Here is a 72,089-nt window from a genome sequence, read left to right on the forward strand (position 1 = left end):
AGATATTTCCATGTTCATACGGATGGCGGTGTAGATATTTCGACGTTTATACAGATAGCGCTGTAGTTATTTCCATATTTATAGAGAAATCTGTGTAGCTATTTCCATGTATATGCAGATAGCTGTGTAGATATTTCCATGTTCATGCAGATAGCGGTGTAGATATTTCCATGTCCATACAGTTAGCGTTGTAGATATTTCCATGTTCATACAGGTGGCAGTGTAGATATTTACATGTTCATGCAGATGGCGGAGTAGATATTTCCACGTTCGTACAGATGGCGGTGTAGTTATTTCCATGTTCATAGAGATGGCGGTGTAGATATTTCCATGTTTATGCAGATAGCGATATAGATATTTCCATGTTTATACAGATGGTGGTGTAGATATTTCCATGTTTATAGAGATGGCGGTCTAGATATTTCCATGTTTATACAGATAGCGGTGAAGATATTTCCATGTTTATACAGATAGCGGTGTAGATATTTCCATGTTCATACAGATAGCAGTGTAGATATTTCCATGTTTATAGAGATAGTGTTGTAGATAATTTCAATTTTATACCGAGAGCAGTGTAGATATTTCCAAGTTCATGCAGATAGCGATGTAGATATTTCCACGTTTATAGAGATGGCGGTGTAGATATTTCCATGTTCATACAGATGGCGGTGTAGATATTTCCAGGTTCATACAAATGGCGGTGTAGATATTTCCACGTTCATAGTGATGGCGGTGTAGATATTTCCATGTTTATACAGATAGCAGTGTAGTTATTTTCATGTTTATAGAGATAGCGGTGTAGATAATTTCAATTTTATACAGATAGCTGGGTAGATATTTGCATGTTCATACAGATAGCGGTGTAGATATTTCCATGTTCATACAGATAGCGGTGTAGATATTTCCATGTTCATACAGGTGGCGGTGTAGATATTTCCATGTTTACAGATAGCAGTGTAGTTATTTCCATGTTTATAGAGATAGCAGTGTAGATATTTCCATTGATATACAGATAGCTGTGTAGATATTTGCATGTTCATACAGATAGCGTTGTAGATATTTCCATGTTCATACATATAGCGGTGTAGATATTTCCATCTTAATACAGAGAGCAATGTAGATATTTCCATTTTAATACAGATAGCAGTGTAGGTATTTCCACGTTCATACTGATAGTGGTGTAGATATTTCCATGTTCATACAGTAAGCGGTGTATATATTTCCATGTTCATACAGATGGCGGTGTAGATATTTACATGTTCATAGAGATGACGGTGTAGATATTTCCATGTTCATACAAATGGCGGTGTAGATATTTCCATGTTCATAGAGATGGCGGTGTAGATATTTCCATGTTCATACAAATGGCGGTGTAGATATTTCAACGTTCATAGAGATGGCGGTGTAGATATTTCCATGTTTATACAGATAGCAGTGTAGTTATTTTCATGTTTATAGAGATAGCGGTGTAGATAATTTCAAGTTTATACAGATAGCTGGGTAGATATTTGCATGTTCATGCAGATAGCGGTGTAGTTATTTCCATGTTCATACAGATAGCGGTGTAGATATTTCCATGTTCATACAGGTGGCGGTGTAGATATTTCCATGTTTACAGATAGCAGTGTAGTTATTTCCATGTTTATAGAGATATCAGTTTAGATATTTCCATTGATATACAGATAGCTGTGTAGATATTTGCATGTTCATACAGATAGCGGTGTAGATATTTCCATGTTCATACAGATAGCGGTGTAGATATTTCCATGTTCATACAAATGGCGGTGTAGATATTTCCATTTTCATAGAGATGGCGGTGTAGATATTTCCATGTTCATACAAATGGCGGTGTAGATATTTCCATGTTCATAGAGATGGCGGTGTAGATATTTCCATATTTATACAGATAGCAGTGTAGTAATTTCCATGTTTATAGAGATAGCAGTGTAGATATTTCCATTGATATACAGATAGCTGTGTAGATATTTGCATGTTCATACAGATAGCGGTGTAGATATTTCCATGTTCATACATATAGCGGTGTAGATATTTCCATCTTCATACAGAGAGCAGTGTAGATATTTCCATGTTCATACAGATAGCAGTGTAGGTATTTCCATGTTCATACTGATAGTGGTGTAGATATTTCCATGTTCATACAGTAAGCGGTGTAGATATTTCCATGTTCATACAGATGGCGGTGTAGATATTTACATGTTCATAGAGATGACGGTGTAGATATTTCCATGTTCATACAGATGGCGGTGTAGATATTTCCATGTTCATACAGATAGCGGTGTAGCTATTTCCATGTTCATTCAGTTAGCGGTGTAGATATTTCCATTTTCATACAGATGGCGGTGTAGATATTTACATGTTCATAGAGATGACGGTGTAGATATTTCCATGTTCATACAAATGGCGGTGTAGATATTTCCATGTTCATAGAGATGGCGGTGTAGATATTTCCATGTTCATACAAATGGTGGTGTAGATATTTCCACGTTCATAGAGATGGTTGTGTAGATATTTCCATGTTTATACAGATAGCAGTGTAGTTATTTTCATGTTTATAGAGATAGCGGTGTAGATAATTTCAATTTTATACAGATAGCTGGGTAGATATTTGCATGTTCATACAGATAGCAGTGTAGATATTTCCATGTTCATACAGATAGCGGTGTAGATATTTCCATGTTCATACAGGTGGCGATGTAGATATTTCCATGTTTACAGATAGCAGTGTAGTTAATTCCATGTTTATAGAGATAGCATTGTAGATATTTCCATTGATATACAGATAGCTGTGTAGATATTTGCATGTTCATACAGATAGCGGTGTAGATATTTCCATGTTCATACAGATAGCGGTGTAGATATTTCCATGTTCATACAGATAGCGGTGTAGATATTTCGATGTTCATACAGATAACGGTGTAGATATTTCCATGTTCATACAGATAGCGGTGTAGGTATTTCCATGTTCATACAGTTAGCGGTGTAGATATTTCCATGTTCATACAGATGGCGGTGTTGATATTTACATGTTCATACAGATGGCGGTGTAGATATTTCCATGTTCGTACAGATGGCGGTGTAGATATTTCCATGTTCATAGAGATGGCGGTGTAGATATTTCCATGTTTATGCAGATAGCGGTATAGATATTTCAATGTTTATACAGATGATGGTGTAGATATTTCCATGTTTATAGAGATAGCGGTATAGATATTTCCATGTTTACAGAGATAGTGGTGTAGTTATTTCCAAGTTTATAGAGAGAGCGCTGTAGATATTTCCATGTTTATTCAGATAGCGGTGAAGATTTTTCCATGTTTATACAGATAGCGGTGTAGATATTTCCATGTTTATAGAGATAGTGGTGTAGATAATTTCAATTTTATACCGAGAGCTGTGTAGATTTTTCCAAGTTCATACAGATAGCAGTGTGGATATTTCCACGTTTATAGAGATGGCGGTGTAGATATTTCCATGTTCATTCAGATGGCGGTGTAGATATTTCCATGTATATAGAGTTGGCGGTGTAGATATTTTCATGTTTACACAGATGGCGGTGTAGATATTTCCATGTTTACACAGATAGCGGTGTAGACATTTCCATGTTTACAGAGATAGCGGTGTGGATATTTCCATGTTTATGCAGATAGCGGTGTAGATATTTCCATGTTTATACAGATAGCGGTGTAGATATTTCCATCTTAATATAGATGGCTTTGTACATATGTCCATGTTTGTACAGATGGCGGTGTAGATATTTCCATGTTCATACAGATGGCGGTGTAGATATTTCGAAGTTTGTAGAGATAGCGCTGTAGTTATTTCCATATTTATAGAGAAATCTCTGAAGACATTTCCATGTATATGCAGATAGCTGTGTAGATATTTCCATGTTCATGCAGATAGCGGTGTAGATACTTCCATGTTCACCCAGATGCCGGTGTAGATATATCCATGTTCAAATAGATGGCGGTGAAGATATTTCCATGTTCATACACATGGCGGAGTAGATATTTCCCTGTTCATACAGATGGCGGTGTAGATATTTCCATGTTCATAGAGATGGCGGTGTAGATATTTCCGTGTTTATACAGATAGCAATGTAGTTATTTCCATGTTTATAGAGATAGCGGTGTAGATATTTCCATTGATATACAGATAGCTCTGTAGATATGTGCATGTTCATACAGATAGCGGTGAAGATATTTCCATGTTCATACAGATAGCGGTGTAGATATTTCCATGTTCATACAGATAGCGGTGTAGATATTTCCATGTTCATACAGTTAGCGGTGTAGATATTTCCATGTTCATAGAGATGGCGGTGTAGATATTTCCATGTTCATACAAATGGCGGTGTAGATATTTCCATGTTCATAGAGATGGCAGTGTAGTTATTTCCATGTTTATAGAGATAGCAGTGTAGATATTTCCATTGATATACAGATAGCTGTGTAGGTATTTGCATGTTCATGCAGATAGCGGTGTAGATATTTCCATTTTCGTACAGATAGCGGTGTAGATATTTCCATGTTCATACAGATAGCGGTGTAGATATTTCCATGTTCATACAGATGGCGGTGTAGATATTTCCATGTTCGTACAGATGGCGGTGTAGATATTTCCATGTTCATAGAGATGGCAGTGCAGATATTTCCATGTTTATGCAGATAGCGGTAAAGATATTTCCATGTTTATACAGATGGTGTTGTAGATATTTCCATGTTTATAGAGATGGCGGTCTAGATCTTTCCATGTTTATAGAGATAGTGGTGTAGTTATTTCCAAGTTTATAGAGACAGCGTTGTGGACATTTCCATGTTTATACAGATAGCGGTGAAGATATTTCCATGTTTATACAGATAGCGGTGTAGATATTTCCATGTTTATACAGATAGCAGTGTAGATATTTCCATGTTTATAGAGATGGTGGTGTAGATAATTTCAATTTTATACAGATAGCAGTGTAGATATTTCCAAGTTCATACAAATAGCAGTGTTGATATTTCCACCTTTATAGAGATGGCAGTGTAGATATTTGCATGTTCATACAGATGGCGGTGTAGATATATCCATGTTCATAGAGATAGCGGTGTAGATATTTCCATGTTTATACAGATAGCAATGAAGTTATTTCCATGTTTATAGAGATAGCAGTGTAGATATTTCCATGTTCATACAGATAGCGGTGTAGATATTTCCATGTTCATACAGATAGCGGTGTAGATATTTCCATGTTCAAAAAGATAACGTTGTAGATATTTCCATGTTCATACAGATAACGGTGTAGATATTTCCATGTTCTTACAGATAGCGGTGTAGATATTTCCATGTTCATATAGTTAGCGGTGTAGATATTTCCATGTTCATACAGATGGCGGTGTAGATATTTACATTTTCATACAGATGGTGGTGTAGATATTTCCATGTTCGTACAGATGGCGGTGTAGATATTTCCATGTTCATACAGCTGGCGGTGTAGATATTTCCATGTTCATACAGATGGCGGTGTAGATATTTCCTTGTTCATACAGTTAGCAGTGTAGATATTTCCATGTTCATACAGATGGCAGTGTAGATATTTACATGTTCATAGAGATGTCGGTGTAGATATTTCCATGTTCATACTGATGGCAGTGTAGATATTTCCATGTTCATACAGATGTCGGTGTAGATATTTCCATGTTCATACAGATGGCGGTGTAGATATTTCGATGTTCATACAGATAGCGGTGTAGAGATTTCCATGTTCATACCAATAGCGGTGTAGATATTTCCATGTTCATACAGTTAGCGGTGTAGATATTTCCATGTTCATACAGACGGCGGTGTAGATATTTCCATGTTCCTACAGATGGCGGTGTAGATATTTCCATGTTCGTACAGATGGCGGTGTAGATATTTCCATGTTCATAGAGATGGCGGTGTAGATATTTCCATGTTTATGCAGATAGCGGTATAGATATTTCCATGTTAACAGATGGTGGTGTAGATATTTCCATATTTATAGAGATGGCGGTCTACATATTTCCATGTTTACAGAGATAGTGGTGTAGTTATTTCCAAGTTTATTGAGACAGCGTTGTTGATATTTCCATGTTTATACAGATAGCAGTGTAGATATTTCCATGTTTATACAGATAGCCGTGTAGATATTTCCATGTTTACAGAGAGAGTGGTGTAGATAATTTCAACTTTATACCGAGAGCAGTGTAGATATTTCCATGTTCATAGAGATATCGGTGTAGATATTTCCACGTTTATAGAGATGGCGGTGCAGATATTTCCATGTTCATACAGATGGCGGTGTAGATATTTCCATGTTCATACTAATGGCGGTGTAGATATTTCCATGTTCATAGAGATGGCGGTGTAGATATTTCCATGTTCATAGAGATGGCGGTGTAGATATTTCCACGTTTATACAGATAGCAGTGTAGATATTTCCATGTTTATACAGATAGCAGTGTATATATTTCCATTGATATACAGATACCTGTGTAGATATTTGTATGTTCATACAGATAGCGGTGTAGATATTTCCATGTTCATATAGATAGCGGTGTAGATATTTCCATGTTCATACATATAGCGGTGAAGATATTTCCATGTTCATACAGATGGCGGTGTAGATATTTCCATGTTCATAGAGATGGCGGTGTAGATATTTCCATGTTCCTACAAATGGCGGTGTAGATATTTCCATGTTCATAGAGATGGCAGTGTAGATATTTCCATGTTTATACAGATAGCAGTGTAGTTATTTCCATGATTATAGAGATAGTGGTGTAGATAATTTCAATTTTATACAGTTAGCTGTGTAGATATTTGCTTGTTCATACAGAAAGCGGTGTAGATATTTCCATGTTCATACAGATGGCAGTGTAGATATTTCCATGTTCATACAGGTGGCGGTGTAGATATTTCCATGTTCATACAGATAGCGGTGTAGATATTTCCATGTTCATGCAGATAGCGGTGTAGATATTTTTATGTTCATACCAATAGCAGTGTAGATATTTCCATGTCCACACAGTTAGCGGTGTAGATATTTCCATGTTCATACAGATAGCGGTGCGGATATTTCCATGTTTATACAGATAGTTGGGCAGATATTTCCATGTTTATACAGATAGCGGTGTAGATATTTCCATCTTAATGCAGATGGGGGTGAAGATATGTCCATCTTCGTACAGATGGCGTTGTACATATTTCCATGTTCATACAGATGCTGGTGTAGATATTTCGAAGTTTATAGAGATAGCGCTGTAGTTATTTCCATATTTATAGAGAAATCTGTGTAGATATTTCCATGTATATGCAGATAACTGTGTAGATATTTCCATGTTCATACAAATAGCGGTGTAGATATTTCCATGTTCATCCAGATGCAGGTGTAGATATATCCATGTTCATACAGATTGCGGTGAAGATATTTCCATGTTCATACAGATGGCGGTGTAGATATTTCCATGTTCATACAAATGGCGGTGTAGATATTTCCATGTTCATACAAATGGCCGTGTAGATATTTACATGTACATAGAGATGGCGGTGTAGATATTTCCATGTTTATACAGATAGCAGTGTAGTTATTTCCATGTTTATAGAGATAGCATTGTAGATATTTCCATTGATATACAGATAGCTGTGTAGGTATTTACATGTTCATACAGATAGCGGTGTAGATATTTCCACGTTTATACAGATAGCGGTGTAGATATTTCCATGTTTATAGAGATAGTGGTGTAGATAATTCCAATTTTATACATATAGCAGTGCAGATATTTACAAGTTCATACAGATAGCGGTGTAGATATTTCCACGTTTATAGAGATGGCGGTGTAGATATTTCCATGTTCATACAGATGGCGGTGTAGATATTTCCATGTTTATAGAGATGGCGGTGTAGATATTTTCATGTTTACACAGATGGCTGTGTTGATATTTCCATGTTTACACAGATAGCGGTGTTGACATTTCCATGTTTACACAGATAGCGGTGTGGATATTTCCATGTTTATGCAGATAGCGGTGTAGATATTTCCATGTTTATACAGAGAGCGGTGAGGATATTTCCATGTTTATACAGATGGGCAGATATTTCCATGTTTATACAGATAGCGGTGTAGATATATCCATGTTTGTACAGATGGCGGTGTAGATATTTCCATGTTCATACAGATGGCGGTGTAGATATTTTGAAGTTTATAGAGATAGCGCTGAAGTTATTTCCATATTTATAGAGAAATCTGTGTAGATATTTCCATGTATATGCAGATAGCTGTGTAGATATTTTCATGTTCATGCAGATAGCCGTGTAGATATTTCCATGTTCATCCAGATGCCGGTGTAGATATATCCATGTTCATACAGATGTCGGTGAAGATATATCCAAGTTCATACAGATGGCGGTGTGGATATTTCCATGTTCATACAAATGGCGGTGTAGATATGTCCATGTTCATAGAGATGGCGGTGTAGATATTTCCATGTTCATACAAATGGCGGTGTAGATATTTCCATGTTCATAGAGATGGCGGTGTAGATATTTCCATGTTTATACAGATAGCAGTGTAGTTATTTCCATGTTTATAGAGATAGTGGTGTAGATAATTTCAATTTTATACAGATAGCTGTGTAGATATTTGCATGTTCATACAGATAGCGGTGTAGATATTTCCATGTTCATACAGATAGCGGTGTAGATATTTCCATGTTCATACAGATAGCGGTGTAGGTATTTCCATGTTCGTGCAGATATCGGTGTAGATATTTCCATGTTCATACCAATAGCGGTGTAGATATTCCCATGTCCATACTGTTAGTGATGTAGATATTTCCATGTTCATACAGATGGCGGTGTAGATATTTACATGTTCATACAGATGGTGGTGTACATATTTCCATGTTCGTACGGATGGCAGTATAGATATTTCCATGCTCATACACATGGCGGTGTAGATATTTCCATGTTTATAGACATGGAGGTGTAGATATGTCCATGTTCATACAAATGGCGGTGTAGATATGTCCATGTTCATAGAGATGGCGGTGTAGATATTTCCAAGTTTATACAGATAGCAGTATAGTTATTTCCATGTTTATAGAGATAGCAGTGTAGATATTTCCATTGATATACAGATAGCTGTGTAGATATTTGCATGTTCATACAGATAGCGGTGGAGTTATTTAAATGTTCATACAGATAGCGGTGTAGATATTTCCATGTTCATACAGATAGCGGTGTAGTTATTTCCATGTTCATACAGATAGCGGTGTAGTTATTTCCATGTTCATACAGTAAGCGGTGTAGATATTTCCATGTTCATACAGATGGCGGTGTAGATATTTCCATGTTCATACAGATGGCGGTGTAGATATTTCCATGTTCATAGAGATGGCGGCGTAGATATTTCCTTGTATATGCAGATAGCGGTATAGATATTTCCATGTTTATACAGATGGTGGTGTAGGTATTTCCATGTTTATACAGATGGGCAGATATTTCCATGTTTATACAGATAGCTGTGTAGATATTTCCATCTTAATAAAGATGGCGGTGTAGATATTTCTATGTTTATAGAGATAGTGGTGTAGTTATTTCCAAGTTTATAGAGACAGCGTTGTAGATATTTCCATGTTTATACAGATAGCGGTGAAGATATTTCCATGTTTATACAGATAGCGGTGTAGATATTTCCATGTTTATACAGATAGCAGTGTAGATATTTCCATGTTTATAGAGATAGTGGTGTAGATAATTCCAGTTTTATACAGATAGCATTGCAGGTATTTACAAGTTCATACAGATAGCGGTGTAGATATTTCCATGTTCATACTGATGGCGGTGTTGATATTTCCATGTTTACACAGATAGCGGTGTTGACATTTCCTTGTTTACACAGATATCGGTATGGATATTTCCATGTTTATGCAGATAGCGGTGTAGATATTTCCATGTTTATACAGATAGCGGAGCGGATATTTCCATGTTTATACAGATGGGCAGATATTTCCATGTTTATACAGATAGCGGTGTAGATATTTCCATCTTAATAAAGATGGCGGTGTAGATATGTCCATGTTCGTACAGATGGCGGTGTAGATATTTCCATGTTCATACAGATGGCGGTGTAGATATTTTGAAGTTTATAGAGATAGCGCTGTAGTTATTTCCATATTTATAGATTAATCTGTGTAGATATTTCCATGTATATGCAGATAGCTGTGTAGATATTTTCATGTTCATGCAGATAGCGGTGTAGATATTTCCATGTTCATCCAGATGCCGGTGTAGATATATCCATGTTCATACAGATGTCGGTGAAGATATATCCAAGTTCATACAGATGGCGGTGTAGATATTTCCATGTTCATACAAATAGCGGTGTAGATATGTCCATGTTCATAGAGATGGCGGTGTAGATATTTCCATTTTCATACAAATGGCGGTGTAGATATTTCCATGTTCATAGAGATGGCGGTGTAGATATTTCCATGTTTATACAGATAGCAGTGAAGTTATTTCCATGTTTATAGAGATAGTGGTGTAGATAATTTCAATTTTATACAGATAGCTGTGTAGATATTTGCATGTTCATACAGATAGCGGTGTAGATATTTCCATGTTCATACAGATAGCGGTGTAGATATTTCCATGTTCATACAGATAGCGGTGTAGGTATTTCCATGTTCGTGCAGATAGCGGTGTAGATATTTCCATGTTCATACCAATAGCGGTGTAGATATTTCCATGTCCATACAGTTAGTGATGTAGATATTTCCATGTTCATACAGATAGCGGTGTAGATATTTACATGTTCATACAGATGGTGGTGTAGATATTTCCATGTTCGTAGGCATGGCAGTGTAGATATTTCCATGCTCATACAAATGGCGGTGTAGATATTTCCATGTTCATAGAGATGGCGGTGTAGATATGTCCATGTTCATACAAATGGCGGTGTAGATATTTCCATGTTCATAGAGATGGCGATGAAGATATTTCCAAGTTTATACAGATAGCAGTGTAGTTATTTCCATGTTTATAGAGATAGCAGTGTAGATATTTCCATTGATATACAGATAGCTGTGTAGATATTTGCATGTTCATACAGATAGCGGTGAAGATATTTAAATGTTCATAGAGATAGCGGTGTAGATATTTCCATGTTCATACAGATAGCGGTGTAGTTATTTCCATGTTCATACAGATAGCGGTGTAGTTATTTCCATGTTCATACAGTTAGCGGTGTAGATATTTCCATGTTCATACAGATGGCGGTGTAGATATTTCCATGTTCGTACAGATGGCGGTGTAGATATTTCCATGTTCATAGAGATGGCGGCGTAGATATTTCCTTGTATATGCAGATAGCGGTATAGATATTTCCATGTTTATACAGACGGTGGTGTAGATATTTCCATGTTCAAGCAGAGGGCGGTGTAGATATTTCCATCTTCATACAGATAGCGGTGTAGATATTTCCATGTTCATACAGATAGCGGTGTAGATATTTCCATGTTCATACAGGTAGCGGTGAAGATATTTCCATGTTCATACTGTTAGCGGTGTAGATATTTCCATGTTCATACAGATGGCGGTGTAGATATTTACATGCTCATACAGATGTCGGTGTAGATATTTCCATGTTCATGTGGAAGGCAGTGTAGATATTTCCATGTTCATACAGGTGGCGGTGAAGATATTTCCATGTTTATACAGATAGCAGTGTAGTTATTTCCATGTTTATAGAGATAGCAGTGTAGATATTTCCATTGATATACAGATAGCTGTGTAGATATTTGCATGTTCATACAGATAGCGGTGTACATATTTCCATGTTCGTACAGATAGCAGTGTAGATATTTCCATGTTCATACAGATAGCGGTGTAGATATTTCCATGTTCATACAGAAAACGGTGTAGATATAGCCATGTTCATACAGATAACGGTGTACATATTTCCATGCTCATACAGTTAGCGGTGTAGATATTTCCATGTTCATAGAGATGGCGGTGTAGATATTTCCATGTTTGTGCAGATAGCGGTATAGATATTTCCATGTTTATACAGATGGTGGTGTAGACATTTCCATGTTTATAGAGATGTCGATCTAGATATTTCCATGTTTACAGAGATAGCGGTGTAGTTATTTCAAAGTTTATAGAGACAGCGTTGTAGATATTTCCATGTTTATACAGATAGCGGTGAAGAAATTTCCATGTTTATACAGATAGCGGTGTAGATATTTCCATGTTTATACAGATAGCAGTGTAGATATTTCCATGTTTATAGAGATAGTGGTGTAGATAATTTCAATTTTATACAGAGAGCAGTGTAGATATTTCCAAGTTCATACAGATAGCGATGTAGATATTTCCACGTTTATAGAGATGGCGGTGTGGATATTTCCATGTTCATACAGATGGCGGTGTAGATATTTCCATGTTTATAGGGATGGCAGTGTAGATATTTTCATGTTTACACAGATGGCGGTGTAGATATTTCCATGTTTACACAGATAGCGGTGTAGACATTTCCATGTTTACATAGATGGTGGTGTGCATATTTCCATGTTTATGTAGATAGCAGTGTAGATATTTCCATGTTTATACACATAGCGGTGCGGATATTTCCATGTTTATACAGATAGTTGGGCAGATATTTCCATGTTAATACAGATAGCGGTGTAGATATATCCATCTTAATACAGATGGCGTTGTAGATATGTCCATGTTCATACAGATGGCGGAGTAAATATTTCCATGTTCATACAGATGGCGGTGTAGATATTTCGAAGTTTATAGAGATAGCACTGTAGGTATTTCCGTACTTATAGAGAGATCTGTGTAGATATTTCCATGTATATTCACATAGCTGTGTAGATATTTCCATGTTCATGCAGATAGCGGTGTAGATATTTCCATGTTCATCCAGATGCCGATGTACATATATCCATGTTCATACAGATGGCGATGAAGATATTTCCAAGTTCATACAGATGGCGTTGTAGATATTTCCATGTTCATACAAATGAAGGTGTAGATATTTCGCTGTTCCTAGAGATGGCGGTGTAGATATTTCTATGTTCATACAAATAGCGGTATAGATATTTCCATACTCATAGAGATGGCGGTGTAGATATTTCCATGTTTATACAGATAGCAGTGTAGTTACTTCCATTTTTATAGAGATAGCAGTGTACATATTTCCATGGATATACAGATAGCTGTGTAGATATTTGCATGTTCATACAGATAGCGGTGTGGATATTTCTATGTTTATACAGATAGCGGTGTAGATATTTCCATGTTCATACAGATAGCGGTGTAGACATTTCCATGTTCATACAGATAGCGGTGTAGATATATCCATGTTCATACAGATAGCGGTGTAGATATTTCCATGTTCATACAGTTAGCGGTGTAGATATTTACATTTTCATACAGATGGTGGTTTAGATATTTACATGTTCATACAGATGGCGGTGTAGATATTTCCATGTTCGTACGGATGGCAGTGTAGATATTTCCATGTTCGTACAGATTGCGGTGTAGATAATTCCATGTTCATAGAGATGGCGTTGTAGATATTTCCAAGCTTATGCAGATAGCGGTATAGATATTTCCATGTTTATAGAGATGGTGGTGTAGGTATTTCCTTGTTTATAGAGATTGCGGTCAAGATATTTCCATGTATATAGAGATAGAGGTGTAGTTATTTCCAAGTTTATAGAGAGAGCGTTGTAGATATTTCCATGTTTATACAGATAGCGGTGAAGATATTTCCATGTTTATGCAGATAGCGGTGTAGATATTTCCATGTTTATACAGATAACAGTGTAGATATTTCCATGTTTATAGAGATAGTGGTGTAGATAATTTCAATTTTATACAGATAGCAGTGTAGATATTTCCAAGTTCATACAGAGAGCGGTGTAGATATTTCTACGTTTATAGAGATGGCGGTGTAGATATTTCCATGTTCATACAGATGGTGGTGTAGATATTTCCATGTTTATAGAGATGGTGGTGTAGATATTTTCATGTTTACACAGATGGCGGTGTAGATATTTCCATGATTACACAGATAGCGGTGTAGACATTTCCATGTTTACACAGATAGCGGTGTGGATATTTCCATGTTTATGCAGATAGCGGTGTAGATATTTCCATGTTTATACAGATAGCGGTGGGATATTTCCATGTTTATACAGATGGGCAGATATTTCCATGTTTATACAGATAGTGGTGTAGATATTTCCATGTTCATACGGAGAGCGGTGTAGATATTTCCATGTTCATACAGATAGCAGTGTAGATATTTCCATGTTCATGCAGATAGCGGTGTAGATATTTCCATGTTCATACCAATAGCAGTGTAGATATTTCCATGTCCATACACTTAGCGGTGTATATATTTCCATGTTCATACAGATGGCGGTGTAGATATTTACATGTTCATACAGATGGTGGTGTAGATATTTCCATGTTCGTACGGATTGCAGTGTAGATATTTCCATGTTCATACAGGTGGCGGTGAAGGTATTTCCATGTTTATACAGATAGCAGTGTAGTTATTTCCATGTTTATAGAGATAGCACTGTTGATATTCCCATGGATATACAGATAGCTGTGTAGATATTTGCATGTTCATACAGATAGCGGTGTAGGTATTTCCATGTTCGTACAGATAGCGGTGTAGATATTTCCATGTTCATACAGCTAGCGGTGTAGATATTTCCATGTTCATACAGATAACGGTGTAGATATTTCCTTGTTCATACAGATAGCGGTGTAGATATTTCCATGTTCATACAGTTAGCGGTGTAGATATTTCCATGTTCTTACAGATGGCGGTGTAGATATTTACATGTTCATACAGATGGCGGTGTAGATATTTCCATGTTCGTACAGATGGCGGTGTAGATATTTCCATGTTCATAGAGATGGCGGTGTAGATATTTCCATATTTATGCAGTTAGTGGTATAGATATTTCCATGTTTATACAGATGGTGTTGTAGATATTTCCATATTTATACAGATGGCGGTCTAGATATTTCCATGTTTATAGAGATAGTGGTGTAGTTATTTCCAAGTTTATAGAGACAGCGTTGTAGATATTTCCATGTTTATACAGATAGCAGTGAAGATATTTCCATGTTTATACAGATAGCGGTGTAGATATTTCCATGTTTATACAGATAGCAGTGTAGATATTTCCATGTTTATAGAGATAGTGGTGTAGATAATTCCAATTTTGTACAGATAGCATTGTAGATATTTCCAAATTCATGCAGATACCGGTGTAGATATTTCCACGTTTATAGAGATGGCGGTGTAGATATTTCTATGTGCATACAGATAGTGGGGGAGATATTTCCATGTTCATACAGATAGCGGTGTAGATACTTACATGTCCGTACAGTTAGCGGTGTAGATATTTCGATGTTCATACAGATGGCGGTGTAGATATTTCCATGTTCATACAGATGGCGGTGTAGATATTTCCATGTTCGTACGGATGGCTGTGTAGATATTTCCATGTTTGTACAGATGGCGGTGTAGATGTTTCCATGTTCATAGAGATGGCGGTGTAGATATTCCCATGTTGTTGCAGTTAGCGGAATAGTTATTTCCACGTTTATACAGATGGTGGTGTAGATATTTCCATGTTTATAGAGATGGCGGTCTAGATATTTCCATGTTTATACAGATAGCGGTGAAGATATTTCCATGTTTATACAGATAGCGGTGTAGATATTTCCATGTTTATACAGATAGCAGTGTAGATATTTCCATGTTTATAGGGATAGCGGTGTAGATAATTTCAATTTTATACCGAGAGCAGTGTAGATATTTCCAAGTTCATACAGATAGCGGTGTAGATATTTCCACGTTTATAGAGATGGCGGTGTAGATAGTTCCATGTTCATACTGATGGCGGTGTAGATATTTCCATGTTTATAGAGATGGCGGTGTAGATATTTTCATGTTTACACAGATGGCGGTGTAGATATTTCCATCTTTCCTCAGATAGCGGTGTAGACATTTCCATGCTTGCACACATAGCGGTGTGGATATTTCCATGTTCATACAGATAGCGGTGTAGATATTTCCATGTTCATACAGATGGTGGTGTAGATATTTCCATGTTCATTCCAATAGCGGTGTAGATACTTCCATGTTCATACAGATAGCAGTGTAGATATTTCCAAGTTCATACAGATGGCGGTGTAGATATTTACATGTTCATACAGATGGTGGTGTAGATATTTCCATGTTTGTACAGAAGGCGGTGTAGCTATTTCCATGTTCATAGAGATGGCGTTGTAGATATTTCCATGTTTATGCAGATGGCGGTATAGATATTTCCATGTTTATACAGGTGGTGGTGTAGATATTTCCATGTTTATAGAGATGGCGGTCTAGATATTTCCATGTTTACTGAGATAGTGGTGTAGTTATTTCCAAGTTTAGAGAGACAACGTTGTAGATATTTCCATTTTTTATAGATAGCGGTGAAGATATTTCCATGTTGATTCAGATGGCGGTGTAGATATTTCCATGTTTGTACGGATGGCAGTGTAGATATTTCCATGTTCATACCAGTGGCGGTGTAGATATTTCCATGTTCATACAGATAGCGGTGAGGATATTTCCATGTTTATACAGATAGCGGTGTAGATTATTCCATGTTTATACAGATAGCAGTGTAGATATTTCCATGTTTATAGAGATAGTGGTGTAGATAATTTCAATTTTATACAGAGAGCAGTGTAGATATTTCCAAGTTCATACAGATAGCGGTGTAGATATTTCCACGTTTATAGAGATGGCGGTGTAGATACTTCCATGTTCATACAGATGGCGGTGTAGATATTTCCATGTTTATAGGGATGGCGGTGTAGATATTTTCATGTTTACACAGATGGCAGTGTAGATATTTCCATGTTTACACAGATAGCGGTGTAGACATTTCCATGTTTACACAGATAGCGGTGTGGATATTTCCATGTTTATGCAGATAGCAGTGTAGATATTTCCATGTTTATACAGATAGCGGTGCGAAAATTTCCATGTTTATACAGATAGTTGGGCAGATATTTCCAAGTTTATACAGATAGCGGTGTAGATATTTCCACCTTAATACAGATGGCGGTGTAGATATTTCCATGTTTGTACAGATGGCGGTGTAGATATTTCCGTGTTCATACAGATGGCGGTGTAGATATTTCGAAGTTTATAGAGATAGCGCTGTAGTTATTTCCATATTTATAGAGAAATCTGTGTAGATATTTCCATGTATATTCAGATAGCTGTGTAGATATTTCCATGTTCATGCAGATAGCGGTGTAGATATTTCCATGTTCATCCAGATGCCGGTGTACATATATCCATGTTCTTACAGATGGTGGTGTAGATATTTCCATGTTCAAACAAATGGCGGTGTAGTTATTTCCATGTTCATAGAGATGGCGGTGTAGATATTTCCATGTTCATACAGATGGCGGTGTAGATATTTCCATGTTCATACAGATGGCGGTGTAGATATTTCCATATTTATACAGATAGCAGTGTAGTTATTTCCATGTTTATAGAGATAGCAGTGTAGATATTTCCATTGATATACAGATAGCTGTGTAGATATATGCATGTTCATTCAGATAGCGGTGTAGATATTTCCATGTTCATACAGATAGCGGTGTAGATATTTCCATGTTCATACAGATAGCGGTGTAGATATTTCCATGTTCATACAGATAGCGGTGTAGATATTTCCATGTTCATACAGATGGCGGTGTAGATATTTCCATGTTCATACAGATGGCGGTGTAGATATTTCCATGTTCATGCAGATGGCGGTGTAGATATTTCCATGTTCATACAGTTAGCGGTGTAGATATTTCCATGTTCGTACAGATGGCGGTGTGGATATTTACATGGTCATACACATGGCGGAGTAGATATTTCCATGTTCGTACGGATGGCAGTGTAGATATTTCCATGTTCATACAGGTGGCGGTGTAGATATTTCCATGTTTATACAGATAGCAGTGTAGTTATTTCCATGTTTATAGAGATAGCTGTGTAGACATTTCCATTGATATACAGATAGCTGTGTAGATATTTGCATGTTCATACAGATAGCGGTGTAGATATTTCCATGTTCATACAGATAGCGGTGTAGATATTTCCATGTTCATACAGATATCGGTGTAGATATTTCCATGTTCATACAGATAGCGGTGTAGATATTTCCATGTTCATACAGTTAGTAGTGTAGATTTTTCCATGTTCATACAGATGGCGGTGTAGATATTTACATGTTCATACATGTGGCGGTATAGATATTTCCATATTCATACAGATGGCGGTGTAGATATTTCCATCTTGATAGAGTTGGCGGTGTAGATATTTCCATGTTTATGCAGATAGCGTTATAGATGTTTCCATGTTTATACAGATGGTGGTGTAGATATTTCCATGTTTATACAGATAGCCGTGAAGGTATTTCCATGTTTATACTGGTAGCGGTGTAGATATTTCCATGTTTATACAGATAGCAGTGTAGATATCTGCATGTTTATAGAGATAGTGGTGGAGATATTTTCAATTTTATACAGAGAGCAGTGTACTTATTTCCAAGTTCATACAGATAGCGGTGAAGATATTTCCATGTCTATAGAGATGGCGGTGTAGATATTTCCATGTTCATACAGATGGCGGTGTAGATATTTCCATGTTTATACGGATGGCGGTGTAGAAATTTTCATGTTTACACAGATGGCGGGGTAGATATTTCCATGTTTACACAGATAGCCGTGTAGACATTTCCATGTTTACACAGATAGCGTTGTGGATATTTCCATGTTTTTCCAGATAGCAGTGTAGATATTTCCATGTTTATACAGATAGTGGTGCGGATATTTCCATGTTTATACAGATAACTGTGTAGATATTTCCATGTTTATACAGATAGCAGTGTAGATATTTCCATGTTTATAGAGATAGTGGTGTAGATAATTTCAATTTTATACAGAGAACAGTGTAGATATTTCCAAATTCATACAGATAGCGGTGTAGATATTTCCACGTTTATAGAGATAGTTGTGTAGATATTTCCATGTTCATAAAGATAGCGGTGTAGATATTTCCATGTTCATACAGATAACGGTGTAGTTATTTCCATGTTCATACAGATGGAGGTGTAGATATTTACATGTACATACAGATGGCGGTGTAGATATTTCCATGTTCGTACAGATGGCAGTGTAGATATTTCCATGTTCATACAGGTGGCGGTGTAGATATTTCCATGTTTATTCAGAAAGCGGTGAAGATGTTTCCATGTTTATACAGATAGCGGTGTAGATAATTCCATGTTTATACAGATAGCAGTGTAGATATTTCCATGTTTATAGAGATAGTGGTGTAGATAATTTCAATTTTATACAGAGAGCAGTGTAGATATTTCCAAGTTCATACAGATAGCGGTGTAGATATTTCCATGTTCATACAGATGGCGGTGTAGATATTTCCATGTTCATACAGATGGCGGTGTAGATATTTCCATGTTCATACAGATGGTGGTGTAGATATTTCCATGTTCATACAGTTAGCGGTGTAGATATTTCCATGTTCATACAGATGGCGGTGTAGGTATTTACATGTTCATACACATGGCGGTGTAGATATTTCCATGTTCGTACGGATGGCAGTGTAGATATTTCCATGTTCATACAGGTGGCGCTGTAGATATTTCCATGTTTATACAGATAGCAGTGTAGTTATTTCCATGTTTGTAGAGATAGGTGTGTAGATATTTCCAATGATATACAGAGAGCTGTGTAGATATTTCCATGTTCATACAGATAGCGGTGTAGATATTTCCATGTTCATACAGATAGCGGTGTAGATATTTCCATGTTCATACAGATAGCTGTGTAGATATTTCCATCTTAATACAGATGACGGTGTAGATATGTCCATGGTTGTACAGATGGCGGTGTAGATATTTCAGTGTTCATACAGATGGCAGTGTAGATATTTCGCAGTTTTTAGAGATAGCGCTGTAGTTATTTCCATATTTATAGAGAAATCTGTGTAGATATTTCCATGTATATTCAGATAGCTGTGTAGATATTTCCTTGTTCATGCAGATAGCGGTGTAGATATTTCCATGTTCATCCAGATGCCGGTGCACATGTATCCAAGTTCATGCAGATGGCAGTGAAGATATTTCCCTGTTCATACAGATGGCGGTGTAGATATTTCCATGTTCATACAAATGGCTCTGTAGATATTTACATGTTCATAGAGATGGCGGTGTAGATATTTCCATGTTCATACAAATGGCGGTGTAGATATTTCCATGTTCATAGAGATGGCGGTGTAGATATTTCCATGTTTATACAGATAGCGGTGTAGTTATTTACATGTTTATAGTGATAGCAGTGTAGAAATTTCCATTGATATAGAGATGGCGGTGTAGATATTTACATTTTCATTCAGATGGTGGTGTAGATATTTCCATCTTCATACAGATAGCGGTGTAGATATTTCCATGTTCATACAGATAGCGGTGTAGATATTTCCATGTTCATACTGTTAGCGGTGTAGATATTTCCATGTTCATACAGATGGCGGTGTAGATATTTACATGTTCATACAGATGGCGGTGTAGATATTTCCATGTTCGTACGGATGGCAGTGTAGATATTTCCTTGTTCATACAGGTGGCGGTGTAGATATTTCCCTGTTTATACAGATAGCAGTGTAGTAATTTCCATGTTTATAGAGATAGCAGTGTAGATATTTCCATTGATATACAGATAGCTGTGTAGATATTTGCATGTTCATTCAGATAGCGGTGTAGATATTTCCATGTTCATACAGATAGCGGTGTAGATATTTCCATGTTCATATGGATAGCGGTGTAGATATTTCCATGTTCATACAGATAGCGGTGTAGATATTTCTATGTTCATACAGATGGCGGTGTATATATTTCCATGTTCATACTGATGGCGGTGTAGATATTTCCATGTTCATACAGACAGCAGTGTAGATATTTCCATGTTCATACAGATAGCGGTGCACATATTTCCATGTTCATACAGTTAGCGGTGTAGATATTTCCATTTTCATACAGATGGTGGTGTAGATATTTACATGTTCATACACATGCCGGTGTAGATATTTCCATGTTTGTACGGATGGCAGTGTAGATATTTCCATGTTCATAAAGGTGGCGGTGTAGATATTTCCATGTTTATACAGATAGCAGTGTAGTTATTTCCATGTTTATAGAGATAGCTGTGTAGATATTTCCATTGATATACAGATAGCTGTGTAGATATTTGCGTGTTCATACAGATAGCGGTGTAGATATTTCCATGTTCGTACAGATAGCGGTGTAGATATTTCCATGTTCGTACAGATAGCGGTCTAGATATTTCCATGTTCATACAGATAACGGTGTAGATATTTCCATGTTCATACAGATAGTGGTGTAGATATTTCCATGTTCATACAGTTAGTAGTGTAGATATTTCCATGTTCATACAGATGGCGGTGTAGATATTTACATGTTCATACAGCTGGCGGTATAGATATTTTCATGTTCGTACAAATGGCGGTGTAGATATTTCCATGTTCATAGAGATGGCGGTGTAGATATTTCCATGTTTATACAGATAGCGGTGTAGTTATTTCCATGTTTATAGAGATAGCAGTGTAGAAATTTCCATTGATATAGAGATGGCGGTGTAGATATTTACATGTTCGTAGAGATGGCTTTGTAGATATTTCCATGTTTATGCAGATAGCGGTATAGATATTTCCATGTTTATACAGATGGTGGTGTAGATATTCCTTTGTTTATAGAGATGGCGGTCTAGATATTTCCATGTTTACAGAGATAGTGGAGTAGTTATTTCCAAGTTTGTAGAGACAGCGTTGTAGATATTTCCATGTTTATACAGATAGCGGTGAAGATATTTCCATGTTTATACAGATAGCGGTGTAGATATTTCCATGTTTATACAGATAGCAGTGTAGATATTTCCATGTTTATAGAGATAGTGGTGTAGATAATTTCAATTTTATTCAGAGAGCAGTGTAGATATTTCCAAGTTCATAAAGATAGCGGTGTAGATATTTCCACGTTTATAGAGATGGCGGTGTAGATATTTCCATGTTCATACAGATGGCGGTGTAGATATTTCCATGTTTATGGGGATGGCGGTGTAGATATTTTCATGTTTACACAGATGGTGGTGTAGATATTTCCATGTTCATACTGATGACGGTGAAGATATTTCGAAGTTTATAGAGATAACGCTGTAGTTATTTCCATATTTAAAGAGAAATCTGTGTAGATATTTCCATGTATATTCAGATAGCTGTGTAGATATTTACATGTTCATGCAGATAGCGTTGCAGATATTTCCATGTTCATCCAGATGCCGGTGCACATATATCCATGTTCATACAGATGGCGGTGAAGATATTTCCATGTTCATACAGATGGCGGTGTAGATAGTTCCATGTTCATACAGATAGCGGTGTAGATATTTCCATGTTCATACAGATAGCGGTGTAGTTATTTCCATGTTCATACCAATAGCGGTGTAGATATTTCCATATTCATACAAATGGCTGTGTAGATATTTACATGTTCATAGGGATGGTGGTGTAGATATTTCCATGTTCATACAAATGGCGGTGTAGATATTTCCATGTTCATACAGTTAGCGGTGTAGATATTTCCATGTTCATACAGTTAGCGGTGTAGATATTTCCATGTTCATACAGATGGCGGTGTAGATATTTCCATTTTCATACAGATGTCGGTGTAGATATTTCCATGTTCATACAGATGGCGGTGTAGATATTTCCATGTTCATACAGATAGCGGTGTAGCTATTTCCATCTTCATACAGATAGCGGTGTAGTTATTTCCATGTTCATACCAATAGCGGTGTAGATATTTCCATGTTCGTACAGATGGCGGTGTAGATATTTACATGTTCATACAGATGGCGGTGTAGATATTTCCATGTTCGTACGGATTACAGTGTAGATATTTCCATGTTCATACAGGTGGCGGTGTAGATATTTCCCTGTTTATACAGATAGCAGTGGAGTTATTTCCATTTTTATAGAGATAGCAGTGTAGGTATTTCCATTGATATACAGATAGCTGTGTAGATATTTGCATGTTCATACAGATACCGGTGTACATATTTCCATGTTCGTACAGATAGCGGTGTAGATATTTCCATGTTCATGCAGATAGCGGTATTGATATTTCCATGTTCATCCAGATGCCGGTGCACATATATCCATGTTCATACAGATGGCGTTGAAGATATTTCCATGTTCATACAGATGGCGGTGTAGATATTTCCATGTTCGTACGGATGGCAGTGTAGATATTTCCATGTTCATACAGGTGGCGGTGTAGATATTTCCATGTTTATACAGAAAGCGGTGAAGATGTTTCCATGTTTATACAGATAGCGGTGTAGATAATTCCATGTTTATACAGATAGCAGTGTAGATATTTCCATGTTCATAGAGATAGTGGTGTAGATAATTTCAATTTTATACAGAGAGCAGTGTAGATATTTCCAAGTTCATACAGATAGCGGTGTAGATATTTCCATGTTCATACAGATGGCGGTGTAGATATTTCCATGTTCATACAGATGGCGGTGTAGATATTTCCATGTTCATACAGATGGTGGTGTAGATATTTCCATGTTCATACAGTTAGCGGTGTAGATATTTCCATGTTCATACAGATGGCGGTGTAGGTATTTACATGTTCATACACATGGCGGTGTAGATATTTCCATGTTCCTACGGATGGCAGTGTAGATATTTCCATGTTCATACAGGTGGCGCTGTAGATATTTCCATGTTTATACAGATAGCAGTGTAGTTATTTCCATGTTTGTAGAGATAGCTGTGTAGATATTTCCATTGATATACAGAGAGCTGTGTAGATATTTCCATGTTCATACAGATATCGGTGTTGATATTTCCATGTTCATACAGATAGCGGTGTAGATATTTCCATGTTCATACAGATAGCTGTGTAGATATTTCCATCTTAATACAGATGAAGGTGTAGATATGTCCATGTTTGTACAGGTGGCGGTGTAGATATTTCAGTGTTCATACAGATGGCGGTGTAGATATTTCGCAGTTTTTAGAGATAGCGCTGTAGTTATTTCCATATTTATAGAGAAATCTGTGTAGATATTTCCATGTATATTCAGATAGCTGTGTAGATATTTCCTTGTTCATGCAGATAGCGGTGTAGATATTTCCATGTTCATCCAGATGCCGGTGCACATGTATCCAAGTTCATGCAGATGGCGGTGAAGATATTTCCATGTTTATACAGATGGCGGTGTAGATATTTCCATGTTCATACAAATGGCTCTGTAGATATTTACATGTTCATAGAGATGGCGGTGTAGATATTTCCATGTTCATACAAATGGCGGTGTAGATATTTCCATGTTCATAGAGATGGCGGTGTAGATATTTCCATGTTTATACAGATAGCGGTGTAGTTATTTACATGTTTATAGTGATAGCAGTGTAGAAATTTCCATTGACATAGAGATGGCGGTGTAGATATTTACATTTTCATTCAGATGGTGGTGTAGATATTTCCATCTTCATACAGATAGCGGTGTAGATATTTCCATGTTCATACAGATAGCGGTGTAGATATTTCCATGTTCATACTGATAGCAGTGTAGATATTTCCATGTTCATGCCAATAGCGGTGTAGATATTTCCATGTTCATACAGTTAGCGGTGTAGATATTTCCATGTTCATACAGATGGCGGTGTAGATATTTACATGTTCATACAGATGGCGGTGTAGATATTTCCATGTTCGTACGGATGGCAGTGTAGATATTTCCTTGTTCATACAGGTGGCGGTGTAGATATTTCCCTGTTTATTCAGATAGCAGTGTAGTAATTTCCATGTTTATAGAGATAGCAGAGTAGATATTTCCATTGATATACAGATAGCTGTGTAGATATTTGCATGTTCATTCAGATAGCGGTGTAGATATTTCCATGTTCATACAGATAGCGGTGTAGATATTTCCATGTTCATACGGATAGCGGTGTAGATATTTCCATGTTCATACAGATAGCGGTGTAGATATTTCTATGTTCATACAGATGGCGGTGTATATATTTCCATGTTCATACAGATGGCGGTGTAGATATTTCCATGTTCATACAGATGGTGGTGTAGATATTTCCATGTTCATACAGTTAGCGGTGTAGATATTTCCATGTTCATACAGATGGCGGTGTAGGTATTTACATGTTCATACACATGGCGGTGTAGATATTTCCATGTTCGTACGGATGGCAGTGTAGATATTTCCATGTTCATACAGGTGGCGCTGTAGATATTTCCATGTTTATACAGATAGCAGTGTAGTTATTTCCATGTTTGTAGAGATAGCTGTGTAGATATTTCCATTGATATACAGAGAGCTGTGTAGATATTTCCATGTTCATACAGATAGCGGTGTAGATATTTCCATGTTCATACAGATAGCGGTGTAGATATTTCCATGTTCATACAGATAGCTGTGTAGATATTTCCATCTTAATACAGATGAAGGTGTAGATATGTCCATGTTTGTACAGGTGGCGGTGTAGATATTTCAGTGTTCATACAGATGGCGTTGTAGATATTTCGCAGTTTTTAGAGATAGCGCTGTAGTTATTTCCATATTTATAGAGAAATCTGTGTAGATATTTCCATGTATATTCAGATAGCTGTGTAGATATTTCCTTGTTCATGCAGATAGCGGTGTAGATATTTCCATGTTCATCCAGATGCCGGTGCACATGTATCCAAGTTCATGCAGATGGCGGTGAAGATATTTCCATGTTTATACAGATGGCGGTGTAGATATTTCCATGTTCATACAAATGGCTCTGTAGATATTTACATGTTCATAGAGATGGCGGTGTAGATATTTCCATGTTCATACAAATGGCGGTGTAGATATTTCCATGTTCATAGAGATGGCGGTGTAGATATTTCCATGTTTATACAGATAGCGGTGTAGTTATTTACATGTTTATAGTGATAGCAGTGTAGAAATTTCCATTGATATAGAGATGGCGGTGTAGATATTTACATTTTCATTCAGATGGTGGTGTAGATATTTCCATCTTCATACAGATAGCGGTGTAAATATTTCCATGTTCATACAGATAGCGGTGTAGATATTTCCATGTTCATACTGATAGCAGTGTAGATATTTCCATGTTCATACCAATAGCGGTGTAGATATTTCCATGTTCATACAGTTAGCGGTGTAGATATTTCCATGTTCATACAGATGGCGGTGTAGATATTTACATGTTCATACAGATGGCTGTGTAGATATTTCCATGTTCGTACGGATGGCAGTGTAGATATTTTCTTGTTCATACAGGTGGCGGTGTAGATATATCCCTGTTTATTCAGATAGCAGTGTAGTAATTTCCATGTTTATAGAGATAGCAGTGTAGATATTTCCATTGATATACAGATAGCTGTGTAGATATTTGCATGTTCATTCAGATAGCGGTGTAGATATTTCCATGTTCATACAGATAGCGGTGTAGATATTTCCATGTTCATACGGGTAGCGGTGTAGATATTTCCATGTTCATACAGATAGCGGTGTATTTATTTCTATGTTCATACAGATGGCGGTGTATATATTTCCATGTTCATACAGATGGCGGTGTAGATATTTCCATGTTCATACAGATAGCAGTGTAGATATTTCCATGTTCATACAGATAGCGGTGCACATATTTCCATGTTCATACAGTTAGCGGTGTAGATATTTCCATGTTCATACAGATGGCGGTGTAGATATTTACATGTTCATACACATGCCGGTGTAGATATTTCCATGTTTGTACGGATGGCAGTGTAGATATTTCCATGTTCATAAAGGTGGCGGTGTAGATATTTCCATGTTTATACAGATAGCAGTGTAGTTATTTCCATGTTTATAGAGATAGCTGTGTAGATATTTCCATTGATATACAGATAGCTGTGTAGATATTTGCGTGTTCATACAGATAGCGGTGTAGATATTTCCATGTTCGTACAGATAGCGGTGTAGATATTTCCATGTTCATACAGATAGCGGTCTAGATATTTCCATGTTCATACAGATAACGGTGTAGATATTTCCATGTTCATACAGATAGTGGTGTAGATATTTCCATGTTCATACAGTTAGTAGTATAGATATTTCCATGTTCATACAGATGGCGGTGTAGATATTTACATGTTCATACAGCTGGCGGTATAGATATTTTCATGTTCGTACAAATGGCGGTGTAGATATTTCCATGTTCATAGAGATGGCGGTGTAGATATTTCCATGTTTATACAGATAGCGGTGTAGTTATTTCCATGTTTATAGAGATAGCAGTGTAGAAATTTCCATTGATATAGAGATGGCGGTGTAGATATTTACATGTTCGTAGAGATGGCTTTGTAGATATTTCCATGTTTATGCAGATAGCGGTATAGATATTTCCATGTTTATACAGATGGTGGTTTAGATATTCCTTTGTTTATAGAGATGGCGGTCTAGATATTTCCATGTTTACAGAGATAGTGGAGTAGTTATTTCCAAGTTTGTAGAGACAGCGTTGTAGATATTTCCATGTTTATACAGATAGCGGTGAAGATATTTCCATGTTTATACAGATAGCAGTGTAGATATTTCCATGTTTATAGAGATAGTGGTGTAGATAATTTCAATTTTATTCAGAGAGCAGTGTAGATATTTCCAAGTTCATAAAGATAGCGGTGTAGATATTTCCACGTTTATAGAGATGGCGGTGTAGATATTTCCATGTTCATACAGATGGCGGTGTAGATATATCCATGTTTATGGGGATGGCGGTGTAGATATTTTCATGTTTACACAGATGGTGGTGTAGATATTTCCATGTTCATACTGATGACGGTGAAGATATTTCGAAGTTTATAGATATAACGCTGTAGTTATTTCCATATTTAAAGAGAAATCTGTGTAGATATTTCCATGTATATTCAGATAGCTGTTTAGATATTTACATGTTCATGCAGATAGCGTTGCAGATATTTCCATGTTCATCCAGATGCCGGTGCACATATATCCATGTTCATACAGATGGCGGTGAAGATATTTCCATGTTCATACAGATGGCGGTGTAGATAGTTCCATGTTCATACAGATAGCGGTGTAGATATTTCCATGTTCATACACATAGCGGTGTAGTTATTTCCATGTTCATACCAATAGCGGTGTAGATATTTCCATATTCATACAAATGGCTGTGTAGATATTTACATGTTCATAGGGATGGTGGTGTAGATATTTCCATGTTCATACAAATGGCGGTGTAGATATTTCCATGTTCATACAGTTAGCGGTGTAGATATTTCCATGTTCATACAGTTAGCGGTGTAGATATTTCCATGTTCATACAGATGGCGGTGTAGATATTTCCATTTTCATACAGATGTCGGTGAAGATATTTCCATGTTCATACAGATGGCGGTGTAGATATTTCCATGTTCATACAGATAGCGGTGTAGATAGTTCCACCTTCATACAGATAGCGGTGTAGTTATTTCCATGTTCATACCAATAGCGGTGTAGATATTTCCATGTTCGTACAGATGGCGGTGTAGATATTTACATGTTCATACAGATGGCGGTGTAGATATTTCCATGATCGTACGGATTACAGTGTAGATATTTCCATGTTCATACAGGTGGCGGTGTAGATATTTCCCTGTTTATACAGATAGCAGTGGAGTTATTTCCATTTTTATAGAGATAGCAGTGTAGGTATTTCCATTGATATACAGATAGCTGCTTAGATATTTGCATGTTCATACAGATACCGGTGTACATATTTCCATGTTCGTACAGATAGCGGTGTAGATATTTCCATGTTCATGCAGATAGCGGTATTGATATTTCCATGTTCATCCAGATGCCGGTGCACATATATCCATGTTCATACAGATGGCGTTGAAGATATTTCCATGTTCATACAGATGGCGGTGTAGATATTTCCATGTTCATACAAATGGCTGTGTATATATTTACATGTTCATAGTGATGGCGGTGTAGATATTTCCATGTTCATACAAATGGCGGTGTAGATATTTCCATGTTCATAGAGATGGCGGTGTATATATTTCCATGTTTATACAGATAGCAGTGTAGTTATTTCCATGTTTATAGAGATAGCAGTGTAGATATTTCCATTGATTTACAGATAGCTGTGTAGATATTTGCATTTTCATACAGATAGCGGTCTAGATATTTCCATGTTCATACAGATAGCGGTGTAGATATTTCCATGTTCATACAGATAGCAGTGTAGATATTTCCATGTTCATACAGATAGCGGTGTAGATATTTCCATGTTCATACAGATAGCGGTGTAGATATTTCCATGTTCATACAGTTAACGGTGTAGATATTTCCATGTTCATACAGTTAGCGGTGTAGATATTTCCATGTTCATACAGATGGCGGTGTAGATATTTCCATGTTCATACAGATGGCGGTGTAGATATTTCCATGTTCATACAGAGGGCGGTGTAGATATTTCCATGTTCATACAGATGGCGGTGTAGATATTTCCATGTTCATACAGATGGCGGTGTAGATATTTCCATGTTCATACAGATGGCGGTGTAGATATTTCCATGTTCATACAGTTGGCGGTGTAGATATTTCCATGTTCATACAGATGGCGGTGTAGATATTTCCATGTTCATACTGATAGCGGTGTAGATATTTCCATGTTCATACCGATAGCGGTGTAGATATTTCCATGTTCATACAGTTAGCGGTGTAGGTATTTCCATGTTCATACAGATGGCGGTGTAGATATTTACATCTTCGTACGGATGGCAGTGTAGATATTTCCATGTTCATACAGGTGGCGGTGTAGATATTTCCCTGTTTATACAGATAGCAGTGTAGTTATTTCCATTTTTATAGAGATAGCAGTGTAGGTATTTCCATTGATATACAGATAGCTGTGTAGATATTTGCATGTTCATACAGATAGCGGTGTATATATTTCCATGTTCGTTCAGATGGCGGTGTAGATATTTCCATGTTCTGAGAGATGGCGGTGTAGATATTTCCATGTTTACACAGATAGCGGTGTGGATATTTCCATGTTTATGCAGATAGCGGTATAGATATTTCCATGTTTATACAGATGGTGGTGTAGATATTTCCATGTTTATAGAGATGGCGGTCTAGATATTTCCATGTTTACAGAGATAGTGATGTAGTTATTTCCAAGTTTATAGAGACAGCGTTGTAGATATTTCCATGTTTATACAGATAGCGGTGAAGATATTTCCATGTTTATACAGATAGCGGTGTAGATATTTCCATGTTTATACAGATAGCAGTGTAGATATTTCCATGTTTATAGAGATAGTGGTGTAGATAATTTCAATTTTATACAGAGAACAGTGTAGATATTTCCAAGTTCATACAGATAGCAGTGTAGATATTTCCACGTTTATAGAGATAGTGGTGTAGATATTTCCATGTTCATAAAGATAGCGGTGTAGATATTTTCATGTTCATACAGATAACGGTGTAGTTATTTCCATGTTCATACAGATGGAGGTGTAGATATTTACATGTACATACAGATGGCGGTGTAGATATTTCCATGTTCGTACGGATGGCAGTGTAGATATTTCCATGTTCATACAGGTGGCGGTGTAGATATTTCCATGTTTATACAGAAAGTGGTGAAGATGTTTCCATGTTTATACAGATAGCGGTGTAGATAATTCCATGTTTATACAGATAGCAGTGTAGATATTTCCATGTTTATAGAGATAGCGGTGTAGATAATTTCAATTTTATACAGAGAGCAGAGTAGATATTTCCAAGTTCATACAGATAGCGGTGTAGATATTTCCATGTTCATACAGATGGCGGTGTAGATATTTCCATGTTCATACAGATGGCGGTGTAGATATTTCCATGTTCATACAGATGGTGGTGTAGATATTTCCATGTTCATACAGTTAGCGGTGTAGATATTTCCATGTTCATACAGATGGCGGTGTAGGTATTTACATGTTCATACACATGGCGGTGAAGATATTTCCATGTTCGTACGGATGGCAGTGTAGATATTTCCATGTTCATACAGGTGGCGGTGTAGATATTTCCATGTTTATACAGATAGCAGTGTAGTTATTTCCATGTTTGTAGCGATAGCTGTGTAGATATTTCCATTGATATACAGATAGCTGTGTAGATATTTCCATGTTCATACAGATAGCGGTGTAGATATTTCCATGTTCATACAGATAGCGGTGTAGATATTTCCATGTTCATACAGATAGCTGTGTAGATATTTCCATCTTAATACAGATGACGGTGTAGATATGTCCATGTTTGTACAGATGGCGGTGTAGATATTTCCATGTTCATACAGATGGCGGTGTAGATATTTCACAGTTTTTAGAGATAGCGCTGTAGTTATTTGCATATTTATAGAGAAATCAGTGTAGATATTTCCATGTATATTCAGATAGCTGTGTAGATATTTCCTTGTTCATGCAGATAGCGGTGTAGATATTTCCATGTTCATCCAGATGCCGGTGCACATGTATCCAAGTTCATGCAGATGGCGGTGAAGATATTTCCATGTTCATACAGATGGCGGTGTAGATATTTCCATGTTCATACAAATGGCTCTGTAGATATTTACATATTCATAGAGATGGTGGTGTAGTTATTTCCATGTTCATACAAATGGCGGTGTAGATATTTCCATGTTCATAGAGATGGCGGTGTAGATATTTCCATGTTTATACAGATAGCGGTGTAGTTATTTAAATGTTTATAGTGATAGCAGTGTAGAAATTTCCATTGATATAGAGATGGCGGTGTAGATATTTACATTTTCAATCAGATGGTGGTGTAGATATTTCCATCTTCATATAGATAGCGGTGTAGATATTTCCATGTTCATACAGATAGCGGTGTAGATATTTCCATGTTCATACTGATAGCAGTGTAGATATTTCAATGTTCATACCAATAGCGTTGTAGATATTTCCATGTTCATACAGTTAGCGATGTAGATATTTCCATGTTCATACAGATGGCGGTGTAGATATTTACATGTTCATACAGATGGCGGTGTAGATATTTCCATGTTCGTACGGATGGCAGTGTAGATATTTCCTTGTTCATACAGGTGGCGCTGTAGATATATCCCTGTTTATACAGATAGCAGTGTAGTAATTTCCATGTTTATAGAGATAGCAGTGTAGATATTTCCATTGATATACAGATAGCTGTGTAGATATTTGCATGTTCATTTAGATAGCGGTGTAGATATTTCCATGTTCATACAGATAGCGGTGTAGATATTTCCATGTTCATACAGATAGCGGTGTAGATATTTCCATGTTCATACAGATAGCTGTGTAGATATTTCTATGTTCATACAGATGGCGGTGTATATATTTCCATGTTCATACAGATGGCGGTGTAGATATTTCCATGTTCATACACATAGCGGTGTAGATATTTCCATGTTCATACAGATAGCGGTGCACGTATTTCCATGTTCATACAGATGGCGGTGTAGATATTTCCATGTTCATACAGATGGCGGTGTAGATATTTACATGTTCATACACATGGCGGTGTAGATATTTCCATGTTTGTACGGATGGCAGTGTAGATATTTCCATGTTCATAAAGGTGGCGGTGTAGATATTTCCATGTTTATACAGATAGCAGTGTAGTTATTTCCATGTTTATAGAGATAGCTGTGTAGATATTTCCATTGATATACAGATAGCTGTGTAGATATTTGCGTGTTCATACAGATAGCGGTGTAGATATTTCCATGTTCGTACAGATAGCGGTGTAGATATTTCCATGTTCATACAGATAGCGGTCTAGATATTTCCATGTTCATACAGATAACGGTGTAGATATTTCCATGTTCATACAGATAGTGGTGTAGATATTTCCATGTTCATACAGTTAGTAGTGTAGATATTTCCATGTTCATACAGATGGCGGTGTAGATATTTACATGTTCATACAGCTGGCGGTATAGATATTTTCATGTTCGTACAAATGGCGGTGTAGATATTTCCATGTTCATAGAGATGGCGGTGTAGATATTTCCATGTTTATACAGATAGCGGTGTAGTTATTTCCATGTTTATAGAGATAGCAGTGTAGAAATTTCCATTGATATAGAGATGGCGGTGTAGATATTTACATGTTCATTCAGATGGCGGTGTAGATATTTCCATGTTCGTACAGATGGCGGTGTAGATATTTCCATGTTCTTAGAGATGGCTTTGTAGATATTTCCATGTTTATGCAGATAGCGGTATAGATATTTCCATGTTTATACAGATGGTGGTGTAGATATTCCTTTGTTTATAGAGATGGCAGTCTAGATATTTCCATGTTTACAGAGATAGTGGAGTAGTTATTTCCAAGTTTGTAGAGACAGCGTTGTAGATATTTCCATGTTTATACAGATAGCGGTGAAGATATTTCCATGTTTATACAGATAGCGGTGTAGATATTTCCATGTTTATACAGATAGCAGTGTAGATATTTCCATGTTTATAGAGATAGTGGTGTAGATAATTTCAATTTTATTCAGAGAGCAGTGTAGATATTTCCAAGTTCATAAAGATAGCGGTGTAGATATTTCCACGTTTATAGAGATGGCGGTGTAGATATTTCCATGTTCATACAGGTGGCGGTGTAGATATTTCCATGTTTATGGGGATGGCGGTGTAGATATTTTCATGTTTACACAGATGGTGGTGTAGATATTTCCATGTTTACACAGATAGCGGTGTAGGCATTTCCATGTTTACACAGATAGCGGTGTGGATATTTCCATGTTTTTGGAGATAGAAGTGTAGATATTTCCATGTTTATACAGATAGCGGTGCAGATATTTCCATGTTTATACAGATAGTTGGGCAGATATTTCCATGTTTATACAGATAGCGGTGTAGATATTTCCATCTTAATGCAGATGGCGGTGTATATATGTCCATGTTTGTACAGATGGCGGTTTAGATATTTCCATGTTCATACAGATGGCGGTGTAGATATTTCCAAGTTTATAGAGATAGCGCTGTAGTTATTTCCATATTTATAGAGAAATCTGTGTAGATATTTCCATGTATATTCATATAGCTGTGTAGATATTTCCATGTTCATGCAGATAGCGGTGTAGATATTTCCATGTTCATCCAGATGCCGGTGCACATATATCCATGTTCATACAAATGGCGGTGAAGGTATTTCCATGTTCATACAGATGGCGGTGTAGATATTTCCATGTTCATACAAATGGCTGTGTAGATATTTACATGTTCATAGAGATGGCGGTGTAGATATTTCCATGTTCATACAAATGGCGGTGCAGATATTTCCATGTTCATAGAGATGGCGGTGTAGATATTTCCAAGTTTATACAGATAGCAGTGTAGTTATTTCCATGTTTATAGAGATAGCTGAGTAGATATTTCCATTGATATACAGATAGCTGTGTAGATATTTGCATGTTCATACAGAGAGCGGTGTAGATATTTCCATCTTCGTACAGATAGCGGTGTAGATATTTCCATGTTCATACAGATAACGGTGTAGATATTTCCATGTTCATACAGATAGTGGTGTAGATATTTCCATGTTCATACAGTTAGTAGTGTAGATATTTCCATGTTCATACAGATGGCGGTGTAGATATTTACATGTTCATACAGCTGGCGGTATAGATATTTTCATGTTCGTACAGATGGCGGTGTTGATATTTCCATGTTCATAGAGATGGCGGTGTAGATATTTCCATGTTTATACAGATAGCGGTGTAGTTATTTCCATGTTTATAGAGATAGCAGTGTAGAAATTTCCATTGATTTAGAGATGGCGGTGTAGACATTTACATGTTCATTCAGATGGCGGTGTAGATATTTCCATGTTCATACAGATAGCGGTGTAGATATTTCCATGTTCATACAGATGGCGGTCTAGAGATTTCCATGTTCATACAGAGAGCGGTGTAGATATTTCCATGTTCATACCAATAGCGGTGTAGTTATTTCCATGTTCAGTTAGCGGTGTAGATATTTCCATGTTCATACAGATGGCGGTGTAGATATTTACATGTTCATACAGATGGCAGTGTAGATATTTCCATGTTCATACGGATGGAAGTGTAGATATTTCCATGTTCATACAGGTGGCGGTGTAGATATTTCCCTGTTTATACAGATAGCAGTGTAGTTATTTCCATGTTTATAGAGATAGCAGTGTAGGTATTTCCATTGATATACAGATGGCTGTGTAGATTTTTGCATGTTCATACAGATAGCGGTGTACATATTTCCATGTTCGTACAGATAGCGGTGTAGTTATTTCCATGTTCATACAGATAGCGGTGGAGATATTTCCATGTTCATACAGATAACGGTGTAGATATTTCCATGTTCATACAGATAGCGGTGTAGATATTTCCATGTTCATACAGTTTGTGGTGTAGATATTTCCATGTTCATATAAATGGCGGTGTAGATATTTCCATGATCATACAGATAGCAGTGTAGATATTTCTAAGTTCATACATATAGCGGTGTAGATATTTCCATGTTCATACAGATGGCAGTGTAGATATTTCCATGTTTATAGAGATGGCAGTGTAGATATTTTCATGTTTACGCAGATAGCGGTGTAGACATTTCCATGTTTTCACAGATAGCGGTGTGTATATTTCCATGTTTATGCAGATTGCGGTGTAGATATTTCCATGTTTATACAGATAGCGGTGCGGTTATTTCCATGTTTATACAGATAGTGGTGGAGATATTTCCATGTTTATAGAGATAGCGGTGTAGATATTTCCATCTTATTACAGATGGCGGTGTGGATAGGTCCATGTTCGTACAGAAGCGGTGTAGATATTTCCATGTTCATACAGATGGCGGTGTAGATATTTTGAAGTTTATAGAGATAGCGCTGTAGTTATTTCCATATTTATAGAGAAATCTGTGTAGATATTTCCAAGTATATGCAGATAGCTGTGTAGATATTTCCACGTTCATGCAGATAGCGGTGAAGATATTTCCATGTTCATCCAGATGCCGGTGTAGATATATGCATGTTCATACAGATGGCGGTGAAGATATTTTCATGTTCATACAGATGGCGGTGTAGATATTTCCATGTTCATAGAGATGGCGGTGTAGCTATTTCCATGTTTATACAGATAGCAGTGAAGTTATTTCCATCTATATAGATAGCAGAGTAGATATTTCCAGTGATATACAGATAGCTTTGTAGATATTTGCATGTTCATACAGATAGCGGTGTAGATATTTCCATGTTCATACAGATAGCTGTGCAGATATTTCCATGTTCATACAGATAAGAGTGTAGATAATTCCATGTTCATACAGATGGCGGTGTAGATATTTACATGTTCATACAGATGGCGGTGTAGATATTTCCATGTTGGTACGGATGGCAGTGTAGATATTTCCATGTTTATACAGATAGCAGTGTAGATATTTCCATGTTTATAGAGATAGCAGTGTGGATATTTCCATTGATATACAGATAGCTGTGTAGGTATTTGCATGTTCATACAGATAGCGGTGTAGATATTTCCATGTTCGTACAGATAGCGGTGTAGACATTTCCATGTTCATACAGATAACGGTGTAGATATTTCCATGTTCATACAGATAGCGGTGTAGATATTTCCATGTTCATGGAGATGGCGGTGTAGACATTTCCATGTTTAAGCAGATAGCGGTATAGATATTTCCATGTTTATACAGATGGTGCTGTAGATATTTCCATGTTTATAGAGATGGCAGTCTAGATATTTCCATCTTTATAGAGACAGTGGTGTAGTTATTTCCAAGTTTACAGTGACAGTGTTGTAGATATTTCCATGTTTATACAGATAGCGGTGAAGATATTTCCATGTTTATACAGATAGCGGTGTAGATATTTCCATGTTTATACAGATAGCGATGTAGATATTTCCATGTTTATAGAGATGGTGTAGATATTTCCAATTTTATACAGATAGCAGTGTAGATATTTCTAAGTTCATACAGATAGCGGTGTAGATATTTCCATGTTCATACAGATGGCAGTGTAGATATTTCCATGTTTATAGAGATATCAGTGTAGATATTTTCATGTTTACACAGATAGCGGTGTAGACATTTCCATGTTTACACAGATTGCGGTGTGGATATTTCCATGTTTATGCAGATAGCGGTGTAGATATTTCCATGTTTATACAGATAGCTTTGCGGTTATTTCCATGTTTATACAGATAGTGGAGGAGATATTTCCATGTTTATACAGATAGCGGTGTAGATATTTCCATCTTATTACAGATGGCGGTGTAGATATGTCCATGTTCGTACAGAAGCGGTGTAGATATTTCCATGTTCAAACAGATGGCGGTGTATATATTTTGAATTTTATAGAGATAGCGCTGTAGTTATTTCCATACTTATAGAGAAATCTGTGTAAATATTTCCATGTGTATGCAGATAGCTGTGTAGATATTTCCACGTTCATGCAGATAGCGGTGAAGATATTTCCATGTTCATCCAGATGCCGGTGTAGATATATCCATGTTCATACAGATGGCGGTGAAGATATTTTCATGTTCATACAGATGGCGGTGTAGATATTTCCATGTTCATAGAGATGGCGGTGTAGCTATTTCCATGTTTATACAGATAGCAGTGTAGTCATTTCCATCTTTATATAGATAGCAGTGTAGATATTTCCATTGATATACAGATAGCTTTGTAGATATTTGCATGTTCATACAGATAGCGGTGTAGATATTTCCATGTTCATACAGATAGCTGTGCAGATATTTCCATGTTCATACAGATAAGGGTGTAGATAATTCCATGTTCATACAGATGGCGGTGTAGATATTTACATGTTCATAGAGATGGCGGTGTAGATATTTCCATGTTCGTACAAATGGCGGTGTAGATATTTCCATGTTCATACAAATGGCGGTGCAGATATTTCCATGTTCATAGAGATGGCGGTGTAGATATTTCCAGGTTCATACAAATGGCGGTGTAGATATTTCCATGTTCATAGAGATGGCGGTGTAGATATTTCCATGTTTATATAGATAGCAGTTTAGTTACTTCCATGTTTATAGAGATAGCAGTGTGGAAATTTCCATTGATTTACAGATAGCTGTGTAGATATTTGCATTTTCACATAGGTAGCGGTGTAGATATTTCCATGTTCATTCCGATAGCGGTGTAGATATTTCAATGTTCATACAGTTAGCGGTGTAGATATTTGCATGTTCATACAGATGGCGGTGTAGATATTTCCATGTTCGTACGGGTGGCATTGTAGATATTTCCATGTTCATACAGGTGGCGGTGTATATATTTCCATGTTTATACAGATAGCAGTGTAGTTATTTCCATGTTTATAGAGATAGCAGTGCAGATATTTCCATTGATAAACAGATACCTGTGTAGATATTTGCATGTTCATTCAGATAGCGGTATAGATATTTCCATGTTCATGCAGATAGCGGTGTAGATATTTCCCTGTTCATACAGATGGCGGTGTAGATATTTACATGTTCATACAGATGGCGGTGTAGATATTTCCATGTTCGTACAGATAGCGGTGTAGATATTTCCATTTTCATAGAGATGGCGGTGAAGATATTTCCATGTTTATGCAGATAGCGGTATAGATATTTCCATATTTATACAGATGGTGGTGTAGATATTTCCATGTTTATAGAGTGGGCGGTCTAGTTATTTCCATCTTTATAGAGATAGTGGTGTAGTTATTTCCAAGTTTATAGAGACAGCGTTGTAGATATTTCCAAGTTTATACAGATAGCGGTGAAGATATTTCCATGTTTATACAGATAGCGGTGTAGGTATTTCCATGTTTATACAGATGGCGGTGTAGATATTTCCATGTTCATACAAATGGCGGTGTAGATTTTCCATGTTCATACAGATGGCGGTGTAGGTATTTCCATGTTTATAGAGATGGCGGTCTAGTTATTTCCATGTTTATAGAGATAGTGGTGTAGTTATTTCCAAGTTTATAGAGACAACGTTGTAGATATTTCCATGTTTATAGAGATAGCGGTGAAGATATTTCCATGTTTATACAGATAGCGGTGTAGATATTTCCATGTTTATACAGATATCGGTGTAGATATTTCCATGTTTATAGAGATAGTGGTGTAGATAATTACAATTTTATACAGATAGCAGTGTAGATATTTCCAAGTTCATACAGATAGCGGTGTAGATATTTCCACGTTTATAGAGATGGCGGTGTAGATATTTCCATGTTCATACTGATAGCGGTGTAGATATTTCCATGTTTATAGAGATGGCGGTGTTGATATTTTCATGTTTACACAGGTGGCGGTGTAGATATTTCCATGTTTACACAGATAGCGGTGTAGACATTTCCATTGATATAAAGGTAGCTGTGTAGATATTTCCATGTTCATACAGATAGCGGTGTAGATATTTCCATGTTCATACAGGTGGCGGTGTAGATATTTCCATATTTATACAGACAGCAGTGTAGATATTTCCATGTTTATTGAGATAGTGGTGTAGATAATTTCAATATTATACAGAGAGCAGTGTAGATACTTCCAAGTTCATACAGATAGCGGTGTAGATATTTCCACATTTATAGAGATGGCGGTGTAGATATTTCCATGTTCATACAGATGGCGGTGTTGATATTTCCATGTTTATAGGGATGGCGGTGTAGATATTTTCATGTTTACACGGATGGCGGTGTAGATATTTCCATGTTTACACAGATAGCGGTGTAGACATTTCCATGTTTACACAGATAGCGGTGTGGATATTTCCATGTTTATGCAGATAGCAGTGTAGATATTTCCATGTTTATGCAGATAGCTGTGCGGATATTTCCATGTTTATACAGATAGTTGGGCAGATATTTCCATTTTCATTCAGACGGCGGTGTACATATTTCGAAGTTTATAGAGATAGTGCTGTAGTTATTTCCATATTTATAGAGAAATCTGAGTAGATATTTCCATGTATATTCAGATAGCTGTGTAGATATTTCCATGTTCATGCAGATAGCGGTGTAGATATTTCCATGTTCATACAGATGGCGGTGTAGATATTACATGTTCATTCAGATGGCGGTGTAGATATTTCCATGTTCATACAGATAGCGGTGTAGATATTTCCATGTTCATACAGATAGCGGTGTAGATATTTCCATGTTCATACAGATGGCGCTGTAGATATTTCCATGTTTAAGCAGATACCGGTATAGATATTTCCATGTTTATATAGATGGTGGTGTAGATATTTCCATGTTTATAGAGTTGGCGGTCTAGATATTTCCACGCTTACAGAGATAGTGGTGTAGTTATTTCCAAGTTTATAGAGACAGCGTTGTAGATATTTCCATGTTTATACAGATAGCGGTGAAGATATTTCCATGTTTATACAGATAGCGGTGTAGATATTTCCATGTTTATAGAGATAGCAGTGTAGATATTTCCATTGATATACAGATAGCTGTGTAGATATTTCCATGTTCATTCAGATAGCGGTGTAGATATTTCCATGTTCATACAGAAAACGGTGTAGATATTTCCATGTTCATACAGATAGCGGTGTAGATATTTCCATGTTCATAGAGATAGCGGTGTAGATATTTCCATGTTCATACAGATAGCGGTGTAGATATTTCCATGTTCATACAGTTAGCGGTGTAGATATTTCCATGTTCATACAGATGGCGGTGTAGATATTTAAATGTTCATACAGATGGCGGTGTAGATATTTCCATGTTCATACAGATAGCGGTGTAGATATTTCCATGTTCATACATTTAGCGGTGTAGATATTTCCATGTTCATACAGATAGCAGCGTAGATATTTCCATGCTCATACCAATAGCGTTGTAGATATTTCCATGTTCATACAGTTAGCTGTGTAGATATTTCCATGTTCATACAGATGGCGGTGTAGATATTTACATGTTCATACAGATTGTGGTGTAGATATTTCCATGTTCGTACAGATGGCGGTGTAGATATTTCCATGTACATAGAGATGTCGGTGTAGATATTTCCCTGTTTATGCAGATAGTGGTATAGATATTTCCATGTTTATACAGATGGTGGTGTAGATATTTCCATGTTTATAGAGATGGCGGTCTAGATATTTCCATGTTTACAGAGATAGTGGTGTAGATAATTTCAATTTTATACCGAGAGCAGTGTAGGTATTTCCAAGTTCATACAGATAGCGTTGTAGATATTTCCACGTTTATAGAGATGGCAGTGTAGATATTTCCACGTTTATAGAGATGGCGGTGTAGATATTTCCACGTTCATACAAATGGCGGTGTAGATATTTCCATATTCATAGAGATGGCGCTGTAGATATTTCCATGTTCATACAAATGGCCGTGTTGATATTTCCTTGTTCATAGATATGGCGGTGTAGTTATTTCCATGTTTATACATATAGCAGTGTAGTTATTTCCATGTTTATAGAGATAGCAGTGAAGATATTTCCATTGATATACAGATAGCTGTGTAGGTATTAGCATGTTCATGCAGAGAGCAGTGTAATTATTTCCATGTTCATACAGATAGCGGTGTAGATAGTTCCATGTTCATACAGATAGCGGTGTAGATATTTCCATGTTCATACAGATAGCGGTGTAGTTATTTCCATGTTCATACAGATAACGGTGTAGATATTTCCATGTTCATACAGATAGCGGTGTAGTTATTTCCATGTTCATACAGATAACGGTGTAGATATTTCCATGTTCATACAGATGGCGGTGTAGATATTTCCATGTTTATAGAGATGGCGGTGTAGATATTTCCATGTTTGCACAGATGGCGGTGTAGATATTTCCATGCTTACACAGATCACGGTGTAGACATTTCCATGTTTACGCCGATAGCGGTGTGGATATTTCCACGTTTATAGAGATGGCGGTGTAGATATTTCCATGTTCATACAAATGGCGTTGTAGATATTTCCATGTTGATAGAGATGGCGGTGTAGATATTTCTATGTTTATACAGATAACAGTGTAGATATTTCCATGTTTATAGAGATAGCAGTGTAGATATTACCATTGATATACAGATAGCTGTGTAGATATTTGCATGTTCATACAGATAGCGGTGTAGATATTTCAATGTTCAGAGGGAGGTGTAGATATTTCCATGTTCATACAGATAGCAGTGTAGATATTTCCATGTTCATACAGATAGCGGTGTAGACATTTACATTTTCATACATTTAGTGGTGTTGATATTTCCATGTTCATACAGATGGCGGTGTAGTTATTTACATGTTCATACAGATGGCGGTGTAGATATTTCCATGTTCGTACAGATAGCGGTGTAGACATTTCCATGTTTACAGAGATAGCGGTGTGGATATTTCCATGTTTATGCAGATAGCGGTGTAGATATTTCCATGTTTATACAGATAGCGGTGCAGATATTTCCATGTTTATACAGATAGTTATGCAGATATTTCCATGTTTATACAGATAGCGGTGTAGATATTTCCATCTTAATACAGATGGCGGTGTAGATATGTCCATGTTCGTACAGATGGTGGTGTAGATATTTCCATGTTCATACAGATGGCGGTGTAGATATTTCGAAGTTTATAGAGATAGCACTGTAGTTATTTCCATATTTATAGAGAAATCTGTGTAGATATTTCCATGTATATGCAGATAGCTGTGTAGATATTTCCATGTTCATGCAGATAGCGGTGTAGATATTTCCATGTTCATCCAGATGCCGGTGTAGATATATCCATGCTCATACAGTTGGCGGTGAAGATATTTCCATGTTCTTACAGATGGCGGTGTAGATATTTCCATGTTCATAGAGATGGCGGTGTAGATATTTCCATGTTCATAGAGATGGCGGTGTAGATATTTCCATATTTATACAGATAGCAGCGTAGTAATTTCCATGTTTATAGAGATAGCAGTGTAGACATTTCCATTGATATACAGGTAGCTGTGTAGATATTTGCATGTTCATACAAATAGCGGTGTAGATATTTCCATGTTCATTCATATAGTGGTGTAGATATTTCCATCTTCATACAGAGAGCGGTGTAGATATTTCCATGTTCATACAGATAGCAGTGTAGGTATTTCCATGTTCATACCGATAGCGGTGTAGATATTTCCATGTTCATACAGTAAGCGGTGTAGATATTTCCATCTTCATACAGATGGCGGTTTAGATATTTACATGTTCATAGAGATGGCGGTGTAGATATTTCCATGTTCGTACGGATGGCAGTGTAGATATTTCCATGTTCACACAGATGGCGGTGAATATTTTTCCATGTTTATACAGATAGCAGTGTAGTTATTTCCATGTTTATAGAGATAGCAGTGTAGATATTTCCATTGATATACAGATAGCTGTGTAGATATGTGCATGTTCATACACATAGTGGTGTAGATATTTCCATCTTTGTACAGATAGCATTGTAGATATTTCCATGTTCATACAGATAGCGGTGTAGATATTTCCATGTTCATACAGACGGCGGTGTAGATATTTCCATGTTCGTACAGATGGCCGTGTAGATATTTCCATGTTCATAGAGATGGCGGTGTAGATATTTCCATGTTAATGCAGATAGCGGTATAGATATTTCCATGTTTATACAGATGGTGGTGTAGATATTTCCATGATTATAGAGATGGCGGGCTAGATATTTCCATGTTTATAGAGATAGTGGTGTAGTTATTTCCAAGTTTATAGAGACAGCATTGTAGATATTTCCAAGTTTATTTAGACAGCATTGTAGATATTTCCATGTTCATACAGATAGCGGTGAAGATATTTCCATGTTCATACAGATAGCGGTGTAAATATTTTCGTGTTTATACAGATAACAGTGTAGATATTTCCATGTTTATAGAGATAGTGGTGTAGATAATTTCAATTTTATACAGATAGCAGTGTAGATATTTCCAAGCTCATACAGATAGTGGTGTAGACATTTCCACGTTTATAGAGACGGCGGTGTAGATATTTCCATGTTTATACAGACGGCCGTGTAGATATTTCCATGTTTATAGAGATGGCGTTGTAGATATTTCCATGTTTACCCTGATGGCGGTGCAGATATTTCCATGTTTACACAGATCGCGGTGTAGACATTTCCATGTTTACGCAGATATCGGTTTGGATATTTCCATGTTTATGCAGATAGCGGTGTAGATATTTCCATGTTTATACAGATAGCTGTGCGGATATTTCCATGTTTATACAGATAGTTGCGCAGATATTTCCATGTTTATACAGATAGCGGTGTAGATATTTCCATCTTAATAAAGATGGCGGTGTAGATATGTCCATGTTCGTACAGATGGCGGTGTAGATATTTCCATGTTCATACAGATGGCGGTGTAGATATTTTGAAGTTTATAGAGATAGCGCTGTAGTTATTTCCATATTTATAGATTAATCTGTGTAGATATTTCCATGTATATGCAGATAGCTGTGTAGATATTTTCATGTTCATGCAGATAGCGGTGTAGATATTTCCATGTTCATCCAGATGCCGGTGTAGATATATCCATGTTCATACAGATGTCGGTGAAGATATATCCAAGTTCATACAGATGGCGGTGTAGATATTTCCATGTTCATACAAATAGCGGTGTAGATATGTCCATGTTCATAGAGATGGCGGTGTAGATATTTCCATTTTCATACAAATGGCGGTGTAGATATTTCCATGTTCATAGAGATGGCGGTGTAGATATTTCCATGTTTATACAGATAGCAGTGAAGTTATTTCCATGTTTATAGAGATAGTGGTGTAGATAATTTCAATTTTATACAGATAGCTGTGTAGATATTTGCATGTTCATACAGATAGCGGTGTAGATATTTCCATGTTCATACAGATAGCGGTGTAGATATTTCCATGTTCATACAGATAGCGGTGTAGGTATTTCCATGTTCGTGCAGATAGCGGTGTAGATATTTCCATGTTCATACCAATAGCGGTGTAGATATTTCCATGTCCATACAGTTAGTGATGTAGATATTTCCATGTTCATACAGATAGCGGTGTAGATATTTACATGTTCATACAGATGGTGGTGTAGATATTTCCATGTTCGTACGGATGGCAGTGTAGATATTTCCATGCTCATACAAATGGCGGTGTAGATATTTCCATGTTCATAGAGATGGCGGTGTAGATATGTCCATGTTCATACAAATGGCGGTGTAGATATTTCCATGTTCATAGAGATGGCGATGAAGATATTTCCAAGTTTATACAGATAGCAGTGTAGTTATTTCCATGTTTATAGAGATAGCAGTGTAGATATTTCCATTGATATACAGATAGCTGTGTAGATATTTGCATGTTCATACAGATAGCGGTGAAGATATTTAAATGTTCATACAGATAGCGGTGTAGATATTTCCATGTTCATACAGATAGCGGTGTAGTTATTTCCATGTTCATACAGATAGCGGTGTAGTTATTTCCATGTTCATACAGGTAGCGGTGTAGATATTTCCATGTTCATACAGATGGCGGTGTAGATATTTCCATGTTCGTACAGATGGCGGTGTAGATATTTCCATGTTCATAGAGATGGCGGCGTAGATATATCCTTGTATATGCAGATAGCGGTATAGATATTTCCATGTTTATACAGACGGTGGTGTAGATATTTCCATGTTCAAGCAGAGGGCGGTGTAGATATTTCCATCTTCATACAGATAGCGGTGTAGATATTTCCATGTTCATGCAGATAGCGGTGTAGATATTTCCATGTTCATGCAGATAGCAGTGTACATATTTCCATGTTTATAGAGATAGTGGTGTAGATAATTTCAATTTTATACAGATAGCAGTGTAGATATTTCCAAGTTCATACAGAGAGCGGTGTAGATATTTCTACGTTTATAGAGATGGCGGTGTAGATATTTCCATGTTCATACAGATGGTGGTGTAGATATTTCCATGTTTATAGAGATGGTGGTGTAGATATTTTCATGTTTACACAGATGGCGGTGTAGATATTTCCATGATTACACAGATAGCGGTGTAGACATTTCCATGTTTACACAGATAGCGGTGTGGATATTTCCATGTTTATGCAGATAGCGGTGTAGATATTTCCATGTTTATACAGATAGCGGTGGGATATTTCCATGTTTATACAGATGGGCAGATATTTCCATGTTTATACAGATAGTGGTGTAGATATTTCCATGTTCATACGGAGAGCGGTGTAGATATTTCCATGTTCATACAGATAGCAGTGTAGATATTTCCATGTTCATGCAGATAGCGGTGTAGATATTTCCATGTTCATACCAATAGCAGTGTAGATATTTACATGTCCATACACTTAGCGGTGTATATATTTCCATGTTCATACAGATGGCTGTGTAGATATTTACATGTTCATACAGATGGTGGTGTAGATATTTCCATGTTCGTACGGATTGCAGTGTAGATATTTCCATGTTCATACAGGTGGCGGTGAAGGTATTTCCATGTTTATACAGATAGCAGTGTAGTTATTTCCATGTTTATAGAGATAGCACTGTAGATATTCCCATGGATATACAGATAGCTGTGTAGATATTTGCATGTTCATACAGATAGCGGTGTAGGTATTTCCATGTTCGTACAGATAGCGGTGTAGATATTTCCATGTTCATACAGCTAGCGGTGTAGATATTTCCATGTTCATACAGATAACGGTGTAGATATTTCCTTGTTCATACAGATAGCGGTGTAGATATTTCCATGTTCATACAGTTAGCGGTGTAGATATTTCCATGTTCTTACAGATGGCGGTGTAGATATTTACATGTTCATACAGATGGCGGTGTAGATATTTCCATGTTCGTACAGATGGCGGTGTAGATATTTCCATGTTCATAGAGATGGCGGTGTAGATATTTCCATATTTATGCAGTTAGCGGTATGGATATTTCCATGTTTATACAGATGGTGTTGTAGATATTTCCATATTTATAGAGATGGCGGTCTAGATATTTCCATGTTTATAGAGATAGTGGTGTAGTTATTTCCAAGTTTATAGAGACAGCGTTGTAGATATTTCCATGTTTATACAGATAGCAGTGAAGATATTTCCATGTTTATACAGATAGCGGTGTAGATATTTCCATGTTTATACAGATAGCAGTGTAGATATTTCCATGTTTATAGAGATAGTGGTGTAGATAATTCCAATTTTGTACAGATAGCATTGTAGATATTTCCAAATTCATGCAGATACCGGTGTAGATATTTCCACGTTTATAGAGATGGCGGTGTAGATATTTCTATGTGCATACAGATAGCGGGGTAGATATTTCCATGTTCATACAGATAGCGGTGTAGATACTTACATGTCCGTACAGTTAGCGGTGTAGATATTTCGATGTTCATTCAGATGGCGGTGTAGATATTTCCATGTTCATACAGATGGCGGTGTAGATATTTCCATGTTCGTACGGATGGCTGTGTAGATATTTCCATGTTTGTACAGATGGCGGTGTAGATGTTTCCATGTTCATAGAGATGGCGGTGTAGATATTCCCATGTTGATGCAGTTAGCGGTATAGTTATTTCCACGTTTATACAGATGGTGGTGTAGATATTTCCATGTTTATAGAGATGGCGGTCTAGATATTTCCATGTTTATACAGATAGCGGTGAAGATATTTCCATGTTTATACAGATAGCGGTGTAGATATTTCCATGTTTATACAGATAGCAGTGTAGATATTTCCATGTTTATAGGGATAGCGGTGTAGATAATTTCAATTTTATACCGAGAGCAGTGTAGATATTTCCAAGTTCATACAGATAGCGGTGTAGATATTTCCACGTTTATAGAGATGGCGGTGTAGATAGTTCCATGTTCATACTGAAGGCGGTTTAGATATTTCCATGTTTATAGAGATGGCGGTGTAGATATTTTCATGTTTACACAGATGGCGGTGTAGATATTTCCATCTTTACTCAGATAGCGGTGTAGACATTTCCATGCTTGCACACATAGCGGTGTGGATATTTCCATTTTCATACAGATAGCGGTGTAGATATTTCCATGTTTATACAGATGGTGGTGTAGATATTTCCATGTTCATTCCAATAGCGGTGTAGATACTTCCATGTTCATACAGATAGCGGTGTAGATATTTCCAAGTTCATACAGATGGCGGTGTAGATATTTACATGTTCATACAGATGGCGGTGTAGATATTTCCATGTTTGTACAGAAGGCGGTGTAGCTATTTCCATGTTCATAGAGATGGCGTTGTAGATATTTCCATGTTTATGCAGATGGCGGTATAGATATTTCCATGTTTATACAGATGGTGGTGTAGATATTTCCATGTTTATAGAGATGGCGGTCTAGATATTTCCATGTTTACAGACATAGTGGTGTAGTTATTTCCAAGTTTAGAGAGACAACGTTGTAGATATTTCCATTTTTTATAGATAGCGGTGAAGATATTTCCATGTTGATTCAGATGGCGGTGTAGATATTTCCATGTTTGTACGGATGGCAGTGTAGATATTTCCATGTTCATACCGGTGGCGGTGTAGATATTTCCATGTTCATACAGATAGCGGTGAGGATATTTCCATGTTTATACAGATAGCGGTGTAGATAATTCCATGTTTATACAGATAGCAGTGTAGATATTTCCATGTTTATAGAGATAGTGGTGTAGATAATTTCAATTTTATACAGAGAGCAGTGTAGATATTTCCAAGTTCATACTGATAGCGGTGTAGATATTTCCACGTTTATAGAGATGGCGGTGTAGATACTTCCACGTTCATACAGATGGCGGTGTAGATATTTCCATGTTTATAGGGATGGCGGTGTAGATATTTTCATGTTTACACAGATGGCAGTGTAGATATTTCCATGTTTACACAGATAGCGGTGTAGACATTTCCATGTTTACACAGATAGCGGTGTGGATATTTCCATGTTTATGCAGATAGCAGTGTAGATATTTCCATGTTTATACAGATAGCGGTGCGAAAATTTCCATGTTTATACAGATAGTTGGGCAGATATTTCCAAGTTTATACAGATAGCGGTGTAGATATTTCCACCTTAATACAGATGGCGGTGTAGATATTTCCATGTTTGTACAGATGGCGGTGTAGATATTTCCATGTTCATACAGATGGCTGTGTAGATATTTCGAAGTTTATAGAGATAGCGCTGTAGTTATTTCCATATTTATAGAGAAATCTGTGTAGATATTTCCATGTATATTCAGATAGCTGTGTAGATATTTCCATGTTCATGCAGATAGCGGTGTAGATATTTCCATGTTCATCCAGATGCCGGTGTACATATATCCATGTTCTTACAGATGGTGGTGTAGATATTTCCATGTTCAAACAAATGGCGGTGTAGTTATTTCCATGTTCATAGAGATGGCGGTGTAGATATTTCCATGTTCATACAAATGTCGGTGTAGATATTTCCATGTTCATAGAGATGGCAGTGTAGATATTTCCATATTTATACAGATAGCAGTGTAGTTATTTCCATGTTTATAGAGATAGCAGTGTAGATATTTCCATTGATATACAGATAGCTGTGTAGATATATGCATGTTCATTCAGATAGCGGTGTAGATATTTCCATGTTCATACAGATAGCGGTGTAGATATTTCCATGTTCATACAGATAGCGGTGTAGATATTTCCATGTTCATACAGATAGCGGTGTAGATATTTCCATGTTCATACAGATGGCGGTGTAGATATTTCCATGTTCATACAGATGGCGGTGTAGATATTTCCATGTTCATACAGATGGCGGTGTAGATATTTCCATGTTCATGCAGATGGCGGTGTAGATATTTCCATGTTCATACAGTTAGCGGTGTAGATATTTCCATGTTCGTACAGATGGCGGTGTAGATATTTACATGGTCATACACATGGCGGAGTAGATATTTCCATGTTCGTACGGATGGCAGTGTAGATATTTCCATGTTCATACAGGTGGCGGTGTAGATATTTCCATGTTTATACAGATAGCAGTGTAGTTATTTCCATGTTTATAGAGATAGCTGTGTAGACATTTCCATTGATATACAGATAGCTGTGTAGATATTTGCATGTTCATACAGATAGCGGTGTAGATATTTCCATGTTCATACAGATAGCGGTGTAGATATTTCCATGTTCATACAGATATCGGTGTAGATATTTCCATGTTCATACAGATAGCGGTGTAGATATTTCCATGTTCATACAGTTAGTAGTGTAGATTTTTCCACGTTCATACAGATGGCGGTGTAGATATTTACATGTTCATACATGTGGCGGTATAGATATTTCCATGTTCGTACAGATGGCGGTGTAGATATTTCCATCTTGATAGAGTTGGCGGTGTAGATATTTCCATGTTTATGCAGATAGCGTTATAGATGTTTCCATGTTTATACAGATGGTGGTGTAGATATTTCCAAGTTTATACAGATAGCCGTGAAGGTATTTCCATGTTTATACTGGTAGCGGTGCAGATATTTCCATGTTTATACAGATAGCAGTGTGGATATCTGCATGTTTATAGAGATAGTGGTGGAGATATTTTCAATTTTATACAGAGAGCAGTGTACTTATTTCCAAGTTCATACAGATAGCGGTGAAGATATTTCCATGTCTATAGAGATGGCGGTGTAGATATTTCCATGTTCATACAGATGGCGGTGTAGATATTTCCATGTTTATACGGATGGCGGTGTAGAAATTTTCATGTTTACACAGATGGCGGGGTAGATATTTCCATGTTTACACAGATAGCCGTGTAGACATTTCCATGTTTACACAGATAGCGGTGTGGATATGTCCATGTTTTTCCAGATAGCAGTGTAGATATTTCCATGTTTATACAGATAGTGGTGCGGATATTTCCATGTTTATACAGATAGCTGTGTAGATATTTCCATGTTTATACAGATAGCAGTGTAGATATTTCCATGTTTATAGAGATAGTGGTGTAGATAATTTCAATTTTATACAGAGAACAGTGTAGATATTTCCAAATTCATACAGATAGCGGTGTAGATATTTCCACGTTTATAGAGATAGTTGTGTAGATATTTCCATGTTCATAAAGATAGCGGTGTAGATATTTCCAAGTTCATACAGATAACGGTGTAGTTATTTCCATGTTCATACAGATGGAGGTGTAGATATTTACATGTACATACAGATGGCGGTGTAGATATTTCCATGTTCGTACGGATGGCAGTGTAGATATTTCCATGTTCATACAGGTGGCGGTGTAGATATTTCCATGTTTATTCAGAAAGCGGTGAAGATGTTTCCATGTTTATACAGATAGCGGTGTAGATAATTCCATGTTTATACAGATAGCAGTGTAGATATTTCCATGTTTATAGAGATAGTGGTGTAGATAATTTCAATTTTATACAGAGAGCAGTGTAGATATTTCCAAGTTCATACAGATAGCGGTGTAGATATTTCCATGTTCATACAGATGGCGGTGTAGATATTTCCATGTTCATACAGATGGCGGTGTAGATATTTCCATGTTCATACAGATGGTGGTGTAGATATTTCCATGTTCATACAGTTAGCGGTGTAGATATTTCCATGTTCATACAGATGGCGGTGTAGGTATTTACATGTTCATACACATGGCGGTGTAGATATTTCCATGTTCGTACGGATGGCAGTGTAGATATTTCCATGTTCATACAGGTGGCGCTGTAGATATTTCCATGTTTATACAGATAGCAGTGTAGTTATTTCCATGTTTGTAGAGATAGCTGTGTAGATATTTCCATTGATATACAGAGAGCTGTGTAGATATTTCCATGTTCATACAGATAGCGGTGTAGATATTTCCATGTTCATACAGATAGCGGTGTAGATATTTCCATGTTCATACAGATAGCTGTGTAGATATTTCCATCTTAATACAGATGACGGTGTAGATATGTCCATGTTTGTACAGATGGCGGTGTAGATATTTCAGTGTTCATACAGATGGCGGTGTAGATATTTCGCAGTTTTTAGAGATAGCGCTGTAGTTATTTCCATATTTATAGAGAAATCTGTGTAGATATTTCCATGTATATTCAGATAGCTGTGTAGATATTTCCTTGTTCATGCAGATAGCGGTGTAGATATTTCCATGTTCATCCAGATGCCGGTGCACATGTATCCAAGTTCATGCAGATGGCGGTGAAGATATTTCCATGTTCATACAGATGGCGGTGTAGATATTTCCATGTTCATACAAATGGCTCTGTAGATATTTACATGTTCATAGAGATGGCGGTGTAGATATTTCCATGTTCATACAAATGGCGGTGTAGATATTTCCATGTTCATAGAGATGGCGGTGTAGATATTTCCATGTTTATACAGATAGCGGTGTAGTTATTTACATGTTTATAGTGATAGCAGTGTAGAAATTTCCATTGATATAGAGATGGCGGTGTAGATATTTACATTTTCATTCAGATGGTGGTGTAGATATTTCCATCTTCATACAGATAGCGGTGTAAATATTTCCATGTTCATACAGATAGCGGTGTAGATATTTCCATGTTCATACTGATAGCAGTGTAGATATTTCCATGTTCATACCAATAGCGGTGTAGATATTTCCATGTTCATACAGTTAGCGGTGTAGATATTTCCATGTTCATACAGAAGGCGGTGTAGATATTTACATGTTCATACAGATGGCGGTGTAGATATTTCCATGTTCGTACGGATGGCAGTGTAGATATTTCCTTGTTCATACAGGTGGCGGTGTAGATATATCCCTGTTTATTCAGATAGCAGTGTAGTAATTTCCATGTTTATAGAGATAGCAGTGTAGATATTTCCATTGATATACAGATAGCTGTGTAGATATTTGCATGTTCATTCAGATAGCGGTGTAGATATTTCCATGTTCATACAGATAGCGGTGTAGATATTTCCATGTTCATACGGATAGCGGTGTAGATATTTCCATGTTCATACAGATAGCGGTGTAGATATTTCTATGTTCATACAGATGGCGGTGTATATATTTCCATGTTCATACAGATGGCGGTGTAGATATTTCCATGTTCATACAGATAGCAGTGTAGATATTTCCATGTTCATACAGATAGCGGTGCACATATTTCCATGTTCATACAGTTAGCGGTGTAGATATTTCCATGTTCATACAGATGGTGGTGTAGATATTTACATGTTCATACACATGCCGGTGTAGATATTTCCATGTTTGTACGGATGGCAGTGTAGATATTTCCATGTTCATAAAGGTGGCGGTGTAGATATTTCCATGTTTATACAGATAGCAGTGTAGTTATTTCCATGTTTATAGAGATAGCTGTGTAGATATTTCCATTGATATACAGATAGCTGTGTAGATATTTGCGTGTTCATACAGATAGCGGTGTAGATATTTCCATGTTCGTACAGATAGCGGTGTAGATATTTCCATGTTCATACAGATAGCGGTCTAGATATTTCCATGTTCATACAGATAACGGTGTAGATATTTCCATGTTCATACAGATAGTGGTGTAGATATTTCCATGTTCATACAGTTAGTAGTGTAGATATTTCCATGTTCATACAGATGGCGGTGTAGATATTTACATGTTCATACAGCTGGCGGTATAGATATTTTCATGTTCGTACAAATGGCGGTGTAGATATTTCCATGTTCATAGAGATGGCGGTGTAGATATTTCCATGTTTATACAGATAGCGGTGTAGTTATTTCCATGTTTATAGAGATAGCAGTGTAGAAATTTCCATTGATATAGAGATGGCGGTGTAGATATTTACATGTTCGTAGAGATGGCTTTGTAGATATTTCCATGTTTATGCAGATAGCGGTATAGATATTTCCATGTTTATACAGATGGTGGTGTAGATATTCCTTTGTTTATAGAGATGGCGGTCTAGATATTTCCATGTTTACAGAGATAGTGGAGTAGTTATTTCCAAGTTTGTAGAGACAGCGTTGTAGATATTTCCATGTTTATACAGATAGCGGTGAAGATATTTCCATGTTTATACAGATAGCGGTGTAGATATTTCCATGTTTATACAGATAGCAGTGTAGATATTTCCATGTTTATAGAGATAGTGGTGTAGATAATTTCAATTTTATTCAGAGAGCAGTGTAGATATTTCCAAGTTCATAAAGATAGCGGTGTAGATATTTCCACGTTTATAGAGATGGCGGTGTAGATATTTCCATGTTCATACAGATGGCGGTGTAGATATTTCCATGTTTATGGGGATGGCGGTGTAGATATTTTCATGTTTACACAGATGGTGGTGTAGATATTTCCATGTTCATACTGATGACGGTGAAGATATTTCGAAGTTTATAGAGATAACGCTGTAGTTATTTCCATATTTAAAGAGAAATCTGTGTAGATATTTCCATGTATATTCAGATAGCTGTGTAGATATTTACATGTTCATGCAGATAGCGTTGCAGATATTTCCATGTTCATCCAGATGCCGGTGCACATATATCCATGTTCATACAGATGGCGGTGAAGATATTTCCATGTTCATACAGATGGCGGTGTAGATAGTTCCATGTTCATACAGATAGCGGTGTAGATATTTCCATGTTCATACAGATAGCGGTGTAGTTATTTCCATGTTCATACCAATAGCGGTGTAGATATTTCCATATTCATACAAATGGCTGTGTAGATATTTACATGTTCATAGGGATGGTGGTGTAGATATTTCCATGTTCATACAAATGGCGGTGTAGATATTTCCATGTTCATACAGTTAGCGGTGTAGATATTTCCATGTTCATACAGTTAGCGGTGTAGATATTTCCATGTTGATACAGATGGCGGTGTAGATATTTCCATTTTCATACAGATGTCGGTGTAGATATTTCCATGTTCATACAGATGGCGGTGTAGATATTTCCATGTTCATACAGATAGCGGTGTAGATATTTCCATCTTCATACAGATAGCGGTGTAGTTATTTCCATGTTCATACCAATAGCGGTGTAGATATTTCCATGTTCGTACAGATGGCGGTGTAGATATTTACATGTTCATACAGATGGCGGTGTAGATATTTCCATGTTCGTACGGATTACAGTGTAGATATTTCCATGTTCATACAGGTGGCGGTGTAGATATTTCCCTGTTTATACAGATAGCAGTGGAGTTATTTCCATTTTTATAGAGATAGCAGTGTAGGTATTTCCATTGATATACAGATAGCTGTGTAGATATTTGCATGTTCAAACAGATACCGGTGTACATATTTCCATGTTCGTACAGATAGCGGTGTAGATATTTCCATGTTCATGCAGATAGCGGTATTGATATTTCCATGTTCATCCAGATGCCGGTGCACATATATCCATGTTCATACAGATGGCGTTGAAGATATTTCCATGTTCATACAGATGGCGGTGTAGATATTTCCATGTTCGTACGGATGGCAGTGTAGATATTTCCATGTTCATACAGGTGGCGGTGTAGATATTTCCATGTTTATACAGAAAGCGGTGAAGGTGTTTCCATGTTTATACAGATAGCGGTGTAGATAATTCCATGTTTATACAGATAGCAGTGTACATATTTCCATGTTCATATAGATAGTGGTGTAGATAATTTCAATTTTATACAGAGAGCAGTGTAGATATTTCCAAGTTCATACAGATAGCGGTGTAGATATTTCCATGTTCATACAGATGGCGGTGTAGATATTTCCATGTTCATACAGATGGCGGTGTAGATATTTCCATGTTCATACAGATGGTGGTGTAGATATTTCCATGTTCATACAGTTAGCGGTGTAGATATTTCCATGTTCATACAGATGGCGGTGTAGGTATTTACATGTTCATACACATGGCGGTGTAGATATTTCCATGTTCGTACGGATGGCAGTGTAGATATTTCCATGTTCATACAGGTGGCGCTGTAGATATTTCCATGTTTATACAGATAGCAGTGTAGTTATTTCCATGTTTGTAGAGATAGCTGTGTAGATATTTCCATTGATATACAGAGAGCTGTGTAGATATTTCCATGTTCATACAGATAGCGGTGTAGATATTTCCATGTTCATACAGATAGCGGTGTAGATATTTCCATGTTCATACAGATAGCTGTGTAGATATTTCCATCTTAATACAGATGAAGGTGTAGATATGTCCATGTTTGTACAGATGGCGGTGTAGATATTTCAGTGTTCATACAGATGGCGGTGTAGATATTTCGCAGTTTTTAGAGATAGCGCTGTAGTTATTTCCATATTTATAGAGAAATCTGTGTAGATATTTCCATGTATATTCAGATAGCTGTGTAGATATTTCCTTGTTCATGCAGATAGCGGTGTAGATATTTCCATGTTCATCCAGATGCCGGTGCACATGTATCCAAGTTCATGCAGATGGCGGTGAAGATATTTCCATGTTTATACAGATGGCGGTGTAGATATTTCCATGTTCATACAAATGGCTCTGTAGATATTTACATGTTCATAGAGATGGCGGTGTAGATATTTCCATGTTCATACAAATGGCGGTGTAGATATTTCCATGTTCATAGAGATGGCGGTGTAGATATTTCCATGTTTATACAGATAGCGGTGTAGTTATTTACATGTTTATAGTGATAGCAGTGTAGAAATTTCCATTGATATAGAGATGGCGGTGTAGATATTTACATTTTCATTCAGATGGTGGTGTAGATATTTCCATCTTCATACAGATAGCGGTGTAAATATTTCCATGTTCATACAGATAGCGGTGTAGATATTTCCATGTTCATACTGATAGCAGTGTAGATATTTCCATGTTCATACCAATAGCGGTGTAGATATTTCCATGTTCATACAGTTAGCGGTGTAGATATTTCCACGTTCATACAGATGGCGGTGTAGATATTTACATGTTTATACAGATGGCGGTGTAGATATTTCCATGTTCGTACGGATGGCAGTGTAGATATTTCCTTGTTCATACAGGTGGCGGTGTAGATATTTCCCTGTTTATACAGATAGCAGTGTAGTAATTTCCATGTTTATAGAGATAGCAGTGTAGATATTTCCATTGATATACAGATAGCTGTGTAGATATTTGCATGTTCATTCAGATAGCGGTGTAGATATTTCCATGTTCATACAGATAGCGGTGTAGATATTTCCATGTTCATACGGATAGCGGTGTAGATATTTCCATGTTCATACAGATAGCGGTGTAGATATTTCTATGTTCATACAGATGGCGGTGTATATATTTCCATGTTCATACAGATGGCGGTGTAGATATTTCCATGTTCATACAGATAGCAGTGTAGATATTTCCATGTTCATACAGATAGCGGTGCACATATTTCCATGTTCATACAGTTAGCGGTGTAGATATTTCCATGTTCATACAGATGGCGGTGTAGATATTTACATGTTCATACAGATGCCGGTGTAGATATTTCCATGTTTGTACGGATGGCAGTGTAGATATTTCCATGTTCATAAAGGTGGCGGTGTAGATATTTCCATGTTTATACAGATAGCAGTGTAGTTATTTCCATGTTTATAGAGATAGCTGTGTAGATATTTCCATTGATATACAGATAGCTGTGTAGATATTTGCGTGTTCATACAGATAGCGGTGTAGATATTTCCATTTTCGTACAGATAGCGGTGTAGATATTTCCATGTTCATACAGATAGCGGTCTAGATATTTCCATGTTCATACAGATAACGGTGTAGATATTTCCATGTTCATACAGATAGTGGTGTAGATATTTCCATGTTCATACAGTTAGTAGTGTAGATATTTCCATGTTCATACAGATGGCGGTGTAGATATTTACATGTTCATACAGCTGGCGGTATAGATATTTTCATGTTCGTACAAATGGCGGTGTAGATATTTCCATGTTCATAGAGATGGCGGTGTAGATATTTCCATGTTTATACAGATAGCGGTGTAGTTATTTCCATGTTTATAGAGATAGCAGTGTAGAAATTTCCATTGATATAGAGATGGCGGTGTAGATATTTACATGTTCGTAGAGATGGCTTTGTAGATATTTCCATGTTTATGCAGATAGCGGTATAGATATTTCCATGTTTATACAGATGGTGGTGTAGATATTCCTTTGTTTATAGAGATGGCGGTCTAGATATTTCCATGTTTACAGAGATAGTGGAGTAGTTATTTCCAAGTTTGTAGAGACAGCGTTGCAGATATTTCCATGTTTATACAGATAGCGGTGAAGATATTTCCATGTTTATACAGATAGCGGTGTAGATATTTCCATGTTTATACAGATAGCAGTGTAGATATTTCCATGTTTATAGAGATAGTGGTGTAGATAATTTCAATTTTATTCAGAGAGCAGTGTAGATATTTCCAAGTTCATAAAGATAGCGGTGTAGATATTTCCACGTTTATAGAGATGGCGGTGTAGATATTTCCATGTTCATACAGATGGCGGTGTAGATATTTCCATGTTTATGGGGATGGCGGTGTAGATATTTTCATGTTTACACAGATGGTGGTGTAGATATTTCCATGTTCATACTGATGACGGTGAAGATATTTCGAAGTTTATAGAGATAACGCTGTAGTTATTTCCATATTTAAAGAGAAATCTGTGTAGATATTTCCATGTATATTCAGATAGCTGTTTAGATATTTACATGTTCATGCAGATAGCGTTGCAGATATTTCCATGTTCATCCAGATGGCGGTGTAGATAGTTCCATGTTCATACAGATAGCGGTGTAGATATTTCCATGTTCATACAGATAGCGGTGTAGTTATTTCCATGTTCATACCAATAGCGGTGTAGATATTTCCATATTCATACAAATGGCTGTGTAGATATTTACATGTTCATAGGGATGGTGGTGTAGATATTTCCATGTTCATACAAATGGCGGTGTAGATATTTCCATGTTCATACAGTTAGCGGTGTAGATATTTCCATGTTCATACAGTTAGCGGTGTAGATATTTCCATGTTGATACAGATGGCGGTGTAGATATTTCCATTTTCATACAGATGTCGGTGAAGATATTTCCATGTTCATACAGATGGCGGTGTAGATATTTCCATGTTCATACAGATAGCGGTGTAGATATTTCCATCTTCATACAGATAGCGGTGTAGTTATTTCCATGTTCATACCAATAGCGGTGTAGATATTTCCATGTTCGTACAGATGGCGGTGTAGATATTTACATGTTCATACAGATGGCGGTGTAGATATTTCCATGTTCGTACGGATTACAGTGTAGATATTTCCATGTTCATACAGGTGGCGGTGTAGATATTTCCCTGTTTATACAGATAGCAGTGGAGTTATTTCCATTTTTATAGAGATAGCAGTGTAGGTATTTCCATTGATATACAGATAGCTGTGTAGATATTTGCATGTTCATACAGATACCGGTGTACATATTTCCATGTTCGTACAGATAGCGGTGTAGATATTTCCATGTTCATGCAGATAGCGGTATTGATATTTCCATGTTCATCCAGATGCCGGTGCACATATATCCATGTTCATACAGATGGCGTTGAAGATATTTCCATGTTCATACAGATGGCGGTGTAGATATTTCCATGTTCATACAAATGGCTGTGTATATATTTACATGTTCATAGTGATGGCGGTGTAGATATTTCCATGTTCATACAAATGGCGGTGTAGATATTTCCATGTTCATAGAGATTGCGGTGTATATATTTCCATGTTTATACAGATAGCAGTGTAGTTATTTCCATGCTTATAGAGATAGCAGTGTAGATATTTCCATTGATATACAGATAGCTGTGTAGATATTTGCATTTTCATACAGATAGCGGTCTAGATATTTCCATGTTCATACAGATAGCGGTGTAGATATTTCCATGTTCATACAGATAGCAGTGTAGATATTTCCATGTTCATACAGATAGCGGTGTAGATATTTCCATGTTCATACAGATAGCGGTTTAGATATTTCCATGTTCATACAGTTAACGGTGTAGATATTTCCATGTTCATACAGTTAGCGGTGTAGATATTTCCATGTTCATACAGATGGCGGTGTAGATATTTCCATGTTCATACAGAGGGCGGTGTAGATATTTCCATGTTCATACAGAGGGCGGTGTAGATATTTCCATGTTCATACAGATGGCGGTGTAGATATTTCCATGTTCATACAGATGGCGGTGTAGATATTTCCATGTTCATACAGTTGGCGGTGTAGATATTTCCATGTTCATACAGTTGGCGGTGTAGATATTTCCATGTTCATACAGATGGCGGTGTAGATATTTCCATGTTCATACCGATAGCGGTGTAGATATTTCCATGTTCATACCGATAGCGGTGTAGATATTTCCATGTTCATACAGTTAGCGGTGTAGGTATTTCCATGTTCATACAGATGGCGGTGTAGATATTTACATGTTCGTACGGGTGGCAGTGTAGATATTTCCATGTTCATACAGGTGGCGGTGTAGATATTTCCCTGTTTATACAGATAGCAGTGTAGTTATTTCCATTTTTATAGAGATAGCAGTGTAGGTATTTCCATTGATATACAGATAGCTGTGTAGATATTTGCATGTTCATACAGATAGCGGTGTATATATTTCCATGTTCGTTCAGATGGCGGTGTAGATATTTCCATGTTCTGAGAGATGGCGGTGTAGATATTTCCATGTTTACACAGATAGCGGTGTGGATATTTCCATGTTTATGCAGATAGCGGTATAGATATTTCCATGTTTATACAGATGGTGGTGTAGATATTTCCATGTTTATAGAGATGGCGGTCTAGATATTTCCATGTTTACAGAGATAGTGATGTAGTTATTTCCAAGTTTATAGAGACAGCGTTGTAGATATTTCCATGTTTATACAGATAGCGGTGAAGATATTTCCATGTTTATACAGATAGCGGTGTAGATATTTCCATGTTTATACAGATAGCAGTGTAGATATTTCCATGTTTATAGAGATAGTGGTGTAGATAATTTCAATTTTATACAGAGAACAGTGTAGATATTTCCAAGTTCATACAGATAGCAGTGTAGATATTTCCACGTTTATAGAGATAGTGGTGTAGATATTTCCATGTTCATAAAGATAGCGGTGTAGATATTTCCATGTTCATACAGATAACGGTGTAGTTATTTCCATGTTCATACAGATGGAGGTGTAGATATTTACATTTACATACAGATGGCGGTGTAGATATTTCCATGTTCGTACGGATGGCAGTGTAGATATTTCCATGTTCATACAGGTGGCGGTGTAGATATTTCCATGTTTATACAGAAAGTGGTGAAGATGTTTCCATGTTTATACAGATAGCGGTGTAGATAATTCCATGTTTATACAGATAGCAGTGTAGATATTTCCATGTTTATAGAGAAAGCGGTGTAGATAATTTCAATTTTATACAGAGAGCAGTGTAGATATTTCCAAGTTCATACAGATAGCGGTGTAGATATTTCCATGTTCATACAGATGGCGGTGTAGATATTTCCATGTTCATACAGATGGCGGTGTAGATATTTCCATGTTCATACAGATGGTGGTGTAGATATTTCCATGTTCATACAGTTAGCGGTGTAGATATTTCCATGTTCATACAGATGGCGGTGTAGGTATTTACATGTTCATACACATGGCGGTGTAGGTATTTCCATGTTCGTACGGATGGCAGTGTAGATATTTCCATGTTCATACAGGTGGCGGTGTAGATATTTCCATGTTTATACAGATAGCAGTGTAGTTATTTCCATGTTTGTAGAGATAGCTGTGTAGATATTTCCATTGATATACAGATAGCTGTGTAGATATTTCCATGTTCATACAGATAGCGGTGTAGATATTTCCATGTTCATACAGATAGCGGTGTAGATATTTCCATGTTCATACAGATAGCTGTGTAGATATTTCCATCTTAATACAGATGACGGTGTAGATATGTCCATGTTTGTACAGATGGCGGTGTAGATATTTCCATGTTCATACAGATGGCGGTGTAGATATTTCGCAGTTTTTAGAGATAGCGCTGTAGTTATTTGCATATTTATAGAGAAATCAGTGTAGATATTTCCATGTATATTCAGATAGCTGTGTAGATATTTCCTTGTTCATGCAGATAGCGGTGTAGATATTTCCATGTTCATCCAGATGCCGGTGCACATGTATCCAAGTTCATGCAGATGGCGGTGAAGATATTTCCATGTTCATACAGATGGCGGTGTAGATATTTCCATGTTCATACAAATGGCTCTGTAGATATTTACATATTCATAGAGATGGTGGTGTAGTTATTTCCATGTTCATACAAATGGCGGTGTAGATATTTCCATGTTCATAGAGATGGCGGTGTAGATATTTCCATGTTTATACAGATAGCGGTGTAGTTATTTAAATGTTTATAGTGATAGCAGTGTAGAAATTTCCATTGATATAGAGATGGCGGTGTAGATATTTACATTTTCATTCAGATGGTGGTGTAGATATTTCCATCTTCATATAGATAGCGGTGTAGATATTTCCATGTTCATACAGATAGCGGTGTAGATATTTCCATGTTCATACTGATAGCAGTGTAGATATTTCCATGTTCATACCAATAGCGTTGTAGATATTTCCATGTTCATACAGTTAGCGGTGTAGATATTTCCATGTTCATACAGATGGCGGTGTAGATATTTACATGTTCATACAGATGGCGGTGTAGATATTTCCATGTTCGTACGGATGGCAGTGTAGATATTTCCTTGTTCATACAGGTGGCGCTGTAGATATATCCCTGTTTATACAGATAGCAGTGTAGTAATTTCCATGTTTATAGAGATAGCAGTGTAGATATTTCCATTGATATACAGATAGCTGTGTAGATATTTGCATGTTCATTCAGATAGCGGTGTAGATATTTCCATGTTCATACAGATAGCGGTGTAGATATTTCCATGTTCATACAGATAGCGGTGTAAATATTTCCATGTTCGTACGGATTACAGTGTAGATATTTCCATGTTCATACAGGTGGCGGTGTAGATATTTCCCTGTTTATACAGATAGCAGTGGAGTTATTTCCATTTTTATAGAGATAGCAGTGTAGGTATTTCCATTGATATACAGATATCTGCGTAGATATTTGCATGTTCATACAGATACCGGTGTACATATTTCCATGTTCGTACAGATAGCGGTGTAGATATTTCCATGTTCATGCAGATAGCGGTATTGATATTTCCATGTTCATCCAGATGCCGGTGCACATATATCCATGTTCATACAGATGGCGTTGAAGATATTTCCATGTTCATACAGATGGCGGTGTAGATATTTCCATGTTCATACAAATGGCTGTGTATATATTTACATGTTCATAGTGATGGCGGTGTAGATATTTCCATGTTCATACAAATGGCGGTGTAGATATTTCCATGTTCATAGAGATTGCGGTGTATATATTTCCATGTTTATACAGATAGCAGTGTAGTTATTTCCATGTTTATAGAGATAGCAGTGTAGATATTTCCATTGATATACAGATATCTGTGTAGATATTTGCATTTTCATACAGATAGCGGTCTAGATATTTCCATGTTCATACAGATAGCGGTGTAGATATTTCCATGTTCATACAGATAGCAGTGTAGATATTTCCATGTTCATACAGATAGCGGTGTAGATATTTCCATGTTCATACAGATAGCGGTGTAGATATTTCCATGTTCATACAGTTAACGGTGTAGATATTTCCATGTTCATACAGTTAGCGGTGTAGATATTTCCATGTTCATACAGATGGCGGTGTAGATATTTCCATGTTCATACAGATGGCGGTGTAGATATTTCCATGTTCATACAGAGGGCGGTGTAGATATTTCCATGTTCATACAGATGGCGGTGTAGATATTTCCATGTTCATACAGATGGCGGTGTAGATATTTCCATGTTCATACAGATGGCGGTGTAGATATTTCCATGTTCATACAGTTGGCGGTGTAGATATTTCCATGTTCATACAGATGGCGGTGTAGATATTTCCATGTTCATACTGATAGCGGTGTAGATATTTCCATGTTCATACCGATAGCGGTGTAGATATTTCCATGTTCATACACTTAGCGGTGTAGGTATTTCCATGTTCATACAGATGGCGGTGTAGATATTTACATGTTCGTACGGATGGCAGTGTAGATATTTCCATGTTCATACAGGTGGCGGTGTAGATATTTCCCTGTTTATACAGATAGCAGTGTAGTTATTTCCATTTTTATAGAGATAGCAGTGTAGGTATTTCCATTGATATACAGATAGCTGTGTAGATATTTTCATGTTCATACAGATAGCGGTGTATATATTTCCATGTTCGTTCAGATGGCGGTGTAGATATTTCCATGTTCTGAGAGATGGCGGTGTAGATATTTCCATGTTTACACAGATAGCGGTGTGGATATTTCCATGTTTATGCAGATAGCGGTATAGATATTTCCATGTTTATACAGATGGTGGTGTAGATATTTCCATGTTTATAGAGATGGCGGTCTAGATATTTCCATGTTTACAGAGATAGTGATGTAGTTATTTCCAAGTTTATAGAGACAGCGTTGTAGATATTTCCATGTTTATACAGATAGCGGTGAAGATATTTCCATGTTTATACAGATAGCGGTGTAGATATTTCCATGTTTATACAGATAGCAGTGTAGATATTTCCATGTTTATAGAGATAGTGGTGTAGATAATTTCAATTTTATACAGAGAACAGTGTAGATATTTCCAAGTTCATACAGATAGCAGTGTAGATATTTCCACGTTTATAGAGATAGTGGTGTAGATATTTCCATGTTCATAAAGATAGCGGTGTAGATATTTCCATGTTCATACAGATAACGGTGTAGTTATTTCCATGTTCATACAGATGGAGGTGTAGATATTTACATGTACATACAGATGGCGGTGTAGATATTTCCATGTTCGTACAGGTGGCGGTGTAGATATTTCCATGTTTATACAGAAAGTGGTGAAGATGTTTCCATGTTTATACAGATAGCGGTGTAGATAATTCCATGTTTATACAGATAGCAGTGTAGATATTTCCATGTTTATAGAGATAGCGGTGTAGATAATTTCAATTTTATACAGAGAGCAGTGTAGATATTTCCAAGTTCATACAGATAGCGGTGTAGATATTTCCATGTTCATACAGATGGCGGTGTAGATATTTCCATGTTCATACAGATGGCGGTGTAGATATTTCCATGTTCATACAGATGGTGGTGTAGATATTTCCATGTTCATACAGTTAGCGGTGTAGATATTTCCATGTTCATACAGATGGCGGTGTAGGTATTTACATGTTCATACACATGGCGGTGTAGATATTTCCATGTTCGTACGGATGGCAGTGTAGATATTTCCATGTTCATACAGGTGGCGGTGTAGATATTTCCATGTTTATACAGATAGCAGTGTAGTTATTTCCATGTTTGTAGAGATAGCTGTGTAGATATTTCCATTGATATACAGATAGCTGTGTAGATATTTCCATGTTCATACAGATAGCGGTGTAGATATTTCCATGTTCATACAGATAGCGGTGTAGATATTTCCATGTTCATACAGATAGCTGTGTAGATATTTCCATCTTAATACAGATGACGGTGTAGATATGTCCATGTTTGTACAGATGGCGGTGTAGATATTTCCATGTTCATACAGATGGCGGTGTAGATATTTCGCAGTTTTTAGAGATAGCGCTGTAGTTATTTGCATATTTATAGAGAAATCAGTGTAGATATTTCCATGTATATTCAGATAGCTGTGTAGATATTTCCTTGTTCATGCAGATAGCAGTGTAGATATTTCCATGTTCATCCAGATGCCGGTGCACATGTATCCAAGTTCATGCAGATGGCGGTGAAGATATTTCCATGTTCATACAGATGGCGGTGTAGATATTTCCATGTTCATACAAATGGCTCTGTAGATATTTACATATTCATAGAGATGGTGGTGTAGTTATTTCCATGTTCATACAAATGGCGGTGTAGATATTTCCATGTTCATAGAGATGGCGGTGTAGATATTTCCATGTTTATACAGATAGCGGTGTAGTTATTTAAATGTTTATAGTGATAGCAGTGTAGAAATTTCCATTGATATAGAGATGGCGGTGTAGATATTTACATTTTCATTCAGATGGTGGTGTAGATATTTCCGTCTTCATATAGATAGCGGTGTAGATATTTCCATGTTCATACAGATAGCGGTGTAGATATTTCCATGTTCATACTGATAGCAGTGTAGATATTTCCATGTTCATACCAATAGCGTTGTAGATATCTCCATGTTCATACAGTTAGCGGTGTAGATATTTCCATGTTCATACAGATGGCGGTGTAGATATTTACATGTTCACACAGATGGCGGTGTAGATATTTCCATGTTCGTACGGATGGCAGTGTAGATATTTCCTTGTTCATACAGGTGGCGCTGTAGATATATCCCTGTTTATACAGATAGCAGTGTAGTAATTTCCATGTTTATAGAGATAGCAGTGTAGATATTTCCATTTATATACAGATAGCTGTGTAGATATTTGCATGTTCATTCAGATAGCGGTGTAGATATTTCCATGTTCATACAGATAGCGGTGTAGATATTTCCATGTTCATACAGATAGCGGTGTAGATATTTCCATGTTCATACAGATAGCGGTGTAGATATTTCTATGTTCATACAGATGGCGGTGTATATATTTCCATGTTCATACAGATGGCGGTGTAGATATTTCCATGTTCATACACATAGCGGTGTAGATATTTCCATGTTCATACAGATAGCGGTGCACCTATTTCCATGTTCATACAGATGGCGGTGTAGATATTTCCATGTTCATACAGATGGCGGTGTAGATATTTACATGTTCATACACATGGCGGTGTAGATATTTCCATGTTTGTACGGATGGCAGTGTAGATATTTCCATGTTCATAAAGGTGGCGGTGTAGATATTTCCATGTTTATACAGATAGCAGTGTAGTTATTTCCATGTTTATAGAGATAGCTGTGTAGATATTTCCATTGATATACAGATAGCTGTGTAGATATTTGCGTGTTCATACAGATAGCGGTGTAGATATTTCCATGTTCGTACAGATAGCGGTGTAGATATTTCCATGTTCATACAGATAGCGGTCTAGATATTTCCATGTTCATACAGATAACGGTGTAGATATTTCCATGTTCATACAGATAGTGGTGTAGATATTTCCATGTTCATACAGTTAGTAGTGTAGATATTTCCATGTTCATACAGATGGCGGTGTAGATATTTACATGTTCATACAGCTGGCGGTATAGATATTTTCATGTTCGTACAAATGGCGGTGTAGATATTTCCATGTTCATAGAGATGGCGGTGTAGATATTTCCATGTTTATACAGATAGCGGTGTAGTTATTTCCATGTTTATTGAGATAGCAGTGTAGAAATTTCCATTCATATAGAGATGGCGGTGTAGATATTTACATGTTCATTCAGATGGCGGTGTAGATATTTCCATGTTCGTACAGATGGCGGTGTAGATATTTCCATGTTCTTAGAGATGGCTTTGTAGATATTTCCATGTTTATGCAGATAGCGGTATAGATATTTCCATGTTTATACAGATGGTGGTGTAGATATTCCTTTGTTTATAGAGATGGCGGTCTAGATATTTCCATGTTTACAGAGATAGTGGAGTAGTTATTTCCAAGTTTGTAGAGACAGCGTTGTAGATATTTCCATGTTTATACAGATAGCGGTGAAGATATTTCCATGTTTATACAGATAGCGGTGTAGATATTTCCATGTTTATACAGATAGCAGTGTAGATATTTCCATGTTTATAGAGATAGTGGTGTAGATAATTTCAATTTTATTCAGAGAGCAGTGTAGATATTTCCAAGTTCATAAAGATAGCGGTGTAGATATTTCCACGTTTATAGAGATGGCGGTGTAGATATTTCCATGTTCATACAGATGGCGGTGTAGATATTTCCATGTTTATGGGGATGGCGGTGTAGATATTTTCATGTTTACACAGATGGTGGTGTAGATATTTCCATGTTTACACAGATAGCGGTGTAGGCATTTCCATGTTTACACAGATAGCGGTGTGGATATTTCCATGTTTTTGGAGATAGAAGTGTAGATATTTCCATGTTTATACAGATAGCGGTGCAGATATTTCCATGTTTATACAGATAGCGGTGTAGATATTTCCATCTTAATGCAGATGGCGGTGTATATATGTCCATGTTTGTACAGATGGCGGTTTAGATATTTCCATGTTCATACAGATGGCGGTGTAGATATTTCAAAGTTTATAGAGATAGCGCTGTAGTTATTTCTATATTTATAGAGAAATCTGTGTAGATATTTCCATGTATATTCAGATAGCTGTGTAGATATTTCCATGTTCATGCAGATAGCGGTGTAGATATTTCCATGTTCATCCAGATGCCGGTGCACATATATCCATGTTCATACAAATGGCGGTGTAGATATTTCCATGTTCATACAGTTAGTAGTGTAGATATTTCCATGTTCATACAGATGGCGGTGTAGATATTTTCATGTTCATACAGCTGGCGGTATAGATATTTTCATGTTCGTACAGATGGCGGTGTTGATATTTCCATGTTCATAGAGATGGCGGTTTAGATATTTCCATGTTTATACAGATAGCCGTTTAGTTATTTCCATGTTTATAGAGATAGCAGTGTAGAAATTTCCATTGATTTAGAGATGGCGGTGTAGATATTTACATGTTCATTCAGATGGCGGTGTAGATATTTCCATGTTCATACAGATAGCGGTGTAGATATTTCCATGTTCATACAGATGGCGGTCCAGAGATTTCCATGTTCATACAGAGAGCGGTGTAGATATTTCCATGTTCATACCAATAGCGGTGTAGTTATTTCCATGTTCAGTTAGCGGTGTAGATATTTCCATGTTCATACAGATGGCGGTGTAGATATTTACATGTTCATACAGATGGCGGTGTAGATATTTCCATGTTCATACGGATGGAAGTGTAGATATTTCCATGTTCATACAGGTGGCGGTGTAGATATTTCCCTGTTTATACAGATAGCAGTGTAGTTATTTCCATGTTTATAGAGATAGCAGTGTAGGTATTTCCATTGATATACAGATGGCTGTGTAGATTTTTGCATGTTCATACAGATAGCGGTGTACATATTTCCATGTTCGTACAGATAGCGGTGTAGATATTTAGATGTTCATACAGATAGCGGTGGAGATATTTCCATGTTCATACAGATAACGGTGTAGATATTTCCATGTTCATACAGATAGCGGTGTAGATATTTCCATGTTCATACAGTTTGTGGTGTAGATATTTCCATGTTCATATAGATGGCGGTGTAGATATTTACATGTTCATACAGCTGGCGGTGTAGATATTTCCATATTCGTACAGATGGCGGTGTAGATATTTCCATGTTCTTAGAGATGGCTTTATAGATATTTCCATGTTTATGCAGATAGCGGTATAGATATTTCCATTTTTATACAGATTGTGATGTAGATATTCCTATGTTTATAGAGATGGCGGTCTAGATATTTCCATGTTTACAGAGATAGTGGAGTAGTTATTTCCAAGTTTATAGAGACAGCGTTGTAGATATTTCCATGTTTATACAGATAGCGGTGAAGATATTTCCATGTTTATAGAGATAGCAGGGTAGATATTTCCATTGATATACAGATAGCTATGTAGATATTTGCATGTTCATACGCATAGCGGTGTAGATATTTCCATGTTCATAGAGATGGCGGTGTAGATATTTCCATGCTCATTCAGAGAGCGGTGTAGATATTTCCATGTTCATACAGATAGCGGTGTAGATATTTCCATGTTCATACAGATAGCGGTGTAGATATTTCGTTGTTCATACAGATAGCGGTGTAGATATTTCCATGTTCATACAGTTAGTGGTGTAGATATTTCCATGTTCATACAGGTGGCGCTGTAGATATTTCCATGTTTATACAGATAGCAGTGTAGTTATTTCCATGTTTGTAGAGATAGCTGTGTAGATATTTCCATTGATGTACAGAGAGCTGTGTAGATATTTCCATGTTCATACAGATAGCGGTGTAGATATTTCCATGTTCATACAGATAGCGGTGTAGATATTTCCATGTTCATACAGATAGCTGTGTAGATATTTCCATCTTAATACAGATGAAGGTGTAGATATGTCCATGTTTGTACAGGTGGCGGTGTAGATATTTCAGTGTTCATACAGATGGCGGTGTAGATATTTCGCAGTTGTTAGAGATAGCGCTGTAGTTATTTCCATATTTATAGAGAAATCTGTGTAGATATTTCCATGTATATTCAGATAGCTGTGTAGATATTTCCTTGTTCATGCAGATAGCGGTGTAGATATTTCCATGTTCATCCAGATGCCGGTGCACATGTATCCAAGTTCATGCAGATGGCGGTGAAGATATTTCCATGTTTATACAGATGGCGGTGTAGATATTTCCATGTTCATACAAATGGCTCTGTAGATATTTACATGTTCATAGAGATGGCGGTGTAGATATTTCCATGTTCATACAAATGGCGGTGTAGATATTTCCATGTTCATAGAGATGGCGGTGTAGATATTTCCATGTTTATACAGATAGCGGTGTAGTTATTTACATGTTTATAGTGATAGCAGTGTAGAAATTTCCATTGACATAGAGATGGCGGTGTAGATATTTACATTTTCATTCAGATGGTGGTGTAGATATTTCCATCTTCATACAGATAGCGGTGTAGATATTTCCATGTTCATACAGATAGCGGTGTAGGTATTTCCATGTTCATACCAATAGCGGTGTAGATATTTCCATATTCATACAAATGGCTGTGTAGATATTTACATGTTCATAGGGATGGTGGTGTAGATATTTCCATGTTCATACAAATGGCGGTGTAGATATTTCCATGTTCATACAGTTAGCGGTGTAGATATTTCCATGTTCATACAGTTAGCGGTGTAGATATTTCCATGTTCATACAGATGGCGGTGTAGATATTTCCATGTTCATACAGTTAGCGGTGTAGGTATTTCCATGTTCATACAGATGGCAGTGTAGATATTTACATGTTCGTACGGATGGCAGTGTAGATATTTCCATGTTCATACAGGTGGCGGTGTAGATATTTCCCTGTTTATACAGATAGCAGTGTAGTTATTTCCATTTTTATAGAGATAGCAGTGTAGGTATTTCCATTGATATACAGATAGCTGTGTAGATATTTGCATGTTCATACAGATAGCGGTGTATATATTTCCATGTTCGTTCAGATGGCGGTGTAGATATTTCCATGTTCTGAGAGATGGCGGTGTAGATATTTCCATGTTTACACAGATAGCGGTGTGGATATTTCCATGTTTATGCAGATAGCGGTATAGATATTTCCATGTTTATACAGATGGTGGTGTAGATATTTCCATGTTTATAGAGATGGCGGTCTAGATATTTCCATGTTTACAGAGATAGTGATGTAGATATTTCCAAGTTTATAGAGACAGCGTTGTAGATATTTCCATGTTTATACAGATAGCGGTGAAGATATTTCCATGTTTATACAGATAGCGGTGTAGATATTTCCATGTTTATACAGATAGCAGTGTAGATATTTCCATGTTTATAGAGATAGTGGTGTAGATAATTTCAATTTTGTACAGAGAACAGTGTAGATATTTCCAAGT

This window comes from Gorilla gorilla, chromosome 9 (assembly GCF_029281585.2).
Source record: "Gorilla gorilla gorilla isolate KB3781 chromosome 9, NHGRI_mGorGor1-v2.1_pri, whole genome shotgun sequence".
NCBI lineage: Eukaryota > Metazoa > Chordata > Mammalia > Primates > Hominidae > Gorilla > Gorilla gorilla.